Consider the following 72,089-nt stretch of genomic DNA (forward strand, 5'->3'; position numbering starts at 1 on the left):
CTGGCTTCCCTGGTAGCTCAGTAGTAAAGAATCTGCCTGCAACGCAGGATACGCAGGTTTGATTCCTGGGTTGGAAAGATCCTCTGGAAAGATCCTCCAGTAAAGATCTTTCCAGTAATCCACTCCAGTATTCTTGCTTGGGAAATCCCATGCACAGAGGAGCCTGGCGGGCTACAGTCCATGGGGTCACAAAGAGTTGAACACAACTGAGTGCCTGACACACATGTATTTTCCAGTTGTTATAACTTTTCTAACATTTTTAATGTAAGGAGTTATAAATTGAACTGTGTGAATTTATTTTTCAAAATAACAGGTATTCCATTCACAGCAAAGGCCAAATTTATAACCTTACAGGTTTAGAGTTTTGAACCAAAAATTTGAAATTCTTGTGGTATCAAAACTATTTGCAAAAGTAGTTGAGATTCTAAAGAGATGGCTCTTGATATTGATTAACTCTTTCTGAACCAGGGTCTTAGTAAATTAATTTTTAACTAATCAGCCACAGATGTACTGTGGTTCCCTTGGATTACACATATGTTCAGAGTAAAGGGTCAAAAACACCTAGTTAACTCACGCATTTGAAGTTATATTGACTCTGTACTTTTTTTATTAGAAATAATTAATACACAAAATGTGTCTCACGTTCATTGGGCCAAGGACAACAAAGTAAGAATCTATTGTACAGTGTGTAAAATACTGTCCACATCATCTTTTATCCCACTGTGCATATGCTTTGTGCAAATTTATTCAAGGAAGATACTCTGTTCTGAAGGCTGAAACATTTTGTTAAATTTGCCCCAAATGGTCTGACACTGTTGTACAAACAGAAAGTGTTCATTTCACGGGGCTTCACTTAGAGCTGCCTAGCCTTCGGGCGCCCTGGCTGAGGATGAAGAACTATCCTTGCCTACCTTCTCTGTTTCCCTGTCACTCTCTTCCTTGCTTAGCAGCAACTCCTCCCTTAGCAACAGAGGACCTCAGGAATCCCTGGGCAGGTGGGTCTTATTGATCCCACAAGCAGAGTCAATCAATCATGGTCACACCCACGTGGGGTGATCACAGGCTCTCAGGAGAGGCGGGTCCTGGGAGTTCATCGGTTCATTCAGTCCATTTAACCTAGCTCAAAAAGATTATCCAGAAGCTCTGAGAAAGCCTTGGGTGACATTCTCCAAGAAGGGCTTGGTTTTCCTCCCTCTTCCATTCTACAACAGTAGCTCTGTACTAAAACATCTTAACCCACATTATCTCAATTAATCCCTCTGTTTACATATATCAGTTGGTTAATGGAGCCCAGACTTAGAAGGAGGCCTTTGATTCTAAGTTTAACTTCCCATTCTGCTCTGCTGTCTCTTAATAATAAGTTCTAAATCCGTAGCAACTAGTATCTGGAGAGTGCCTCCCAGTTCAGGGACGCTTTCTCACAGAGAACCTGATGGGTGTGACTAACCCTGACCAGAGCCCCAGGAGGCAGGGCTATTGAATCCATTTCACAGATTCAGAATTTGAGGCTTGAGAGGTTATGATCACCCAGCCATGAGGTGAAGTTAGGATGTGAACTCAGCTTATTCTTATGACTGTGGCAAAACCCATTTTCTTTTCATGTTTGTATAGATTTCTCGATGCCTAACCCAAAGCTTATCCACCATCATTGTTTATTCTTGTCCTTTCTTCTCCAGGTTCAAAACATGTTCAGGAGAGAGGAGGTTTGGGGGCTAAGCATACACCATTGTTCATTTACTACTTTCATTTGCTATATATTTAACTATGTGTATCGATTTGTATATGTCAATTAAATACATTGCATATGTAAAATGAGTTAATACATTTATTTAGTCTATACTTAGAATCATGCCTGTTGCATAATACACACAACACATGTTAGTTATTTTCATTCATTTATACATTCATCACGTATTGATTCTTGCTCTGGGTCCATCACTGAGAAGTCTCTGCTAGGGAAAGTAAAGTAAATATTATTCATCACCTTCTGCTACTCTAAGATTCCACCTCTCTCTCTCATCTCCTTGATCATTATCTTTATGGGGTCAGGGACATACCTGTATCATTCACCTTTGTATCTCCAGTGCCTTGCACAAGGCCTGATCCATTTTAAGTACAGAAAAAAATACTCATTTGAACAAATAAATGAATACTTGGATACCGGAGAGTGGACAACTTACTTTTTCAATCATCTCAACCTAGAAATCAAATCATTCCGTTCAGATTGGGTTCTCATGATTATTTTTCTTTGTTTTCCTGGCTGTCTGAATGGTACCTGTTCACACTCTATTTAGTGGACCTCTCTTTCCTTCTGTGCCATGGACATGTATTCCTCCTAGGCAGTTTCCAGGGAGTTGGTCTCCAGGCCCAGGTCCCTAGAGATCCTGACAGTCATAGGAAACCCTGGTGGGACCATGTATAATTGAGGCTTAGCGGAGTTTACTCAGGGTTGGGGAGGCCTGGCCGGAGTGGTCTGTTTGCAGGTTTCAGCCACTTCCTGAATAGAAGGCCCTCCCAGAGGCTCCCAGTCCTGAAATGTGAACTCTATTCCAGAACTCTCCCCACAGCTCACTCTGCAGTTCCAGGCCAACTCCCACCACCTCTGGGACTTCTCAGTGTGCTCTCTCAGGAATGGTCACTGTGCTCTGGCTGTCTTGTGAGGGGGAGATAGGGTAGGATGTGAAACTCAGAGGTATCTCTAAAAGCTTTGGCATATTTAGCAACTATTCCCTCCAAAGAAACTCAGCACCCAATAGTGAAGGGACAAAGGCCACAGCTGCCTAATGGTTGGAAAGCCTGGGGTCCACCTCCAGCGTGTGTCCTCCTCTGTGGGCCGCAGTCCTCACCGGTGGGGCTCCCACTCACTTTATCATGCACTGCTGGAGAAATGCACAGCATAGAGATGACAAAGGCAGCGCCCAGGGGTTCCTCGGAGGGTAGCCTGCAGCTGTGAGCATGGTTTAAGCCAGTTGTCAGGTCACAGGGCGCAGAGAGGAAAGTGGCCACATTGACTCAGTCCTGAGTGGAGCTCAGGGAACACACTCTAGCCTCATTGTCATCGGACCTGCAACTTTTGAGCACCGACTGCATGCCATGCCTTTTACATATTAAGATACCACTTCAGTTAAATGTTTTTGCCTGTTCTGTGGAAGTTGAAATTGAGAAGCTTTCCCTCCTATGTACTTTATTTTTTTTTAGATAAGTCAATTAAACCTTGGTAAGGTTAAATATTTCCCCTGCATAAAATAAAGAAGACACGGGAGCTGAACCCAGTTTTGGTGCCAAAGCCTATGTTCTGAACCACTTTAGCCTTCCACCTGATTTAAATGCAGCTCCACACTGGAGCACCACTATGCAGAGCAGGTGTCTTTGTAGCTTTCTTATTCTCCCATGTCTTTCTTCTGAAAAAAACTGATATTGGACCATGTGGCCAGAGTTGTACAAACTTTGATACGTGGTAGATAGGAGTTGTCCTGTCTTATGTTCTCTCTGGGTCTGCTTCCAAACAGTTCCCTGTAGAAACTCTCATTATGCAGATAGGAAACAAAGTCAATCTATTCCTCCCATCCAGTACCCCCAACTTCCAAAGATTAACATATAAGCGTGAGAGCAGGAACATAGCACACCTGTTTCTTTGGATTACAAGTACAAAATGAACTTGAAATTCCAAGTGGAAACTGAGTGAATTCCAACACCAGGTTTAACATAAATGATGTCCAGATTGGGTTGTGCTATTCTTGCCAATCAGAAACTGGATTTCAGCTGTCTTCTCATGGGCTAGCCGTTTTGCCATCACAGTGACAGCTTACTGTCTATGTCTCAAAACTCTGGAAAAAATTAGAAAGGATTCAATTTTGGTTTCTTTGAGAAAGAAAACTGATTAGAGTTGATCTGACTAGAAAATGGTCATTCAGCCAGGAAATAATGTCAGATTGAAGCCACGATCTCTTTTGCAGTTGGTTTAGCTTTCAGCTACTGTAAATGGAAGGAACAGTTTGTTCAGGAAATTTTGTTTCTGTCAGGAAAATACAAGAGCACAAGAATTCTGAAAATGTCTAGAGATGACCTGAGATTCCTTCTCAAGGGTCAGATGGCAAAGTTAGAAATTAGGGACAGTGGGAGTCTTCAGAGTCAGCCATGGCTCCAGAGCTTAGTTTTGTTACATGCTACCTGTAGAATAGTAGGTAAGTTACTGAAATTCTCTGAATTTCAGTTTCTTAATCTGCAAAATGGGAGGTGATAACTACTCTGTAGGGTTATGATGAGGATTAAATGACATAACAATGTGAGACTCTTGAACTAAAGTTATACAGTCAAGTAATGTTAGTTCTTTCTTCCCATTCCTTTTCCGTCTCTCTCTGTTAGAGGACAGCCCTTCCAGAATGTATTAGTTTGCTAGGGCAATTGTAAAATGTTCTGGAGGCTAGAAGTCTGAAATTGAGTTGCTAATAGGGTTGGTTTCTTCTAGGCTATGAGGAAGGTTCACACATCTCCCCTAGTTTTCTGACAATCCTTGGCATTCCTTGACTTGAGGAAGCAGAAGCATCACCCCAATTCTGCCTTCAGCTTCACATGGCATTCTCCCTGTGTATCTATCTCCAAACTGTCCCTTTTAATTAGGGCCCACCCAGATGACCTCAATGTAACTAGATAACCTCTGTAAAGACTCTATCCTTAAATAAGGTAACGTTCTGAGGTACTGGGAGTTAGAACTCAGCATGTTGGGGAAAATCCTGCAATAACAGTGGGAAGTAAGTTTCTAGTGAGCTTAAAGGGCCAAGTCTCATTCCTACAGTATTAAGGCTGACTTTGCACACACTTTGAGATGGGGCAGCCAGAATGAGTATCGCTTGTACAGCTTAAAAAAAAAAGCTTGAATAGGAAGTTTTAACTCCAGATAGCAAAGAAGATAAAAAAATTGGTTTTGATGTCAATTTGTGATTGACATCATATAGCCTCTTCTGATTCAGTCATAAAATCACGGCATATTTTAAAAAATATTAACTTGAAAAATTTTTTAATTTATTATTACTTCTTTCCTTGTGGCTGTGCTGGATCTGTGTCACTGTGTGGACTTTCCTCTAGGTGTGGCAGCGAGGACTACGCCCTGGTTGCGATGTATGGACTTCTTATTGCTGTGGTTTCTCTTGTTGTGGAGCATGGGCTCTACAGCACGTGGGCTGCAGCAGTCGTGGCTCCTGGGCTTTAGAGCACAGGCTTAGCAGTGGTGGCACATGGACTTAGTTGCTCCATGGCTTGCGGGACCTTCCCAAATGAGGGATTGAACCCATGTCTCCTGCATTGGCAGGTAGGTTCTTTACTACTGAGCTTACCAGAGAAGCCCATTGGCATTTTTATAGTTGATATTTTTAAATTTCTCACCATGCAACAGGAACATTTTTGTTACCATTTTTGATTGGCGAAATAACTTGTAAGGGAACTTTTATGAGTAAGGAAACAGACACAAACAGGTTAATGTGGGTTGTGGGTCCTCTGACTTCAAATGATATTTCTCGTATTACAGTTACCCACACTGAGAGGCTTTCCTTGGGTGAGAGTCCAGAGGAAACATGGTCATACACAGTAGCACTGGAGTTTAGCAGGCACCTCTTTTGACAAAAAGCATGAGGCCTTTTGCATGTGGCAATATGTGCTCAGTCGCTCAGTCGTGTCCATTTCTTTGAGACCCTCTGGACTGTAGCCCTCCAGGCTACTCTGTCCATGGGATTTTTCAGGCAAGAATACTGAAGTGGGTTGCAATTTCCTCCTTTAGGGGTTCTTTCCCATTCAGGTATCAAACCTGAATTTTGGGGGTCTCCTGCATTGCCGGCAGATTATTAACCACTGAGCCATGGAGGAAGCCCCTCTGTGGCAATATAGACTATTCCAATTGCAACCAAGCCAATCTTATTCATGGTTTGTCTACACAGTAGCTCAATTGGCAGAAACACAGGAGTGTTGGTTACTCTGATTACAGTGACTTTCAAGACCGTGACTGATCCGCTTAGACCAAAACTCCAGCCAACAATAGTTCTGGAAACTTGTACTGCCGTGGCAAATGTAGAAGTAGTCACAGTCCAAAACTGCATTCATTGCACATACGTTTTATTATTGGAACCTGCACGGACTGGTGGTTTTGACTTTCCATAGCTACTATTTTACCTAAGTCAAGCGTTCTAGGCTGCTGTGGAGAGAAACCATTCCTTGAGGGCCTTCAAATCATGGCTTACTCTCTGAATAAGATTATCAGTGGCAGGCTTGGTAGGAACCCTTTAGAATTCTAACTGATGTGGTGGAAAAAGAGACCTCTCATGTTCTAACTAATTGGTGGGCAGTGTTGCTGGGGAGCACTCTTCTGTAGTTACATTCTAGAGCTTTCTGGATTTCTCCATTGTTTTTAGGCTTAAACAGGAAATTTTCTTGAGAAGGCTTTATCCTTGAAGGAGAATGCTAAAGTAATTGTCAACTAAAGTTTGAGAAACTGTATCATGTAGGACCACCATGTTCAATCTAGTTCACCTTGTCAGTATCCTTTGATGAAAAGAGAAGAGGTATCAGACATAATCCAATAGACCCAAAGTCATGTTTTCCTTTCTTAGATTTCAAGTTTCAGTGGGAACAAATGGCCTTAAAATTGGCTAAAGCCACAAAACTTTTTGTTGTTTACTTCCCAAACATGGCAGTTTGGTGTTTTGTGTCATAGTTATGGCTCTAGAGCAAATCCTCAGAGATTTGACAAAGGTACCAGGTGTAGAGGGCATCATGGAAAGTGTCGTCGGTGCCACACAGACTCGCCGTTTCTCCTCTCCTTAACTCAGTCTCAGACTTAAGCTGACATTCCTGGCCACACGGGGTCTATGTGGCAGCTGCAAAGTCTAGATGTCCAGCTGTATCCTGTACGTCAGACAGACGTGTGAGTCTGGACAGGGTATTTGGTTGCTCCTCATCTTCCTTTGAGTTGGTTGTGAGTGGGTATGTTAGGTCTTTCCAATCTGTTTCTTTCACATCCAGAAAGATACAATAGAGAAAAGTAAAATAAATTGTTGTTCAAACCATGAACATTGTCTATTGAAATCATGGTCACGGGTGAAAAGCAGTAACTTTCCCCAGATTATCGAGTGTGTGAATGAGAAAAAAAGCAATTAAATGATTGGGAGAACTGAAATGTAACTAATAAACATGATGTGAACCATAAAGGAAAATATGGGTAGTAAATATGAATGTTTTGGGTAGATTAGTGATTTTAAAACTTTCTTTATGAACTAAGTTGAAGGCTTGAATTTCAGTTCATGTAAAGGACAGCCATGGCTTTAGAAATCAGAGTCTTCAAAAGGATGAAAATGTTTTCAGTATTGAGGGTCTAAGGGCACTTATTCACCAGATTTCACTGCCATTGCAATTTGGATTTTATATGCAGCTAATAAGAGGGTATTTTCCATGTGTTGATTATTTATACAACACTTAACCTAGATGCCTTTTTATAAAATATTTTTGAAATATTTATTGTCTGTCCATATCCCCATCATCTACATTAAAATCTTTTATCTTTAAACAAGGCATCATTAGTAACAACAAAAAAGCCAGAACATAGGTTATGACTTACAGCTGCACTATATAATATGGTAACTACTATAAGTAATGTGACTATTTAGACTAAAATTCAATGAAATTAAAATTTTAGTTCAATTGTATTAGCATAGATGTAGAACCTTTCTATCATTGCAGAAAATTCTGTTGGATATACAAAATTTCTTTTGGATCTGCCTTTCTTTGGTAGCTAGCATTTTTAAAACCTTGCTGCTCAGTCCAAGCGATAGTAGAAAAAAAAAATCTTTATTGTCAACAGGAAAACACCAGATAGCTTTTGTGTGTGGGGAAATGATTCTGCATTGTGACTCAACGTTTAAATGGTATGGGAGTAACTGACTTGTAGCAATCTGTGCTGATATTGAGAACTAGCGTCTATGAATCTAATATATGGTCCTCGTTACCTTAAAGTAAGCTTCCCAGGTGGTGCTGGTGATAAAGAACCCTGCTGCTAATGCAGGGGACCTAAGAGATGTGAGTTCCATCCCTGGGTCAGGAAGATACCCTGGAGGAGAGCAAGGCAATTCACTCCAGTGTTCTTGCCTAGAGAATCCCATAGACAGAGGAGCCTGATGGACTACTGTCTATAGGCTAGCAAAGAGTCTGAAGCGACTTAGCATGCATACATGCACCTTAAGGCAGAAGTTAGGGAGCTTTTCCCTAAAGGAAATAGTAAGGTTTTATGGGGCTATAATATCCCTGTTGCAACTACTTAGTTCTGCCATTGGTGTGGAAAGCAACTATTAAATAATAAACAGAGCTGCTTTTGACAAATACAAGCATGGGGATAGTTTGTCCACACCTATCTTAGAATACACTTAATATTTTCTCATGTCTCAAAAGATGATAAAAATGCAATTAATTTATTGTCTTGAGAATAACCATTTTTTTGTGTGTGCTAATTCTGACTATAGTGCTGTAATTAAAATGTAGATCTGTTTTAAACTTTGAAATGTAGAGCTTCCTTTGGGATCTGCCAAGATAAATACATACTGTTAGCCTCCCTACACTGTCTGTCTTTGACATTAGATAAATTGTGTGATTTTAGTTGTGTGTGTGTCTTAGAATGCTAACCTCTGGGAAGCAAGACTTAAAAAAATTGGCCTTGGAGAATGTGCATGGGTATTTTGCTGAAATTTTTTTGTTTGTTTGGTTTTTGTTTTTATTTCTATAGTTATATCAAGGCCTATGTGACATGAAGATGATACTTAGGGTGGTAAGACAAATCATACTCTGAGATGCTTTTGAGATGGATTACTAACCTAAAACAGACATGTCTAACCATCATTAGATGGTTCTGCAAGTCATTCCAGCAGGCCCAGCCTAGAACCTGCTCCTTCAGCCCATCCATTGATTTTGAAAGCACCTGATTCTCTGTGTGAAATAAGTCTTTTCCTACTTAAATTATCTTAAGTTTCTGTTTTCTACACTGAATCCTGACTGATACAGTAGTGTATATAATTTTTATAAATTCTGAAATGTGTCTAAATTAGCAATCTTTTTTGAAGATTGTATCACTACATGAGCTCCAACTCCATTTATCTGAATCCTAGGTTTACCTTTTCCTCATCCTCTTGGAAGTGTCTTAATGGTAATCGTCCACTTCCTAGATGGGGATGTCTTCACTGAAGGATGGGAGCCTGAATGCCAGTCCACCCCTGATGGAGTCGGGAACCATTACATGCTTTGCATTCCAGCCTTGGACTAGATACAAATGATGAAACTAAATACTGAAGTCATGTGCTACAAGGCTGCCATTAAAACTGGAGGAAACCACAATTTGTTTGAAGCAAGCACTTATCAATCTTCAGTAACGTGTATGCAGTACAGTCCCATGGCATAATTATGCAGTAAGCTTCAAAGCCTTTGCTATGTTTGCAAAATGCATTAAAGAGACAACTCATCACCTGACTTTCATGTTTTCAAATTAGATTGTTTCTGTACACTGGGATCCAGCCAGCTCATATGGGTCTTTCCTTTGATCTGCTTAACATTTCTTGAAATGCCATCTTGACCCTCTTATTCAGATCCCTGAAAGAGGGGAGGTTTGCAATGTACTCCTTGTGGTTTGTCCAGAAAGGATTCCCAGCCTGAGCATTTATGTGATATTCACAGTGCATCCCTGATAGCTTTTCTTTTTTTAATTGTGATTCAGTGGAATGCCAACCAGAAGTTTAAAAAAAATTACAAAGCATAGAGCTTTATGATTAATTACCTTGAGTTCAGATATAATTTAAACATATTGACTTGTCTGAAATAAGTGCCAGACAGTGTAGCTGGGGAGACAGGAAGTGCCTGGGTGAGACTGCTGAAACAGGCTGGAAGAGAAGTCAAAGGGGGGTAAGGACATCATCATTTAACTGTTCTCTGTAGCCGGACAGAAAGTAGCCACAACTGCTGATGGTCAGTGGAATCAAAGGAATAAATTATGGCTGAGCCTTGCCTTTGAAATTAACAGAAAGTTAGTCGATACTTCAACTTTGCACAATCCTAAAGAAACGGTTCTGAGACAATCCATTAAAAATGATTTTTTTTTTTCCCCTTCGTACACATGATCTGTGCAGAGATTTCTCTGAGGGGCTGGAGCTGCTTTGCTAACTCCCAGCCTCCTCATTCTGAACTGGTGGGGTTTCAGAGTCCCTGCTTGGCTGAGGCCCCAGGCTGGAGGCAGACAGGCATTGGCAGTGGGGATGGGCAGCACATTTCTCAGCATGAATGAAGCCTTAAGACCAGCACGACTTTCCTTTATCTGGGGGAGCCAGGCTGCCCCAGTGCTTTCTGTAGCCAAGCTGTGAGAAAGAATGAAACTGATTTCTTTGCAGCAAACTGGGACCAGATGCGTTTCTCTGTGTAGAAAGTTTAGAAATCCAACCAGCTGCTTTCAGTTTTTGATAATGGATTATGGTGTCAAGGAGCCTGCACTAACTTTGATACCCGTGCATTCGAAAGCAGAATGTGAGCATTTGGCCTAACCTCACTGGTGGATTCTTAGCACACCCAAGACACACGTGATCCTGCGTTCCTTCGAAACTGAGCATAACTGTTCAATGCCATCTGGGTCACAGGGATGTCATCCAAGGAGGCCTGCTCACAGGCTCTCATTCATCCTCTTGCCTGGCTCTGTGGTCCTCATGGAGGGTCTTCGATTCAGTACTGAGAACTGAATTCTGATTCCTAACCCCGGAGTTTCTGGAGAGCTTGGGATCCAGCCTGCCACTCCTCTCCCTCACACAGGGTCTCCCTGGAAGCCGGCCGCTGCTATGTGAAAATTCACACAGATGGTGAAAGTAGGAGCATTGGCCTCCTGGATGTCTTTTCAGATAAACTCACCATCCTATCTCTGATGCAAAAACCTAAGATCCAGGCTGTTGGGGAGAATGCATGTTTATAGGTGAATTCACCTGTCACGAGTGAAGTGGAAAAGAGAAGGAAGAAGGTGTCCAGTCAGCTCCTTGAAATCTCTGGCCAAAGCTGAGTGTAAAGGTGGCTTCTTCATGCATCCCTTAAGTCAAGATAGCTCAGAAAGCCATACAGAACTCAGAGAAGACTCCAGAAGGATTTCAGGAACTGATTACATAATATAAAATAGAATTTGACCATCTTATTGGATAAAATCTGGGGTAAAAGGCCTGTATTTGTGTGTATGTGTATTTAACTGGAGATTTATTAAGAGTTTTATTTTAAGAACTTGGTTCACATGATATGGAGGCTGGCACATCAACGTTTTCAGGGTAAACCAGTAGGCTAGAGACCCAGGGAAGAGAAGATGTAGCCCTAGTTTGAAGGCAGTCTGCTGGCAAAATGCCCTCATCCTCAGCAGACTTGTTTCTTTTAAGATCTTCAGCTGACTGGACAAGGCCCACCCACATTATATAGAGCAAAGGTCCTGAAACCTTTTGGCACCAGTGACTGGTTTCATGGAAGACAATTTTTCCATGGACCAGAGTGATTAAAGGGGAGGAAAAGTTCAGGCATTAACGTGAGTGATGGGGAGCAATGGGGAGTGGCAGGTGAAACTTTGCTCCCTCGCCTGCCACTCACCTCCTGTTGTGTGACTGGGTTCCTGACAGGCTGCGGACCCATAGCAGTCTGCCTCCTGGGAGTTGTGTGCATGCTCAGTTGCTCAGTAATGTCCAGCTCTTTGCAACCACATGTACTATAGCCCACCAGCCTCCTCTGTTCATGGAATTCTCTAGACAAGAATACTGGAGTCGGTTGCCATTTCCTCCTCCAAGGCATCTTCCTGACCCAGGGATCAAACCAGTGTTTCCTGTGTCTCCTGCATTGGCAGGCAGGATTCTGTTACCACTGAGCCACCTGGGAAGCCCCACATTGGGGTTGGGGACCCGTGATATAGAGTAATACTCTTTACTGAATATCTGCTAACTTAAATGTTTACTTCATCTAAAAAATACCTTCACAGTGACCTACGACTGATTTTTGGCCAAATATTTAGGTACTGTGTACTAGCCAAGTTGACACATAAAATTATCGATCAGAAGACCCAAGTGTGAGAAAATTTACATTTGTTTTTGTTTCCCTAAATACCAAAAGAACTGGGGTGCAAAGGAATAAGTTTCAATATCACACAAAATGATAGAACCACATGTATTCCTCACATACCCATCTGTGCACACACACACACACGTACACACATAAGCATGCATACAAAGTCCTGTGATCCGCAAGCACATCCGCATTAAAGCACTAATGAGCTTCAGGGAAAAAGTGATCAGAAAAGAAAGGAAATTAAAGATACACAGCTCCTTGTGTCCTGTAAGTTTCCTCTTTCTGAATAAGAAATGGAAAAAGTTGGCCCTGAAAATTCTCTACAACCTTCACTCTTTCCTGTTGGAATTTCCTAAGGAGAAAGTCTGATTTTTTTTAAAAAAACTGTTGCAGCTCAAATATCACTTTGTTCAGAAAAGAAACCTTTGCACAGTGATACTCCCTTTCATTTATGAAAGTCCTTGAGGGTGATGGATCACCATAATGAGAACTCTTTTCAAAGAACCCCAGCTTAATTTTAAAGTGCAACAGTGACCCTCATTCCAGTGGGGAGAAAACCATGGTCTAAGAATCGAAAAGACTGTGTTTTTGAAGACACAGACATTTCTGTGGAATTAGATATACTTTTATAATAAAACTTAATCATGAACAAAGTGCTTTTTTTTTTTTTCTTCAAAGCCTTTAGAACGAAGCATAGAAAACATTAGGTGATGTTGAAAATGAAAAATTATAGTTTCCTTCCTCTGACCATTAACCAGAATTTGGCTTGGTATTCTGCAGCCTCTGGATAGTTCTTCCTTGTCCAGAGCAAGATGCAAGTCTGGGTGCCTATGTCCAATACCCCTGCAGTGGTATTTTTCAGTCTGGTTATAATGAAGCCACTGCTTAAGCTGTTTCTGTAGCATTGCTACAGAGGGTGGGTCTAGATGGCTTGTACAGTCCCCTCCCAGGCCCAAAGCCATTGATTCTGTTCTCAAACAGCTGAACTTCAGCCTTTCTGCATTTCTAATGGTTGCATGTCCTCCAGTCTTTATAATCCAAAACAGGCCACTGAGAGGAGCGTCTAAACATGGGAGGTGCCCACTAGTTCTTTTCTTCACATTAGGAAAAAAAAAAATCTGCAAGTTGCCACCAAGCCACTGGTTAGTTGTCCCTTGAGTAGGGTTGCAGATTTAGCAAATAAAATCCCATAATTTCCAGTTATAGTTGAATTCCAGATAAATACCAAATAATTTTTTTTATTATAAGTGTGCCCTGTGCAATAGTTGGGGCATATTTATGCTAAAAAAGTATCTGCTGTTTATCTGACATTCAAATTTATCAGGAAATTCTGTATTTTATCTCACAGTCTTATCCTTGAGGAGTTCTGTTTCGAGTGCACTCCAGGGTGGCATGGATCTCATTTTATTGCCTGTGGGTCTGTCTCCCAAGTCATTTTCCCATGACAACATTTTGCTTCCTGCTATTCCACAGAGATGCCTGTAGTCTCTGCTGTTTTCCCGTTTGGGCATGTGCATTTTTGCTTTACAGCCATCACCCAGACTTTATCTCCACCTGGCATATTTAAATCACCAAATTTCATTCCTTCTTAGTTTTTTCTGAGACGCCAATAGGCATTCAGAGCAGCAGTGATTCTGTGTCGTGAGAGGGGGACAATAAATGCAAGTGTGTTTAGGAGCCATTAGGCAATATGAATGTTTGAAGCAGGACAGGTAACATCCAAAGGATGATGGTGGAGTCTGCGCCCAATAGCAGAGAGCAGCCCCTTCATAAAGACATTTCCCAAAGCTTTATCAATTACTATGCTGGCCAAACCTGGCATGTCGACAGCTCAGCTAATGTGCCGTCATCTTGCATCTCCCAGTTTAAGGCAAAGTATTTCCCAGTCTTTTCCTTGGAACATGTGTTGTTGCTGAACACTTAGGTCTTGAAAAATATTTAAATAAGTTTGAGAAACATTGTGCATCCCCTCTTGAGTGTTGATTCAAAGCTTGCTAACTCGACCTAAGTTCCAAGAAGGCAGGAATGACATCTATTTTGTTATTTGCTTTAATTCCAGAGCTTAGCATATAGAAGCCTCTCAAAAATATTTGTTGAATGAATAAGTGAAGAATGAAGTAGAGAAAAGTTTTAGTTGTTTTCTATCTTCCCCTGTCTTATCCATCACGAGTAGCCAATATTTTAAATATAAACTTTGGATGAAAACCAAGCTATACAAGATTGTTAAAGATTCTTGTGGTTGAGAAATTAATTAAATTTAGCATCTGATACCTAAACTTTGAAACTGGGTCTTTCTAGCTGAATCTGGCCCTGGGAAGTATTTTATTTGGCCCGTGAAGCATGTTAGAAAAATGTGAACTTTGCTGCCTCAAGACAGACGTAAGCCGATGGCTCACCAGTGTCTTCACTGCTCTCTCCTCTTACATCACTTACCTGGTCTCAGGAGGCATTTGAGTTTCAGCATCTGCTAGGGAATGATTCATCAACTTTAAGAACACATTTGATGTAAGAGCTTTAGATTGAGTCCCAGATCATCTATTCACTAACTATATGACTTTGGACAAGTTATTTACCTAATCTCCAGATTTGTCATTTGAAAATAAAATGCTGATGATAATAGTACTTACTTCATAGAGCTGTTAAGAGTTTCAAATGTATCAAATGATATAATACACGTAAATTGCTTAGCACACATCTGGCACATAGTAAATGTCCTACAAATGTTATTTATATAATAATAATAATTGTTATTTTTGCTGCTTTGGTTTCACATGTATGAAGGCCACGTTCTAGAATTAGCAGAATGACTTTCAAACCCAGAAATCAGATGTCACTATCTCCTTTTCAAAATCTAGAGACAAGACAGATGGTGAACGAATACATTTGCTTATTGTTTAGTTTTGTTCACTGATACATTCCAGGCACCTAGAAATGTGCTTTGCATATAATAAATGCTCAATAAGTATTTAGAAATGAACAAATGAACTGTAGATTTCTAGGATCTCATTAGGATCACAAAACCTCATGAATTTAAGTGGCTTGGCCTCTTCTAGCTAATCCCTAGGCTTTATCTTGGTTTCTGGGGTGGCTTACTCTGGGGGAAGGCAGCTACCCTGTGTGAGGATATCCGTGCAGCAATGTGGAGAAGCCCGTGGGCAGAGGAATGGAGGAGGCCTTCTTAATCAGCATCACTCGCCAGCCATGTAAGTGCATTACTTGGAACAAAATCTTCCAGCCCCAGTTAAGCTTTCAGATGACAGCAGCCAAGGCTGATGCAACCTCTAGAGGGATCGTGAGCCAGAACTGCTCAGCCCAGCTACACCTACCTTCTTGATACACAGGAGCTGAGGGAAGCCCAGAAAAATAATTATTGCTGTTTTAAGCCACTAAATTTTAGGATAACTTGTTATGCAACAATAGATAACTAATACAAGAGGGATTTGACTCTGATCAGTGTTTCACGTGTTCCAGATAGATTATCACTGAAGTACAAAGAACGCTGACATAAAATGGTTTTATGTCCGTTATTGACAAATATGTCATAGACCTTGACACATTTATCACTGCCCCAAAGAGGTCCCAAGATGCAGATGGCTTATTAGGAACAGCTCTACTGTGCAGATATCAACTCTTGAAACCAGTTTTTCTAGAAAACGGAGAGCATATAAAGGGCCCCAAGGAGAGTTAAGAAAAGAATATCACTGAACAAATGAGTTGGGGGGTCAAGAAACACCACTGAACACCTTCTATTTGCAAGGCGTTGGGGATAAAAAGGGCAATGAGTCATGCTCACTGTGCTTTCAGAATCTTGTGAGCGGCCAGGATGCATCCATGTGGACTCCATTAGCAGTTCATGGTATTCCATGTGCGGCTCATTTACACCTGCAGTACTGTGGTCCATTCTTCCAGTGACATATTCAGAGGGTCACTGACATGTAAATAGACATCTAGAGGATGCGCTATCTGAGAAAAATGGGGTTGTTGAACAGGCAGGAGGAAAGCCCATGTGAACTGAAGGTGGTGCTTCCTGGAAGTTCCTGAGGATATCACAAGGAATATAGATGACTGATACTGAATTGTTCTTAAGCACAGAACAAAGACCAGCTAAGTGAATGTATAGGAGGTTAGATCTCTGCTCAACAGTGAACTTCTGGGACTTCCCTGGAGGTCCGGTGGTTGAGAATCCACTTTGCAATGCAGGGGACATGAGTTCCGGAGCTAGGATCCCACATGCTTCGGAGCAACTAAACCCACATGCCACAACTAGAGAGTCCCCGCACCACAGTGAAAGACCCCACAGGACACAGTGAAGACCCTGTGTGCCAAAACTGAGACCTAACAACTAACCTAACTTTAACCCTAACACAGCCAAGTGAATAAATAAATATTAAAAAAAAACAAAACCAAGGAACTTTTTGTCAAGGCTACCCAGATTAATGGAGTGAACCACCACCAATGATGAGTAATGAGCAGTGGGAGTGCCTGTCCTTCAGGCCTGTGGTAAATGGGTTTGCTGCAAGGTGTACACGGTCAGCTGACCTCTGAGTTTCCTCATATCTCCTTGATGTGAACAGGCTATGGTTGAAGATGGTAAGTGGAAAGATAAAAATCTCTTGTGTCACATAGCATAGTAGGAAAAGCGTGGGGCTTTGGAGTCAGACAGAAGGAGTTTTAACTCCTGAATCCATCATGGAAAGCTGCAAACCCAGGTAAGTTATGTAACTCCCCAGTTCTCAGTTACTTTGGTCACCTGATGCAAAGTGCCAACTCATTGGAAAAGACCCTGATGCTGGGAAAGATTGAAGGCAAAAGGAGAAGGAGGTGGCAGAGGATGAGATGGTAAGGTAGCATCACTGACTCAATGGACATAAATTTGAGCAATCTCCAGGAGATAGTTGGAGAAGGCAATGGCACCCCACTCCAGTACTCTTGCCTAGAAAATCCCATGGATGGAGGAGCCTGGTAGGCTGCAGTCCATAGGTCGCTAAGAGTCAGGCACAACTGAGCAACTTCACTTTCACTTTTCACTTCCATGCATTGGAGAAGGAAATGGCAACACACTCCAGTATTCTTGCCTGGAGAATCCCAGGGACAGAGGAGCCTGGTGGGCTGCCGTCTATGGGGTCGCACAGAGTCGGACACGACTGAAGCGACTTAGCAGCAGCAGCAGCAGCCAGGAGATAGTGAAGGACCAAGGAGCCTCGTGTGCTTCAGTCCATGGAATCACAAGGAGTAGGACATGACTTAGTGATTGAACAACAACAAAGATGAGGTGTGATAATGCCTGATTAATGAGTTCCTTGTGAAAAGCAGACATAGTGAGATAGCCCATGTCAAGCATGTAGTATTAGGGAGTCCACTCAGTGATTGCTCTTAGTGTTATACCATGAGATTTATTGGGTTTAGTTCTTGCCTTGAGAATCCCAGGGACAGAGGAGCCTGGTGCGCTGCCGTCTATGGGGTCACACAGAGTCGGACACGACTGAAGCGACTTAGCAGCAGCAGTAGCAGCAGCAGCACAGCAAGGGTCATAGCCAAGTGGGTCCTTTGGGCAGTTGGGGAAAGCCATGATCTCTAAAGCTACAAAAAGTGATCCCTTGCTTCCTTCCCAGTTCTGCCTGCTCTGACACATTTGCAAAAACCTACTGATGCCTTCCATAAGCATTGCCACCAGCATCCTGTTCCACTGGTCCTGGGCCAGAACATGTAGGTAGAGAGATCCTTCCACATAACAAGCAGGGCTATTTAATAATAAAATGGAAGGTGAGGAGAGGCAAGGAAAAAGACTGACTCATTGGCATGTTGATTTGGTTTAGCCAGCTCCTAGTCTGACCCAGCTCAGTCAGGACAGAAGCTGCAAAGAGCCACATGAGGTCAGTAGACAGTGTTCTCCAGCCTATACACTTCTACAGGTAACCATTAGTAAAACGCAGGTTGAGTTATATCTGTTTCCTGTTCAAAAGCAAACAATGGCCTTGCAGACTGCCAGCAGACTTTGTTTCTCCTATTAAAAGTCAAACACTTGCACACTGTTAACTTTGCCTTAGCTTTCCAGCTTTCTGTACACTTGTTCCTCCACCCATTTCCTGTGCTCAAGGTAAAGAGAATTACTCATTCCTTACCCTTCAAACTCTATGATCTTCTCTCTTTTAATTTTAAATATATAAAAGGTATTAGTGAATGTGAAGGTCGCTGAGTCATGTCCGACTTTTTGTGACCCCATGGACTGTAGCCTGCCAGGCTTCTCTTTCCATGGGATTCTCCAGGAAAAATTATTAGAATGGGTTGCCATGCCTTCCTCCTGGGGATCTTCCTGACCCAGGGATCGAACCATGTCTCTTACATCTCCTGCTTTGGCAGCAAGTTCTTTACCACTGGCACCACCTGGGAAGCCCATAAAAGGCATGTGTACAGTTTAAAGGTTGATAAAATTAGCAGGAGTTGTTATGGGCTGAATTGTAACCGCCCCCCCATAAGTTTATATGTTGAAACCCTGAACCCCAATACCTTGGAATGTGACTGTATTTGGGGATAGGGCCTTTAAAAATGATTAAGTTAAAATGAAGCCTTTAGGGAAGGCCCTAATCCAGTCTGTGTCCTTATAAGAAGAAATTTGGATACATCAATAAAACCAGAAACACAGAGGAAAGATCACATAAGGACATAGCAAGACTGCTATCTACAAGTCAAGGAGAGTGGCCCCAAGAGAAACAGACCTGCCAACACCTTGATCGTGTGCATCCAGCCTCTACAACTGTGAGAAAATACATATTAGTTGCTGAAGGCTCACAGTCTATGGAATTTTGTTATGGTGGTTGGAATAAGCTGATAGGGGAGTGGATGCTCACTCTGTTCTGTTTCACCTCCAGCTAACAGGAGCAGGCTTTCTATAGGCGTTCCAGGCAGCAGGGCATGAAGAACAGAAACTTGACTGGAACAAAATAAAAACAAGCCAAGTACTAATAAGAAGCTGGGCAAGATGTGCCTAGGCAGTCTATCCCTGGGTGACAAAGACAGTACAGGGGTATTGGAAATCTTGATGATGAATGCTCTTAATAGATATTTTTTTCTTGAGTTGTACTGCTCCTATATGGACTGGTTGCCTCTAGGTCTAGTGTTTAGCTATTTTCCTGGGATTCTCTCTTTAAAATCCTTGTGAACTTTCTTGTCGGAAGCTTGTAGGATCTACTTTCTATCTCAGGTATTCTGAAATTTTCTAATGATGTATTTTTACCCTATGTACTAGGTACCTAGGGAACCTTTTAGCCTAACAACTTACATCCTATAATAATAGACTTTACTTTTTATTTTTTACAATGTCTTTCTTCATCATATAGACTTAAAGTTTTATTATACCCATTAATTATTTTTTATCAAGATATTGTTGATTTATGTTATATAAGTTTCAGGTATGTCAGTGATTCACAATTTTTAAAGGTTATACTCCACTTACTGGCTTCCCTGATGGCTCAGATGGTTAAGAATCTACCAGCAATGCAAGAGACCTGGGTTCAGTCCCTGGGTTGGGAAGATCCCCTGGAGAAGTAAATGGCAACCCATTCCAGTATTCTTGCCTGGAGAATCCCAAGGACGGAGGAGCCTGACTGGCTACAGTCCCTGGGATCGCAAAGAGTCAGACATGACTGAGCGACTAAGCACACACACACACACACTTCACTTGTAATTATTATAAATTACTGGCTTGTTGTCTTATTTTGTTCCTACTTTATTTCTTCTCTCTTTCTGAAACTCTTATTATTGACATGAGCAATTCCTTGATTTGGCTGGTGAATGTCTTTTCCTTTGTTTCCCAACTCTTTTTTTTTTCTTTCTTTATTTTCTGAAAGATTTCTTCAAGTTTATAACCCAGCCTTTATTTTGAGTTTCAAAATTTTCTGCTTATATATTTTTAATTTTTGAAAGCTTTTTTTTCATTTCTAAATGCTCCCTTTTTATAGCTTTCTCATTTTGGATCATGGATATGCTGTTTTATATCTGAGGATATAATTGTTGTTGTTGTTTAAGTTTCTCCAGTGTGTGTGTATGTGTATTGGCGTCCTTCTTTCATATTGGAAGCTTTCCTTAGATATCTGGTCATTCTTGCCTGTATACTCATGCCTAAGACTGGAGAACTAAACAGATGATAAAAATTCTGGGTGTGCAGGTGTGACTTGCCCACTTTGAGCTTCACAGTGGAATAATTTTGCCTGTTTCTTGGGAAAGACCTAACGTCAGTATCTGTACACCTTTCTTTTTAAGCTGATATGATTCCCTGGAGAAGACTTTTTTCATCTCCTCCATGGAAGATGAGAGTTTGGCTGCTGATGTTCTGGGATCCAGTGGGAGATTAAGGCTGGGGGTCAGAGCATCAGTGTGCATATGGCTCTTTTGGCCCAGTTCCCATAGCCTCAGCTATAATGGCATCCCCTAATACAGAGACCTCCTGTTACACCTTCTTCAGAGAACATTCCTTCAGTCTTCTCACTCGATGAGGGAGGGGAAGGCTTATGGCATCTTGGAATGTGGGGGAGATTAGGAATTATAATACAAGTCAAAATACAAAAACAAAAGTACCCATCACACAGCTTTTCCTGTTCTTTGTTTCCCTTCAATCCCCACTTCATCCCAGGTGATGCCCTTTGCTGAGTCTTTTGAGGATTCTGCAGTATAAATAAGGTTAGGTCTCAGCTTCTCCACTGCCAGGTCTAGGTCTGTTCAACTGCTTACCTGCTTTACAGCTGTCCAAGGTTAGTTGTCATTGTCTCCTCTCTCTTGATGTCATTTGCAAAAGAAGCCCCTTTACTATGGTTTTAGGGTTTTCTGCAGTGTTTAAAATCAGAGGTGTTTTCAATCTACCGTGTTAACCCAATAGTTTCCCTGTTGACTGGCTATGTTCTCTCCTCATCTGGATTACTTTCCTCTATTTTGGCTTCTCTGAAGGTCAAGCTCAATGCTACTTTCATAAAAGTGTCCCAGTATGGAAAACCTTTCTGTTTTTCTTTCCACATAGCACATACCTTACTCTGATACCTGCCCCTCATATGCCAGCACACACACGCTACAGGGTGACAGGTAAATAATAAGTAGTTTCTTGGTAAGATTTATAATAAGTTCATATTATCTATGTTTTCCAACTTTATGGTCACTTCTGGATCATAACTTCTGGGCATCATGGGCAGAGCCTGAGATTTGAGTCTGGGTGTCACCTCTGGCTGTTTCTCTTTGTGCGTTCTTGGACATGTTATTTAATCTCTCTGTGTGTGTTCCCTCATTCCAAAACAGAACCTACAAAATCAGGAGATGAAAATCAGGCAAAATCAAATTCAGAATACATGAAAGGCGTACCCTCAATATAGATATAGATCTATTACGTGCTATTGTTGTTATTATCCCCTCTCTCCTTCACAGTGGAATTTGAAGTTCAAAGGATTTTATTGAATGTGGCAGGTACCCTGGTAATGTAATGGGCTGTGAGATATCAGTTGAGTATTTCCTATGACTCCTCTGGGTGCTCCCTGAAGAGCCCAGCAGAGTGCCTTTCAGGAGTAGGTATCCAAGAAATATTTGTTGAATTGAATAAAACATCTCAATATTTAGGGAGCTATTATATATGAAGGGCACAAGTATGCAGTCATGTGTGTGAGTATTGGTCCTTGGAGAGGTTGGTATGCTTCATCTGTTTCAGAGTATTGAAAAAAATCCAATTCTTCTGGCAGTGTGGCCTGTTTTTCCTTCTGAAGACCCTACAGTGGTATGCATTTGGCTTAAATGCAACAGTCCCCTCAAGCTAAAGAAAGTCAAAAGTAGGGTTTGGTATAATCATGACCAAAAGTAGAATATGTCCTCTCATTGTTTTAGAAGCTGTACAGGCCTTGAAGCATTAAAGACAGCTTTCAGGTTTGGAAAACTGCCCTGTTGAGTAATGATGATCTCAGACTCTGTCTCACTCTGCTCTGTCTCTGTATGTGCTTATATATAATGCTTGGTGCGTATATTTGTCTGTTGACTAGGGTTATTTACAGGAACATGGGAACTTTGCTACTTATGAATACATCGGCTCTTATTCACTTGCGGTCCTCTTTCTGAGTTTATGGAATCAGTTGCCTTGGAGACAATCATGATGTCACAAGCTGAGCACCATAACTTCAGATGGGAATCAATTGAAGGAACAGATAGACTTCTAAGAGAAAAAGACAGTGTCATCATGTAAATGTTCTTAGTAACTGATACCACAGAAGGAGAGAGAATGTAAAGATGTACATCAGCCTCCCCTGGGTTACTTGACATGACTCCTCTCAAAGCTTTCTATGAAGGATTCATGTGTTGTTAACACATGGGATAAAAGGTGGAAGAGGAAACCACAACACAATGATCTTGCTTTGTTGCGTAGTGAATTTATGGAATACTAAGCCTCTCGAATTGTTAAATTTTAACATTTGGTTTTGTTTGCCCATCTTTTCTTCTTAAATTGCAGTCTCTCAAATTTAAACGTATGGAGCTGGCGTTATTAAACTATGGATCCTGAGGCAGCAATTGTGGGAAGGAAGGATTCTGCATTTCTAACAAGATCCTAGGTGATGCTGGTGCTCCTGGTCTCCAGACTACAGGGAGGGATGAGGGCTTTAAACTCAGAGTCAAAAATAAGGACCTTATGGTTGAAAAGCTTCCAGGTACACTTTCCTCTGGTTACCAAAAATATTACTGTTTCCCGAATTCCGAGCCACATGTTTCTTCACATTTTAACTTTTCTGAAACTGATGTGTAGCAGTCGAAAAAATTTACAGTTACTGAGCAGATGAGTACATTGTGATGTGTGGCTTGTTGTCTGAATATATGTGAGATCTGTGGTTGGTAGGACTTGCTTACCCATTTGTCACCTCCATTATCTGTATTGGTAGCACCACATGGGGATCAAAGTTTAACTTACATTTGTTCACTAATACTTTCATAAAAGACTTGGTAGCACATTGAATTCATCTGGAAAACTAAAATATATCGATGCCTGAGTCCCAGATTCAGAGATTCTAAGACAGTTTTTCTCCCCTGATGATTCTAACATGCAGCAAACTTTGAGCTTACTGTGTTAAAATATCTTCACAATGCACCTGCAGTTACAGAACACAAAAGCAGTATGTTATAAGGTACATGTCAAGCCATGTAGAGCAGGAGAAATCACCCCCACCTCTTAGAAGAGATCATAGACTTCTAAGCTCGGAGAGGCTGGTTGTAAGTTGAGTGGGACTCTCAGCCAGTGCTGATCATCTCTCAAAGAAAGCTTCCTGATCATGTTCCAGAGATGTTGTCTCATATCTAGTGGCATGTCAAACCTATCCCCTTACCCAGTTGAAAATGCAGTTGAATTCTTGACTTCATTCTGTATGCCTGAAAATCATGCTGACCCTGAAAAGGCAGGGGTCAAAGTCATGAGCACAGGCTATGACAGCCACATGTCTATGTGATACTAAGCATGGCTGCAAATGGCCAAGCATGCATCCAAACATTTCTTTCATCCCTAATGTGAAGACAGCTTGGACTTCAATTTAGATCGTGATACGAAATGAGAACTGGCCTTTGGTGCAAGATGGATGCTTTGCGGGTGAGATGAAGACAAGTTTCAGCTGCTGATTGGTGGGCTAGCTGAATCCCCCAAAGCCTCTGCCTTTCTGTCTGACAGTCTGGCCTCCATCCTCCAGAGAACAGTCAAGGCCAGGGCATCATAGGCTAGTAGTCCTGTGGTGTAGCATTCAGAACTGGAGGCCCTGAACTTACAGTCGTGACTGGTTTCTTTAGGTGGGTCAAGTTCTTACAGAATAGGGAAGTCAGATACTTAAATGCCTCCTGGCCACTGATTTCTGTGGTCAGCCCAAGCCTATGCTACAGGTGCCCTACCAGTCATGAGAACTGTCGTGTACACTAGGAGGGAGCAAACTGACTGGATTTAGCATCTCATTCTTCACACACACACACCCATGAAAGGGGACATAGCTCTGAAGAGGAGGGGCTGGAATGAATTTGTTTGCAAGGTAGGCTCTGGAGGGAATGTAAGCAGCTTGAGGAAAAGGGGGGTACTAGGGAGATTCCCCAAAGAAGGGCAGGGTACTTCCTTTGGCAGGTTCGTTCTAACTGAGATCCACAGTCAGCTGCTCCATCCTGAATATGACCCAGGGCTGAGCTGGACCTCAGAGAGGAACCAGTTCCTGGAGAGACACAAGCAAGACTGAGCCTAGGCAGTGGGTTCCTGGCCTCGGCAAACACCTGTGTGATGCCGTGGAAGCGCTGTCTCAGGGTCCCCCAGCCCTGTCGGGTTCACCTATAGCTACAGTGGACAGCTCGCAGAAACAGCTTCCCTCTCATGTGTCTGACCTCACCCAAGGCCAGCTTCTCCTATGCTCCAGTTATCATTCACCTTCTCAGAGACTCAGTTCTGTGGTCAGAACCACTCTCCCAAAACATCAGTTTTTGTGTGTTCGATTTTTCCTGGTGGTGGTGGTTTAGTTGATAAGTCGTGTCTGATTTCTGTGACTCCATGGACTGTAGCCCACCAGGCTCATCTGTCCATGGGATTTTCCAGGCAAGAACCCTGAAGTTGGTTGCCATTTCCTTTTCTAAGAATTTTCCTGTTAATGTATTAAAAACCTTGATATTATTTATTTAAAAAACAACAGTAAGACTCCTTTTCACTTCAAAGCTTCCTAAGCATGCTTTCTAAAATTATTTTTTTCACCTCTCATTCTAAGTTTAAGCATTCATCCACAGCCCTGAAGTGGCTGTTATTTGGGGTCAGTGATGACTTACTTTTTTGTTAGTCATCAACGGTCTAGCCTCATTCTATGATTAACAATTTTTTGGCATGGCAGGCCACACCCTCTTTCTTGAAATCTCTTCTGTAGAATATTCTGGTTCCCTGATCCTACATTCACCTGATATTCCTTCTGCCTCACTGGCCTATTCTCATCATTCCTCCCAAATTCCAAACTGCTAAGTTCAAGGGCCTGAGAGCTTTGTCCTTAGCCCTTTCTCTTTTCACCATCTCTTTGGTGAGCTCGTCAAATCCTTGGAGTATAAATCCAAACCATTTCAAACTGAAACCCTGTATCTAATACCTCCATTTATCTCAAAATTAATAGGGCCAAGAAAGAGCTCTTGTTTCCTCTCAGTTCTAAAGCTACTGTGTCTCCCACACCCCTAGCCTTTTCCATCTTTGCTTATTAGACAACCAGAGTCCCAGTTGCCTACGTCTAAAATCCCTTGTGGCTCAGACGGTAAAGACTGGGTTCGATCCCTGGGTCAGGAAGTTCCCCTGGAGAAGGAAATGGCAACCCGTTCCAGTACTCTTGCCTGGAAAATCCCATGGACGGAGCAGCCCAGTAGGCTACAGTTCATGGGGTCGCAAAGACACGACTGAGTGACTTCACTTCATTTCAATTCACTTCACTTCACTTCAAAATCTCCATTAATTCCTTTTCTCTCTCATACCTTCCATGACTGAGTCTCATCAGCTCCACCACAAGACAACTTCCACGTCGTCTGTGATTCATGTGTGTTGGTACATGTACTGATAGGTTTTTCTGTTTTTTGCTGAAAAGAATAGTAGTTGATTGTAGATGCTACTGTTGTTTGCCCATTTACCAGCTGATGAACATTTACATTGTTCCAGTTCAGGATGATAATGAGAAAAACTGATAGAAATATTTGCATACAGACTTATATATATACCTTTTTATTGAAGTATAGTCAATGTGTTACGTAAGTTATATGTGTAAAATATCGTGGTTCACAAGTTTTAAAGGTTATACCCCATTTATGTGTATGTTGTTCAGTTGCTAAGTCATGTTCAACTCTTTGCAACCCCGTAGACCGTAGCATGCTAGGCTCCTCTGTCCTCCACATTTTCCTGGACTTTGCTTAAATTCATGTCCATTGAGTTGGTGATGCTATCTAAACATCTCATCCTCTGCAGCTTCTTCTCCTTTTGCCTTCAGTCTTTCCCAGCATCAGGTTCTTTTCCAGTGAGTCAACTCTTCACATCAGGTGGCCAAAGTATTGGAGCTTCAGCTTCAGCATCTGTCCTTCCAGTGAATATTGAGGGTCGATTTCCTTTAACACTGACTGGTTTGATCTCCTTACAGTACAATGGACTCTCAGGAGTCTTCTCCAACAGCACAATTCGAAAGCATCAGTTCTTTGACTTCTTTGTGATCCACCTCTCACATCCATACATGATTACTGGAAAAAACATAGCTTTGACTAGATGGACCTTTGTTGGCAAAATGATGTCTCTGCTTTTTAAATGCTGTCTAGGTTCATTATTTCTTTCCTTCCAAGAAGCAAGCATCTTTTAATCTCATGGCTGTAGTCACTGTCCACAGTGATTTTGGAGCCCAAGAAAATAATATGTCACTGCTTCTATATTTCCCCCTTCTATTTGCCATGAAGGGATGGGACCAGATGCCATGATCTTAGTTTTTTGAATGTTGAATTTCAAGCCAACTTTTTCACTCTCCTCTTTCATCCTCATCGGGAGGCTAGCCCCATTTATATGTATACATATGTTTTTGTTTCTCTTGGTTAAGTACCTAGGACTAAGATTTCTGGGTTGTGTAGTAAATAGATGTTTAAGATTGCAATGAGCTTCTAAACTGTTTTCCAATATGGCTGTATTGTTTTGTATTTCTACTCTCAGTGACTGAGAAATTCCAAAGCTCTGCATCCTTGTCAGAACTTAGTATTTTCAAAGATTAATTTTTTTTAGTCATCCTAATAGATGAGTAGTATATTTCATTACAGTTTCAATTTGCATACCCCTGATGGTTAGTCAAGACTCTTGAGAGTCCCTTGGCCTGCAAAGAGATCAAACCAGTCAATACTAAAGGAAATGAGTCCTGAATATTCATTGGAAGGACCGATGCTGAAGCTGAAACTCCAATACTTTGGCCACCTAATGCGTAGAACTGACTCATTGGAAAAGACCCTGATGCTGGGAAAGATTGAAGGCAGGAGAAGGAGATGACAGAGGATGAGATGTTGGATGGCATCACCAACTCGATGGACATGAGTTTGAGCAAGCTTCAGAAGATGGTGAAGGACAGGGAAGCCTGGCATGCTGCAGTCCATGGAGTCACAAGGAGTCGGACACAACTGAGCAGTGGAATAACAGCAACATATAGTGAGAATGTTAAATGGTGTAGCCATTTGGAAGATAGGCAATTCCACAAATGATTAAACAGAGTTACCATGTGACTCAGCAATTCCACTCCTATTTTATAACCAAGAGAAATGAAAATCTTGTACCTGAATATTTATCGGAGCATAAACTGTGGTATATCCAAACAAGGGAATATAATTTGGCTGGAAAAAGGAATGAAATATTGATACATAATATACTGTGTATGAACTTTAAAACATGCTAATTTTTAGAGACAAAGTACATTAATGGTTGCTTAGGGCCGGTAAGGAGTCAGGGGTGGAATGGAGTGGGAGTATACGAAGGGGATAGGTAATGAGTGTATAGTTTCTTTTTCAAGTGATGAAAATGTTCTAAAGTTGATGTGGTGGTTGCATATATCAGTGAACATACCAAAAGATGTTAATTATATACTCTATATGGGTGAATTTATGCTATGTCAGTTATATTTTAGTAAAACTGTTCTAGAAAGTAATTCTCTCCCTTTCTCACTAGCCTCTCCTTCTGAGACTACAAATAGATACATAAGGAATTGATTTCAACATTCTACTGGTTACATCATTCTATTAAGAACACTAGGATTAATTTACTATTCTAATTCATAGTCTATATTCATAGTTTCTCAATTGTCAGTAAAATATCTTTAGTAGTATTTTTAAAACCTAGGTGCAATCAAGGTTCACAAATTGCACTTGGTTATTATCTTTCTTGGAGAAGGAAATGGCAACCCACTCCAGTATTCTTGCCTGGAGAATCCCAGGGACAGAGGAGCCTAGTGGGCTGCCGTCTATGGGGTCGCACAGAGTCGGACATGACTGAAGCGACTTAGCAGCAGCAGCAGCAGCAGCAGCAGCAGCAGCAGCATTATCTTTCTAGACTCTGAGTCTAAAACAATTACCTCTCCTTTTATTGTTTTTTGAAATATTTACGTTTTCGGAATAATACAGGCCATTTTTAATGAGAAATCATCCGTTGATTTTTAATGTTAACTGTTATGTTTTTATTTCCATTTTTAGACTCTTCAGTTCAGTTCAGTCACTCAGTCGTGTCTAACTCTTTGCAATCCCATGAACCGCAGCACGCCAGGCCTCCCTGTCCATCACCAACTCCTGGAGTCCACCCAAACCCATGTCCATTGAGTCAGTGATGCCATCCAACCATCTCATCCTCTTTCGTCCCCTTTTCCTCCTGCCCTCAATCTTTCCCAGCTTCAGGGTCTTTTCAAATGAGTCAGCTCTTTGCATCAGGTAACAAAAGTATTGAAGTATCAACTTCAACATCAGTCCTTCCAATGAATACCCAGGAATGATCTCCTTTAGGATGGACTGGTTGGATCTCCATGCAGTCCAAGGGACTCTCAAGAGTCTTCTCCAACACCACAGTTTAAAAGCATCAATTCTTCGGCACTCAGCTTTCTTTACAGTCCAACTCTCACATCCATAGCCTTGACTAGATGGACCTTTGTTGACACAGTAATGTCTCTGCTTTTCAATATGCTGTCTAGGTTGGTCATAGCTTTCCTTCCATGGAGTAAGCATCTTTTAACTTCATGGCTGCAATCACCATCTGCAGTGATTTTGGAGCCCCCCAAAATAAAGTCTGACATTGTTTCCACTGTTTCCATCTATTTGCCAGGAAGTGATGGGACCAGATGCCATGATCTGAGTTTTCTGAATGTTGAGCTTTAAGCCAGCATTTTCACTCTCCTCTTTCACTTTCATCAAGAGGCTCTTTAGTTCTTCTTCACTTTCTGCCATAAGGATGGTGTCATCTATATATCTGAGGTTATTGATATTTCTCCCGGCAATCTTGATTCCAGCTTGTGCTTCTTCCAGCTCAGCATTTCTCATGATGTACTCTGCATACAAGTTAAATAAGCAGGGTGATAATAATACAGCCTTGATGTACTCCTTTTCCTATTAGAAACCAGTCTGTTGTTCCATGTCCAGTTCTAACTGTTGCTTCCTGACCTGCATATAGGTTTCTTCAGAGGCAGGTCAGGTGGTCTGGTATTTCCATCTCTTTCAGAATTTTCCATAGTCTATTGTGATCCGCACAGTCAAAGGCTTTGGCATAGTCAATAAAGCAGAAATAAATTTTTTTCTGGAACTCTCTAGCTTTTTCAATGATCCAATGGATGTTGGCAATTTGATCTCTTGTTCCTTTGCCTTTTCTAAAACCAGCTTGAACATCTGGAAGTTCATGGTTTACGTATTGCTGAAGCCTGGCTTGGAGAATTTTGAGCATTACTTTACTAGCGTGTAACATGAGGGCAATTGTCTGATAGTTTGAGCATTCTTTGGCATTGCCTTTCTTTGGGATTGGAATAAAAACTGACCTTTTCCAGTCCTGTGGCCACTGCTGAGTTTTCCAAATTTGCTGGTATATTGAGTGCAGCATTTTCACAGCATCATCTTTCAGGATTTGAAATAGCTCAACTGGAATTCTATCACCTCCACTAGCTTTGTTCGTAGTGATGCTTCCTAAGGCCCACTTGACTTCACATTCCAGGATGTCTGGCTCTAGGTAAGTATGAGTGATCACACCATCATGATTATCTGGGTCTTGAAGATCTTTTTTGTACAGTTCTTCTGTGTATTCTTGCCACCTCTTCTTAATATCTTCTGCTTCTGTTAGGTCCATTCCATTTCTGTCCTTTATTGAGCCCATCTTTGCATGAAATGTTCCCTTAGTATCTCTAATTTTCTTGAAGAGATCTCTAGTCTTTCCTATTCTATTGTTTTCCTCTATTTTTTGCACTGATCCCCGAAGAAGGCTTTCTTATCTCTCCTTGCTAATCTTTGGAACTCTGCATTCAAATGGGTATATCTTTCCTTTTCTCCCTTGCTTTTCACTTCTCTTCTTTTCACAGCTATGGCCTCCGCATACAGCCATTTTGCCTTTTGGCATTTCTTTTTCTTGGGGATGGTCTTGATTCATATCTCCTGTACAATGTCATGAACCTCCGTCCATATCAGGCACTAAGTTTATCCAAATTGGTTAGTTGAAATGTTGGTTTTCTGTTCATGTTTTTGAGTTTCCTTTTAAAACTTATTTAAACATTTTATGTAAATTATTTTATGTTCTATATCTAGGAATTTCATCATCTGAAGTTCCTGGAAGTCTGATTGTTTGTTGTTCCTGCCAGGCTCCTCTGTCCATGGGATTTCCCAGACAAGAATACTGGAGTGGGTAGCCATCCCTTCTCCAGGGGATCTTCCTGAGCCAGGGATCAAAACCTGGGTCTCCTGCATTGCAGCCGGATTCTTTACTGACTGAGTCACCTTGGAAGCCCCTTGTTTCTGGTGGCTCTTACAGTAGCTTGACTCCTTACAAATGTAGTAATTTTTCAATAAAAATTTTGCTATTTCATTGAAGAGGATCATGAGGTACTTGAAGAGCAGGTACATTCCTCTAAGACAATTTCTATTTCCTTTTCCTGAGATCCAAGGGCCATTTTAATTTCTCACTGAGGTTTCCTTACCATCCATGATAGTACAAATTTGAACCCCAGACTATTCTTTTCTGCAAGTGAAATTGCAGCTGAGAGATACAGGTTTCTACTATGGCTGCTTTTTCTAGTCTATTTCCCCCTAGCCTTTCACTGAGAAGTAGGGCCCTCATCACCATCTCTCCATCCTGTGTTTGCCCAGTGATCATTAATCCTCAAAGCTCTGGGCTCCAAATAACATTGCCCTAGGGCAGACACTGCTTCCCGATTAACTCACTGCTCTGGTTTCAGTTCACAAAGCAGCTCTTTGACCATGTGGGTCTACCTTACTTTCTCATAGTTTCAGCTATGCATTAAAAAGTATATTGTAATTGATTCTGCACTATAGGTTCTGCAACAGGAGGATTTTCAGAGGAGTTGATCTGCCACACTGCTGGAAGCAAAATTCCCTACTCAACTCTGTGACCTCATCTCCCGAGTCTCACCTTCTCTGCTCTGCTCCAGGCACATTGGGCTTCTTTCTGTAACTCATCGTATAAAACTCTCAGCTGTCTCAGAGTCTTTTTACCCTATATTTGCTTTCCTTAACAGGCTCTTTCCTCTGATTCTTCATGTGGTTGCACTTTATCACCATTCAGGTCTCAGCTCAAATATCACAGCCTCAGATTCTTCCCTGATCACTTTTAGTTACTTTCTCTCAATTTAGCCTAATCTGTCTCTACAGAGAACTTTCCAGAAATTAAAATTAGTTTAATGATTGATTGATTTGTGTTTTATTCTCTAGAATATAAACTGCTGAAGGGCAGGGAAGCCTGATCTGGAAAAGTGGAAACACATGGACATGCTAAAAATAAATCTTTGTTGACGGGTTTGGTGATATCCCTGTTCTTTATCTTCTGCTGAGATACCCCTCCACAATCTTTTAGGCGGGAAACTAGGGCCATTCTCAGACTTAAAATATCCAGCTTACTATATGGAAGTGCCATGCTGTGTATTCTAACAGACTCATAACCTGTGTGTGTATGTGTGTTTTTGTGTTTGTATAAATGTGTTGTAAATGTAGAAAACATGTGTTTTCAGGTATATGGTGGAATGATCTCTTCTTTAATTCATAGCTCGGTCCCATCAGTTTTTAAGAGTTCTGTAGCTGGGTCTATGAGAGAATCTCCAATTTTCTCCCAATGCTTAAAACGCTGGAAAGAATCTTTTTGGTGGCAGGCAAGTGATTAACTCACTTATGAAGGTTTCTTTGAAATTCAAAAGTTTTATTTTTGACTCTGAGTGAATAAATGATAATCCTTTCACTGAAAGTACTAAATATTGTTGTAGATAGAATATGTCACCAGGGATGTTGACTAGAAATGCAGCCAAATAACTACGACCCAAGAATTTTGAGCCAGGTTGGATGTGTGAGTTATGTGTTATACAGAGGTAATATTAAAAATATTTACCAACCACCACTGCATGGATGCTGGGCATAGCACTGGAGCAGGAAGTCCCCTACTGTGCCAGGTTGAGTTGTGAGGAGGCATCAGTAGGTTTTCATATTTATTCTCAAACTATTAATAATAGGGAAACTATTAATAATAAACTATAATTTATTTGCCAGCTCTTCTTCAACTTTTTCAAATAATCCCTCCTAGTCTCTTTTCCATGTATTAGTATTGGTTTCATCAGTGCATGATACTAGTTTTAGAGAGTTATTTACAACTCTTTCTCAGAAGAGTTGCTTTCAAAAATCTTTTTGAAATGACTGACTTTGCAGAGAAGCACCCATCTGTTAAGTGAGCAACTATTATCTCTTTCCTATTTCTTCATTATGGGTGAGCAAGATAAGCATAGTTAATCTGGAAACTTTTGGTTTAGTCATAACACTTAGTTTAGGCTCTGCTTCCTCAAGTCTTTTACCAGAACCGCACATAAATTCATGTGAGGGTACTTGTCTTCCTTTCTTCTGATCACCTGGGATGGGGGTTGTTGTGATACAATGGAAAGAGCCTGGCATTTAGAGCCTAAAGACTTTTGGAGAAGACCAATGAGCCAGTTCCTAACAAGTGCCTATAACATACAGTGGTTCCTCAAAAATGTTTGTTGAACCTGAGGTATATGTGTGAAGAGAATCCAGATGCTCTTGATAATTCACAACCTGGAAAATTAGACTCAGTATTCAGTGTCCACAAATTCACTCAGTCTTCTGATGGAACCCAAGGATGTAGTAGGCTTTCTGTTGACTGTTTCACATCCAATCTATTGATAGATACAAGGTCCCAACACCTTTCTTGTGGTCTTCCCAAAACACTTTTGGGATTCCAATTATAGTTTTTTGTTTTCCCAAAATTTGACCAACATAGGGGAATAGCTTAACAATTGTATCAAGGGGAAATAGAAATATCTTTCTTATAATTTAACTGGACCTCAGTTTAAAAAAAGTAACTTTTAAATTTCATTAAATGTAGACTGTGCCGTATAAAAAGGAGATGGGGATAAGTTTGACATTTTACAGCAGAAAAGAAACAATTAACAGGAATATTGCATTTGTGGCAAGAAGAAGAGCAGTTGAAGTTTGGGAGGGGGTGTGCTAAGAGAAGGGCAGGAAAAAAAAAAAAAAGACTGTTTTACAAATGAGATTTCTTTAGCTTCCAGAAATAGAGAAAGTAGTTTACATACTCCTGCACATCTGTGTAGACTTGCAAAATGTGCTTTGCCTAATTCTTAGGTTGTTCTGTTTGTGCTATTGGTATGCAGAAGACCAGTGTCATTTTAATATTTATGATGTTAACAACCCTCCCCATCCCAGCCTCTGCTTATAATGGTGCATCAGGACAAGCAGCAGAATTTCAAAGATCATGGAATTTAGAGTCAGAAGGGACACTGGATAGCAACTCCTTATTCTTCGGGAGAAAAAAAGATCTCTTTTCTAGCTTCAGTCAAAAATGCTTTTATTTTCTAGGCAAAGTCAGTAGGATGATTACAAATCATATTAAGGGGAAAAAATGCCCTGTTGGAAGCTACAGAACTCTGTATTGACTGCTGAGCTTAGATGTGTGTGTGCCTGTGTGCTCAGTCGCTTCAGTCATGTCTGACTCTTTTCGACCCCATGGACTTCAGCCTGCCAGGCTCCTGTGTCCATGGGATTCTCCAGGCAAGAATACTGAGTGGGTTGCCATTCCCTTCTCCAGAGGATCTTCCAGACCCAGGGATTGCATCCTGCATTGCAGGCAGATTCTTTACCTCTGAGCCATCAGGAAAACCCTGCTGGGCTTAGATATTCAGATCAAAGTATGCAGTCCAGTTAGCATAAGTATTTTCCGCAGAAGAAAAGAAGCTCCTCCCAGATGGATTGTCCCTTCTAGATTTTTTTCCCTGTTATGGTTCTGTTTGTTATTGTTAGGTTTTTCCAAAGGTGCCAGATAACTGCAACAATTTCAAGTTCTAATCAATTCTCCACGCCCCCTCCCCCCGGTGCAAGATGTGTTGATTGCATTCCCATTTCAATTAGTTGTACACATTCATCTGTTCTTAGCTCCTGCCTAGTAGTGCATGGCTCTTCACTCTACACCTTTCCTGGCAGATCCTAACAATCCTTTCCCTTGTCCCACAGTTCCTGTGATAGCACAGCCTGATCACTCGGCCCCTGCTGCTCCACATCCCATAGCCCTTTCTGGGGATAAGGACACTTACCTGTGATCCCTCCTGGCTCTCCATCTCCGTGACCGTCCCACCATCTCAACAGCCAGCCACCTCTCTAAATGTGGGATGAAGCATCAGAAAGGCTGTCCCTCTCTTCAGAAAGAGGGCTTTGCTCATTCTTTGAGTTTTTCTGTGGTTTCTTAGGTATAGCTAGAGCTCTCATTTCTTTTGAAAATAACTTTTCTTTAAAAAATACATACTGAAGCACTTAATGCATTTACCAGTTCATTTCACTTTTGATCCAACAATTATCTATAACAATATAATGAATCCATATTGCCTATTCATAAAAAAGCAGATTTGCAGTGTAAAGCTGTCTTTGGGAGTAAATAAAAAGCTAAAGATCCTGAGCTCTGTGACCCGACAGACTCCACTCACCACTCCCCAGCTCCAGTCTGCAGAAGAGGCCAGGGCGACCACCTGTGCTGACTCCCACTTGGCTAGAATTCTAGTTTTCACATGTCTGAGGGGTACACATCTTTGCAGATTGCCTCTCCAATTCTGATTCCCTTTTCCTCTCTGGTTCTGCTGTTAGTACTTGATCTGGGAATAATTTTAAAATGAATGAGAAAAGCAGCAAAGCAAGCAGGTGTTTCTTTTTCCTTTTATTCTTTGCACTTCTCTTTCTTGTTTTCTATTCCCTTTGTCTTCACCTTCTTTGATGTCTCCAACTTCCCTTTCTGTTCAAAACTGAACACTGTGGTCCAGTTAAAGCCCCTCCCAGGGGGGCTGAGAGGGAGGCAGGGCATCAAGTTCTTGTGGTGACCTCACATCCCTGTAGGGCTCAAACTCAAATGTTATCTCCAAACAAGCAGAGAGACACTCATAACTTGAAAGAAGTCACGACTGAACCATCCTGCCCAGGGTTTGCTATAGCTTATTTTTTTCTAAATCCTTAATTATCTTACAAAGACCACAATTTAATTTGTTAAATATAAACATATAAAATACATGAAATTTTTGTAAATTTATTGTTTTATTTAAAATATTTAAAGTCTCTCCTTCCCCTGAAAAAAGAAAGGAAGGGAGAAGGAAGGAAGGAGAGGAGTGGGCATGGCATGGATGAGCCCTTTCTCACTCTAAGAGTCTGTGGCTGTGGAAAGAAAGGGTGGGATGACCCAGTGGTCCTCCTGGCTCCATCACTGACCGGGAAAACCTCCTTCTCTGAGCCTTGCCATCTTCAGATATGAATTGAGGTGATAGATCACAAGTCTTTTATGGTTTCCTCCAGAGGTGGTAACTATCCGTGATTCTGATGGCCCTTTTGTAGAAGTGATGGGTTTAAAGTTAGTGCTTCATGTTCCAGATTTTCATGGAGAAGGAAAAAACCTGATTATTTTTCCTTGTCTTGTTCTGGAGATGCTTAGAAAGCAAGCATTTGTCAAACATCATCCAAATGATGCAGCCAGGTTTAGCAGCATGGCTGAGTCAGGCTACTAGGAGCAAAGCCAAACACAGGATGCAGGACTTAGCTAAATTCTCCGCCAGAGGCCTAGGAGACAAGGTCTTTTGAGAAGCATTGACTGTATCAGGAATTGAAATGAGCTGGAGAGGCTGGTGAAAGCAGGATTTCTCATGACAAATGCAGATGTGACCAGCAGGGGTTTTGCCTACAGGAAGAATACAGAGGAGGTCCTTGGAGAGGCATCCATCATACCCACAAATACTTCCTTAAAAGCTACCTTTAAATAATGGAAAATGCATGTTAATGCACATGGACAATGGAAGCCTGAGATAGCCTCCTATTGTAGGATATGTAGAATAATAGCTGAGCCTCGGTGTCTGTTGAGAGCTCAGATGTCTGCAGGGACAGAACCTGACTGTGAAATCCCAGCTTGCTTCTCACGTTGTCCATCACAGCTATTCTGACAGTGAATAATTTCTCATTCCTCCTTCAAGGTTTTCCAATTCTACAGCCTTTATACAGTCAACCAGTAGTTTTCAACACCCTAATGTGCCCTCGCCATCAGTGTGAATAGTGCACCCCAGGATCCAGGCTGTGGGAGGTGAGCAGATTCAGGGATGAGATGTGGCAGCAGCTTGGTTAGCATCACTTGAAATGCAAACATACTCCAGTAGAGTTTATACTGATGTTCTCCCAAGTTAGAGGTCCATGCAGAAAACTCAAAGTTGGGAAAAATGTTGATACAATGAGAAAACTTAACACTTACACAGGAATGATTGATGTAGCCTTTGTATCATTGTGATCACACCAAGAAGAGGGTTCTGCCTGCTGGAAAGCAGGGGCTGAACCAGAAGATGTCCTGTGTTCCCTTTAAGGATGATGAGTTCAACATTAAGCTCTGTTCATTAGACCAGCAATTGCAGACAGAAGGAAAGATGATACTTACATGTTTCGTTTATTGAGAGCTTTACCAGGCACGTTACCCCCATTTATCCTCTATATCCCCCAGAATAACTCTGTAAGGTATGTATACAGTTACTCTCTCCACCTGGCAGGTCAGAATACTGAAGATTTCTCCTGCAGCATTGGGAAAGACCATGATGCTGGGAAAGAGTGAAGGCAGAAGAAGTAGGGACAAGGATGAGATGGTTGGATGGCATCACTATATCAATAGATATAAGTTTGAGTAAACTCTGCAAGTTAGTGAAGGACAGGGAAGCCTGGCCTGTTGGAGTCCACAGTATCACAAAGAGTCAGACACAACTGATCAACCGAGCAATAAGTAAGGAGCAGGACTCAGGTTCTGGCCTAACTATAGAATACTTGCCCCAACCATCATATCCAACTATCACAATCATATCATATCCAATACAATATCCAACCTTGAGTTCTGGCATTCGTTTAGAGAAAGAAGGATGGAAAAGAGAGCAGGGGATGAGATCACCAGAGCTCAGGATTACCGTTGAGAACCCACCTGAAATTCCAGTTGTAGGATATCTGAGAAGGAAAGAAAATGGCTCATTGATCATTCATAGTTGTGATTCATTTCTCCAGGGAGTTTTTTTGCAGAAGGATGGCAGACCAGGCCATCAGCCACCCTGAGTGGCTCAATTGGTCTCTAAAGTCCCCCAGTGGATCAGCTGTCTCCTGCGCCTTTAACAGTGTAGCAGCATCAAGCATCAGAAAAGTACATGGCTACCATCCATCTAGATTCAGTCCTTGTGGAGGGAGAGGCTTTGGGTGGACGATGAGAAGGAATTCTTGAGTACAGGACTGGTCTGCATTGCCAAAGAATGTGGAATCTCTACCTTCAGGTCTTTAAGAAGGGGTGGAACACCCTCTCTTTGGTATGATGCTGGAGGCAAGGGGTCATGCATTGCACATTCCCTTCCAGTTCTAGAATTTGTCTTATAAAAAGCCTCCCACTCCTGGAATCCCTTAGTAAATTTTTACTCTTCTAAACGCCTCTTCAACAAGTCACTTTTTCAGGAGCCACTGGTGTCTATACATAACTACCTCTATCACTGTGACATTTTGCCAACTCTTGCCTGAGTGTATTTTTTGCTTCACATTGGTCCTAAGGTACTGGAGAGAAGTGAAAGTATTAGTGGCTTAGTAGCATCTGACTCTGGAGAAGGCAATGGCACCCCACTCCAGTATTCTTGCCTGGAAAATCCCATGGACGGAGGAGCCTGGTAGGCTGCAGTCCATGGGTCGCTAAGAGTTGGACACGACTGAGCGACTTCAGTTTGGAGAAGGAAATGGCAACCCACTCCAGTGTCCTTGCCTGGAGAATCCCAGGGATGGGGGAGCCTGGTGGGCTGCCATCTATGGGGTCGCACAGAGTCAGACACGACTGAAGCGACGTAGCAGCAGCAGCAGCAGCAGTATCTGACTCTTTGCAACCCTACAGATTATAGCTCACCAGGCACCTCTGTCCATGGGATTCTCCAGGCAAGAATACTGGAATGGGTTGCCATTTCCTCCTCCAGGGTATCTTCTGGACCCAGGAATCAAACCCACATCTCTTATGTCTCCCACATTGTCAGGTGGGTTCTTTACCACTGGTTTATAGATTCCTATAATTTTAAGGTTATAAAAGGCCTTTATGTCATTTAATTCAGGGCTCCCTAACCTCTGGAATCCAATACCTGATGATCTGAAGTGGAGCTGATGTAGCAACAATAGAAATAAAGTGTACAATGAATGTAATGTGCTTGAATCATCTCAAACCCCCACCCCCCGACCAATTCAGATCCGTAGAAAAATTGTCTTCCACAAAACTGGTCCCTGGTGCCCAAGTGATTGGGGACCATTGATTGAATTGGAACCCCAGAGTTTTACTGAGGAGAAAAGCAAACCCTAGAGAGGCTGCCTTGCCTCAGTTTACCACCTCATCGAGGGGGAAGCTACATTTTTCCATCTTCAGCAGCTCTTTCCTCCGACAACAGGAATGAAAGCAGAGGCCCACAGGCTAACGTAGCATCCTTAACAACCCTAGTTATTGCCTTGATTGAGCTTCTCTAATCAAAGCACAGCCCTCATAGAAGGGAATTTCCAAAAAGCTGCCTGAGGCTGCTGATCAACAATTCATTTTTAGCATTTCTTTTTAAATCGTTCTAAGTCGTTGCACCTGGGTCACAGTGACAGATGAATAAGGGGGTTGAACGGCGACGTTCTGGGCACCAGGTTGGTGAGCCCCCTCTGCCATGTATATGCATGAGCTCGCCATTTGCATAAAGTGAAAAAGCATCGCTCCCATTAATCAGTGCATTCATCTTAATAATTAGTGGCAATAATGTTGAAGAGCGGTGGTCTCCACATTGATCTCTGAGGCACCATGGGCCATTTCTGTTGCAGATGAATGATCATCAAGAGTGACAAGTTGATGTCTTTGGATCGACCACCCTAGTTCCTTGTGCTTTACAGCCTGGCAGCTGGTCAGGAAACTGGGGTGATCGGTGGGGCTAATGCTGTCCTTCCAACAAGACCAGTAAAAAGGAGTGATGTGACACCTGGGATGGGGGCTTAAGAAAGAGCCCCTGACCACTTTACGGGGCCCTTTCTCAGCCATGTGCATAGTAAACTAGCCGTAACTGCAAAGCAAGAGGCTATTTGTCATAAAGATTATGACTCTCTGGTTAAGTGCTTGAAAGACCACCACTTGCACTCAGACCTTCTCCATAAAAGATTGGCTTGGGGTCTGTAATTTGCCAATACTTCTGGGTCAAGAGAAAGCGGTTTCATATCAGAAATGTAATAGGATGTTTTAAGGCCCATGGTACAGTGCCAGAAAGGATAGAAGTGTTCATAATTTTCACTGTTTTATTTTTTTTAAAGGCCCTATCAGGTTAAAATAAAAAAAAACGAAGTCACAAAGGAATCCACTTGAAGATTTGAAGAGAAACTACAAAGGACTTCATTAATACAAAAGGGGAAGATTAGTCAGAGAACAAAAGAATAAGGAAGGAGGCAGCGATGGAGAGAGGAAAGAAATTGTAATAATGTGAGGTGAGAGACTGGCAAGGCAAAACGAGGCAGGAATTAAAAGATAGACTCCTCAACTTTCTAGATCCATGAGATCATCCTGGATATTTCCCCTCTGTAATGAGACGGAGACAGAGTGTTAGTGACAGGGAAATTTGGGTTTTAGATGGGAAAGTTTTCAAAGTGGAACAACAATCAAATTTCCCCTGGGGTCCTGGTTAGCAGAGGGCCATCAGCACAGCATTAGGGTTGATTTGTGAAATTTGATGATACATATTCTTTTGCTTTCTGAGTTTATATTCACCATTAAAGGTTTGAACCTATCTGTGAACATGCATTTTGCCTTCATTAGAAGGTGAGGTTTGTATTATCCATGGAAAATTGATAAAAAGCTCCTAAAGAGAGTGCAGGTGTTTCCAGTGGCTGTTTGTTTTCTTAGAGATTTTTCAAATACCACTGTCATCCTCCTTCTCCCCAGTGACATGAAGCGAGTTGTCCAGATCCCCTCCACTGCTTGTTGGGTGTCTGCAGTGGCACGTTCTCTGTGAAAGGGAGTGAGCACTGAATCTGGTCAGTGTCTGCAAGCAAATCACCGTGGAGAAAGAAACAGTTTAATTTATTCAAGCAACTGGCTGTTTTGTACACAACTCGGTGACCTCAGTACTTTTTTTCCCAAGGTATGTGGAGAGTGTGTGTGTGTGTGTGGTGTTACAGAGTTGAATGAAACACAACTGATTCAGTTTTCAGGACCAGATAACACAACTCTGAAAACTGAGCACTTTGAACATTTTTGTTCATTGCTGTACATTCTTTTCTCCTTTTTGCAGCGTTGTCTGGCTTTTGTATCTAGAGAGAGGCATTGTTATAGCTCTGTGCTGGGTTTTGAAGTGAAAGAAAAGGTCCAATTGTAAACCATCTGACACATATGTGAGTAAATATCAGGGCTGACACTTGTCCTTCTAAATGAAGTTCATAAAGATCAGGTCTTGCACAATCCTTTGAACCCATTCCTGTTCCTCCCTGGAGAAGTGTGTTAGTTGCTCAGTCGTGTCCGACTCTTTGCTATCCCATGGACTGTAACCCACCAGGCTCCTCTGTCCATGGAATTCTCCTGGCAAGAACGCTGTAGTGGGTAGCCATTCCCTTCTCCAGGGGATCTTCCTAACCCAGGAATTGAACCCAGGTCTCCCGCAATGCAGGCAGATTCTTTACCATCTGAGCCACCAAGGAAGTCCGACCCCTACCCCCACCCCACCACCACCAGAGAAGGACAATGCTATAAAGAAAAGGTTTCTTTTATACAGGTTTGAAACTGAAGAAGGATGCTGGTCTGTGAAAATAGCATTCCTCAAGAACCCTTACTATGTGGTAGCAGAAGGTGAAAGAAGGAATGCCAGTAAGTGAAGGTAGGATTTAGGATCTTTGGTCCCAAGAATTATAGCATTTGGGCCAAGAAAGGAGGAACACAGTGAGGGTCATTGTCCATTCTGACCTTAGAAGTAGGCTGGCCCTCCTCAACACAATGGCCACCTCCTTAGGATGTGCTTGTCTTGATCTTAAGCTCTGGACGTTTGGCAAGGCCAGCTTGTCCCTGAGTACCCTCCTGCCCAGTGTGTCTTGCTGTTACTGGTCCCTTTGGCCTACTGCTCCGTGTCTGGAGTGTGCATGGGTGTTTTTAATTGGATTCTCTGAAATGCACTTCTGACACTGATTTGGTTACATTATATTCTATCCTGTTATCAAACAAATTTGCTGTCAAACAAAAGATCAATGTTATTGTAATGTCCTATTTGATGGATTAAATAGAGTATTATTCAACTCTTATTAAACAATCAAGAAAAACACACTGGGACATGCTCGCATTCGCAGCTGCTAACAAATACAGTGTATGTGATCTGTGATTAAGAAACAAAGAAGGAGCAGTTATTTTCAGATTAATTAAACAAACAAGTAGGATTTAGGGACCAGGATTTTTAAAACCCAGTACAGTTCTTTGAAACATGTTTGGAAAAGGACATAATTTACTTTAACTACATGAGTGAACACTTAAGAATATAAAATCTTTTCAGTGACGCAATTCTGGATTAATTGCCCGGAACTATCGCAGCGCCATAAACAAAATCATTCCAAGGATGGACCTTTCAGAATGTTTTTTTTTTTCCTTGTGAGTAAATGTCCATTTAGAGAGCTCTTCTAAATTTAGAAGCAGTGTTCATCAATCATTTATAATAAGCGCCGAGCAACTCCACTCTGCTGCCTGCCGGAGATCCCCCCTCTTGTGGCAAGCGCTCCCCTCAGAGTGCTTGCATCGTGAACTGCCATGCACTCCATTACCAGGGCCTGACCTTTGTGTTTCTCAGACTCTGCTCTCAAGATGCTCAGAGAAAGCAAATATTAAATCAGTAGAAATCTCTGCTTATCTCAGCCTGCCTGGCTCTATATTATCTTTAAATTCCAACCCCCTGCCCCCACCACCCCTATCTCCAGCTTTACATCCAGTTGGCTACATTCTGGCTCCTTCTGTCTGATGCTGTTTCCGCTAATGGCTGAAGAAATGGAACATTACACCATTTAACGTGTGTGGGTCACATTAATCACAGAAAATTCTTTTAATGTCTCAGAAGTAACTGTCAAACTGGACATACTGAATCTATTTAAACTAAAGCATGCCATTTTTTATCTACAGTGATCTTTAATTCCCATAAAAGGGTCAAGAAAATGTGATTAAGTGACAGTTTTAAAATGTACTATAATATTAAATAGCTTGATTAAGTGACAACTATAAAATGTAATACAATATTAAGTATCTGGCTATGTCCCAAAAGAACTTTAAAGTATTTTTGAACGGTTTGGGAATTCACTAACCCATAATGGGTTACTAAGGAATTTTTTTTTTTTTTGGTAGAGACATAAAAATAGTCGAACTTAAATCACACTAAAACAAAACAAAAACAACAAAAGTCACAGCATTTACAGATAACATAGAGTTGCAGGGTTTCTCTTTGGGGCACCAATACTGAGTTTTTGGCAATATGGAGTGACCATTTTAGTATCTTCACTTTACCAGTATTTGACTGGAATTGTATTGCCCATAACACAAAGAATAGGATCAAAAGCAGTTGTGGCAGAAAGACCTCATGGCTGGAAGGAAAGGCCACAGGCTGATCAGTGACCTCTCAGGTTACCTCTAAGGAGCTGATCATCAACTCCCCTGTTTCCCAGCTCCTATGGTGGACTCAGGAGGAAACACTCACTGGGCTGAGCTCAAGGTTTCCAACTCACCAGCTCTCTCCAGGAAAGTAAGCCAGAAATACAAGATGGGTCCCATACATGGGTCCTTGCTGGGTCTGGACTCTGATGGAGGGGTGTCAGGGGGCTGAGGTTGGAAGGACACTGTTTTGTGCAGTGTGCTAGGGGATAAATGAACCAGGTGCCCAGGCATGATTAAAGAAGTTTATGCTATTATTCAGATATAGTAACTTTAGCAACTCCTGTGCCCTGATGTTGTGGTCACAGCTTAGCCTGGTTTCCCCACACCCCCTACTCCTGCCAGAAAGCAGAACTTGAGGCAAAGGTTTCTGTGCTGTTATCCTATTGGGGGCATAACCTCAGTGAGCAGGAGTGAGGGGACAGGAGAGTAACATAGGGAGAAGCATGAAGAGGACTAAGATGATTTATTCTACCAGCTGCTGCTGCATCCTACTAATTGCTTGATCTTGCAGGACTGGCCCTCTGAAAACGATCTAAAGTGCATAATTGTGTAGTCCATCAAGGAGGAGAAAGGAGAGAGTCTTTACCTGCCAGTGCCCATCTGTCACAGGACAAATGTTTTCCCCACTGTACATCCACTCATCATTCCCAGTTGTATTTGGGTGGGTGCACGGCAGGCTCTTGAGGCATCTCTGTGGCAACAGGGACTCCTCAGGGCATGAATGGACAATCAGGTGGAACCTGTGTGCTGTCCACCAGAGCTCATGCACAGCTGGTCCCCACAGTGGCATGAGGAACAAGGAGAGTGTGGGGGGATCTTTAGAGGCACATAGGAGGGTCCCGATCTGGGTCAGATAGGGGTACTCTGCAGGTAGATTCCCTAGAACATTTCCATGTGTCCCTGCTGAGAGGACCTCAATTGAATTTTCAAGTGTTTTCCTGAGTTGTGTCTCAAGCATAAGCTTTCCTCTCCCTGGAGAGATATGGGCCTGGGCACCATGGATAAATACATTGTGCTCCTCTAATAATGATAAAGTAGACGGTAAGTCTTGGTGATGCTTAGCAAGTGGCTATGCCTAGACTTGTGAACATAGATCACATGCCCTTTATGAACCTCCCAGTGTCCCAGAGAGGAAAAGGTGGATTCTGACTTTTAAGGACACTCTTCAAGAGGAGGATAAAGCACCCTGCTGGATATCACTCTGGGTCCTTCAGTGACAGAGACAAATGGCCATGACACATTTATGTAGGCTCACTCACTCTTTCTCGGGGTGATGATGAAGTTTCACTTGGAAGCTCTGCTTGTCTGTCTAATAAATCAGCGAGGAAAGTTTCCCTGATATTTACTCGGGACTTTCTTTCCCGTCTTCATTCCATTCCGTTCCTCCAGTTGCTCCCCCTCGTACCAGGCTCCATAAATCTCTTCTCTTCCTCCTGCCCCTTTGTCACCCATTAGCCTGCTCCCCCTCTGTCATTGTTTCCCCAGACCATAGATGTAACTCTTCTAATCTTCCCAGATAAATCAGGCTCTCGAATCACTCCTTGTTGCTCCCTCCAGCTCCCTGGAGCTGGGACAGAGGGCTCGGAGCGCCTGGTGCGGACGTTTCTTTTATAATGGGCCCTGAAAGGTTGTCAGCTGCAGATAATTAGGATCTCACTTCCCGCCATCGAGCTGCATATATCTTCTGTGCGAAGAACCCCCATCACCTTCAAAAGAATTAACACATGCAGAGGAGATATATGAGGGGGCTGGGTGATGGAGGATGGGCCAGCTCTTCTGTAGGCCAAAACTGCTTCATGTTTCCTGTGAGAGAGAAGCACTTTCTCTCAGGAGCAGAACCTGACACTCCTCGCATGGTTTTATGATTTTAGGGTCAAAATCTCATACCACAAGTCTGGCTTGTGCCACACAGAGTGGTGTGAAAAATATCTTTTAAAGTAAATTATATTATAATAGTGTGCTGCCTTTAGGCTCCACCCTATTCTTTCTTTCCCCCCACTGTGCTAAAATTTAGTCTTGTGGTAGAAATTCGAGTATATTTTGCCTGTGGTTTTTATGTTCTGACTCTGATCACTGGGCCATATCCCTATTAGACAGACCCTTCAGTTTTCTGTAACAATTGTTGAGAAATATCAGTGATGTGACTTCAAGAAAACTGGATGGGCTGTCAAATGGATGTGACATCCCAATAGTGTTGGCCCCCAGTGTAGCCTGGCACAGAGTAAATTCTTGGGTGAATGATCCATATGATGTCAGTTCAGTTCAGTTCGTAGTTGTGTCCAACTCTTTGCGACCGCATAGGCTACAGCACACCAGGCTTCCCTGTCTGTCACCAGCTCCTATGTCCATCAAGTCGGTGATGCCATCCAACCATCTCATCCCCTGTCATCCCCTTCTCCTACTGCCTTCAATCTTTCCCAGCATCAGGGACTTTTCTAAGGAGTCAGTTCTTTGCATCAGATGGCCAATGTATTAGAGCTTCAGCATCAGTCCTTCCAATGAATATTCAGGACTGATCTCCTTTAGGATTGACTGGCTGTATCTCCTTGCTGTCCAAGGGACTGTCAAGAGGTTTCTCCAACACCACAGTTCAAAAGCATCAATTCTTTGGTGCTCAACTTTCTTTGTAGTCCAACTCTCACATCCATACATGACTACTGGAAAAACCAAAGCTTTGACTAGATGGACTTTTGTTGGCAAAGTAATGTCTCTGTTTTTTAATATGCTGTCTAGGTTGGTCATAGCTTTTCTTCCAAGGAGCAAGCATCTTTTAATTTTATGGCTGCAGTCACCATCTGCAGTGATTTTGGAGCCCAAAAAATAAAGTCTGCCACTGTTTCCCCATCTATTTGCCAGGAAGTGATGGGACCACATGCCATGATCTTGGTTTTCTGAATGTTGAGCTTTAAATCAACTTTTTCACTCTCCTCTTTCACTTTCATCAAGAGGCTCTTTAGTTCTTCTTCTCTTTCTGCCATAAGGGTGGTGTCATCTACATATCTGAGGTTATTGATATTTCTCTTGGTAACCTTGATTCCAGCTTGTGCTTCCTCCAGCCCAGCATTTCTCATGATGTACTCTGCATATAAGTTGAATAAGCAGGGTGACAATATACAGCCTTGACGTACTCCTTTCTCAATTTGGAATCAATCCGCTGTTCCATGTCCAGTTCTGTTGCTTCCTAACCTGCATACAGATTCTCAGGAGGCAGGTCAGGTGCTCTGGTATTCCCATCTCTTTAATCACTTTCCACAGTTTGTTGTGATCCACACAGTCAAAGGCTTTGGTGTAGTCAATAAAGCAGAAGTAGATGTTTTTCTGGAACTCTCTTACTTTTTCTGTGATCCAGAAGATGTTGGCAATTTGATCTCTGGTTCCTCTGCCTTTTCTAAATCCAGCTTGAACATCCGGAAGTTCTTGGCTCACATAATGTCAAAGCCTGACTTGGAGAATTTTGAGCATTACTTTGCTAGCATGTGAGATGAGTGCATTTGAGCAGTAGTTTGAACATTCTTTGGCATTGCCTTCTTTGGGATCGGAACAAAAACTGACCTTTTCCAGTCCTGTGGCACTGCTGAGTTTTCCAAATTTGCTGGCATATTGAGTGCAGCACTTTAACAGCATCATCTTTTAGGATTTGGAATAGCTCAGCTGGAATTCCATCACTTCCACTAGCTTTGTTCATATATGACCTCAAGGTCTATCAAATTTGGTGGCTGGGATAATAGTCAGAGTAGGGGAAGCCTAGTGAGACAGTTCTGAGATCCTCCCCACACTTCTATCAGAGCAGATTTATTTTTAGTCATGCTTTGTATTCATATTCCATGTATGGTTTTGTATTTTAAAAGAGGGGGAATAAATTAGAAAACTTCTGATTCCATCACCTTGTACATGACGGAAGGAGCCTAGAGGTATGAAAGTCACATGGCTTGTTGGTACTGAACCAAAGTTAGTATTATTGTTGTTCAGTCATTAAGTCATGTCCGACTCTTTGCAACCCCATGGAGTGCAACATGCCAGACTTCCCTGTCCTTCACTATCTCCTAGAGTTTACTCAAATCCATGTCCATTGAGTCAGGAATGCTATCTAACCAGCTTATCCTCTGCCACCCTCTTCTTCTTTTTTTGCCTTCTATTTTCCCCAGCATCAGGGTCTTTCCCAATGAGTCAGCTCTTCGAATCAGGTGACCAAAGTATTAGAACTTCATCATCAGTCCTTCCTTCCAGCGAATATTCAGGGTTGATTTCCTTTAAGATTGACCTCTTCATCTTGGGTGGCCCTGCACGCCATGACTCATAGCTTCACTGAGTTATGCAAACTCCTTCACTATGACAAGCCTGTGATCCATGAAGGAGGAAAAATTTAGAATTCAGGACCCCAAATTCCTGTTTTATTCATCTTTTTTCTACCACTGTGTTGCATCATTATCTTCATAATGTTCTTGACTATTGTACTGGAATCATTAAGAAATAGGCCTGTATATTCCATATAGTCCCAGGGACTAATGCTGATAATGAAGTGCTGTCAGTGGTCCGAGGTGCTCCCGCTGACATGTGCACTTAAAGTGACTTTTCTGGTGGTGGGGACAACTGTACACTGAGTTGTCGTCATGATCACCATCATCTGAGAGATGATTGGTGAGTCTCAGGGCTGTGACCTTTGACTATGAACCTCAGCAAAGGGAACTGATGTCTTGAGAAAGAAAGCAGTTTGGCCTCGGCCCCATCAGAGTCACTATTGGAGCTAAGCATGGATTTCAGAGCTAGATTGGAACTTGGCCATGTTCCCCTCAACCTGCCCCCCACCCCCAGCCCAACCTGCTCCTTTTAAAGCTGAGGATGTTGAGGCCCAAAAGGTCAAGTGGCTTTCCCACACAGAGGAGGAGGAATTTTAGGACTGATGGGTAACAGGCATTGATTTTTGTTTCTTGGCTGGGTGTGACTCAGTTTGTCCATTTTCCTTCTTCTCTTTCTGTCAGGACCAGTCCAAGACAGTAATGTGGGTAGAGGCACCTGCTTTGCAGACTAGAACTCCCCATGGGCCAGCTGTTCCAAGGCCTGGATGGGGGAGAAAAGGAGGCTTGCAGGAAGTTATCATGTCTGCTTGATTCTCACCCCAGTCAGTGTCTTGCCCCTGGGTCTTATCTGAAATAGAGATGGTGGTTTGGCCTCATTATGCTAACTCACTTTTATTATTTCCTTTAATTCAAGTACTTGGGTGAGGAGGAAGTGTTAGTCACTCAGTCATGTCCGACTCTTTGCAACCTCATGAAGTGTAGCCTGGCAGGCTCCTCTGTCCATGGGATTCTCCTGGCAAGAATGCTGGAGTTGGTAGCCTTTCCCTTCTCCAGGAGATCTTCCTGACCCAGGGATCAAACCCAGTCTCCTACATTGCAGGCAGATTCTTTACTGTCTGAGCCACTGGAAAAAGGAGTGTTACTTATTGGGTGCCCTTGTACCCCAAGGCCCAACATTCGACTTAAACTTGTATCACCAGCAGTCTATTGACTGGCACCTCTGTGAATCTAAAGGAGCTTCCCTGTGGGGTATGGAGGCAGCTGGAATCATTCTTAATAAGAAGCCCAGTGGTTGGCATCCTTCACTGAAATGGGTGAAGACCGAAGTCATAGTAGGTTTTGACAGAGATTCCTTCTCTAAGCAGCATTTTTAAAAACATCTCTAAGAGTAAAACTTGAAACAAATGGGAGACCTTGTTCCCACCAGGATTTAAAATACCAACATATGTATCAAAGACTCTATTCAATTTGATAAGCCGGTTCAAAGTGACCAGGAAATAGCAAGAAGAAGCCAAGCCTGGAAACCAGCACTTGGTGTTTGGAGAATGTTAAATACCATCTGTACATGGGTTGTTCTCCAAAATCCTGAAGTTCTGAAATATCCCCTCCCCCCCACCCCCCCACCTTCTGGTTTTTCTTTCTTGTCTGACATTTATTTCTTTTTAGAGATTCAGAGGGCTTTCTCTGATTAGGACAAGGTGTCACATGAAAAAAAGCAAAAATGGAGTTCACCTACCAACATTGCATTCTGGTCACAGGGATGATGGACACGGCAGGGCCGCTCTGAGGGCAGGAGCAGAGGGAGCAGCTCATTAGGGCAGAGAGGCCTCTGCCAAAAACCATGCTGCTGCAGAAAGAAAGCCACTTCTTATTCTTGGGAAAGGCAATGATTTTAAAGGCGTTTCCTCTTCTGGAAGGATACTAATAACACCTACCTCACTGGGTTGATGTCAGGGTAACGTGAGGGAATTATAGTCAACACTTCATGAACAGGAAAATGCTGTGAAAATAGAACATAGGAGGAAAAGAGGTGGTTCAAAACCCCGAAAACACCACAGCAGCCTGAAAAAGTGGGTCATGCGTGTCGGCGCGTTGTATGGTATTCTGTGAACTGATGTGTCCGAGCCCTCTGGGTTTGCCTTCCTCTTTGTACCTCCATAGAAAGTACAAAGGGGGGATACCGCTCCTTCTGAGGGTAGACACCAGCTCTGAATGGCTCTGGCATCTAAAAAAGTAAGCTTACTAAGATCCAACAACGTGCCTGTCACTCACTGCATAGCACCCAGCCTTCTACCATTCTCAGAGGAGCACCTCCTGAAGCCCCCTGAACATGGGAAGGGTGCCCCCCAAGTGTGGGTGGCTGTAAGGGGCCAGCTCCCCTGCCCCAGCTCTGAGGTTTCTGCCCAGCTGTGGAAAAACTAGAGAAGCATCTGACAGAAGCATCTGACTTATGGCGGGATGAGCGAGGATCTCACTCAACTTGGTACCCACATCAGATCACAGCAGGGGGCACTTTAGTCTTTTGCCTAGAGACTAGCTTGGGTGTTGATTAAAATTGAATGAAAATATTAGTAACATTGAATAAAGATAGGGCATCTCCCAGAATTCAGATGTTTGTTCATTCAACGGATATTTATTGAGCATCTAGTTTGTATTGATTTCTAGATGGGAGTTGGGAAGACACAGCAGTGCAGGGGTACAGGGGCCCCCACGGGCAGCATTTCCTAGTGGGATGACAAGATTGCAGGTGCCCTGTCACACCAGGGCATGACTTGTCTCTCCCACAATCCCTTCAGGGTGCTGGTCTGTGCTTCTCCTTACGTAGCAGAATCTGGATGGCTTGATTCTAACATCTAAGGCAGGTAAGGTGTTTTATGTTCTTGCCTGTCATCCCATGTGTTCCTTATGCCTTTTTTTTTTTTTTTAATCAAAGAAAATTATTTACTTTCCAGTGCCATTTTAACTTGTTACTAGCGAGCATCTGGCCTGGGTGTTTTGCATTAGCAAGAAAATTCAGGAGGCTACAGAAGGAAATACCTACAACTGAGCAGCAGTGAGAGAGCCACTCCATTCCCTCGCCAGACAATGTGTCTTGCATTTCTCTAGTGTAAATAAAATGATGATTCAAAGAATGTTCCCCATTAATGAGTATCTGATTTAGAATAAAATAAAATCCATGCTGGGAAGTTGATGAGCTTGATTTTGCTGAATTGCTTCTAGCAGGCAACTTATATTTATGGGTCCTTCCCCTTTGACAATTGTCACCAATCGTCTGCAGTTCTTTCTGCTGAGTGGAAAGGGAGAGGCTTGCAGGTTGATTGTAGTTCCCTGTAACTAGAGGCGACATTTGAAAGCTCCAAGCTATTGAAAAGGTAGGTGATTATTAAAATGTAATGTGTTTCTGTTTTCCTGATTCTGACCTCCTGGTCTTGCAATTTGCTGCCAAGCACCTGCCAAAAGCTGGAACACAGGTGGTGATGCATCTTCCCAGCTCGGGGAGGGTTTTAGACCATATTAACCACCTACTTGTTCACCTTTCCTTACTGTTTTCTGCAATAGACACACTGAAACATTAGGATACAGGGAGAGAGAGCTGGAAGGTTATCTGGTTCCTTTAATGAAGGAGGAAGGAATATGGTGAGAGAAAGACAGAGAGAGGAAGGATTAAAGGGAGAGAGAAAATAGCACATAATTAATCAGAGATAACACTGAAAACAATTGCTGTGGAAGGGTATTTCCCAGAAAAGCAATAGAGTCCATTCTGAGCACATCTCTACTTACACGAAGCACGCATTAAAATTAGTGGCAATTTGCTTCTGCACACTCTCTGGTTAGTTCCTAGTCTGGCTCAAGCTTGCACTCCAGTGAGCTTGTTCAGATGGAAATGACTGTGTATATTATGGAGAGTAGGAATCATGGTCAAGTGAGAACACAGTTTTCCTGGAGATAAATGATGGGTGCCTTGCACAAATGACTGGGACCCACCGTCAGCAGGACACCCACGCAGTGCTTTCTAAAAGAGCTGATGGAAACAATCAGCTAATTTTCCTGTCTAGGCTGTTGGAATCAGGCAAACAGGGGCAGTTTAAAGAGCAAGGAGCTCTGTAGCTTGATCACTATGTGAAGTTTCTTTTCTTGTGGACGCTCTATTTCTCCATCTATACAGTGGAACTAATACCTGTGTCAAAGGAATAAATAAAATAATGTTCCTAAGCATGCCCAATAATTCCTGGCAACCTGCACGTGCCAGGTATAGAGAAGGGATATGTTAGTTATGAGGTTCACTCCAAGGGATAGTTTTAAAACTCTGCCCTTTGGTATTTCATTAACAGACAATTCAGAAATTTAAACTAGGGCAGACTCTGAGAGAGAACATATTCTACTCCATGTAGGCTGTGTCTAGAGAGACAAAAGAATTAGTGGCCTAAGCCCACTGCTTCGATGGCTGTTTCCTATTCGTATGCGTACAGGCCATTTATTTGATGATTGATGTATGTTCATAAATCCCAGCCCCAGCACTCCTTCTAGCCCTCCTGCAAAGTAGTATCAAATTAAAAGTTACCACATCGTTCTCCCTTTTCTGAATTGGGCAAGGTATACACAGAGTTAGATCTTTCATTTAAATGCAGGTAGAGACTAAGACTGAATGACTACAGACATAAAGAATCCACATTGCTCCCTCTGGTTTCAGGTCAGATGTCCTTATATACCAAGGACAGGGTCTGGTCCCACAGGAGATCCCATACAGATCTTCTGTAGATCTGGGTGGGAGTCATGAGGTCCTCTCAAGTTTCACATGCGACAGCTCAGCCCTGCCTGACTATGCATTGTGACTGCCAAGGGGAGGTCGGAAATCCCGCCAAAGAGCATCAACACAGGCTCTGAGAGAGAAGGCACATACAACAAAAGCCACTGCCGCCGTGAAATTGGATCCGTCTCTGCCTCTGTGGGGCTAAGTGGCAGTTGAGTGTGCTTATAAATGGCATAAATCACTTGCAGAACCTCAAGGAACAATTAACTCGGATTGAAAATAGCTGCTGAGATTTCACCTCCTTGTGCATTTATGTCCCTTCACTTCAGTTTTTAGTTTTGAAAAAGGTAGGGTTAACATTGTTTTGAGGGCCAACTTGCCAGGAAAGTCTTTAACTGTGGCATCTGTTTCACATTCCATGTGATTTGAATATTCACAGGTTTGCCTTTTTAAAATAATTATATAGTTATTAAAAGGACAAAATGAAATAGAAGCTAACTGATTCTTTTGAGACATCAACCTGGTAGTGTAGAGTTGTTCAGATGGTTTCAGTGCAAAGGAGGGAATAGATAATGGACAATAGATAGATGATAGATAGATGGGTAGGTAGGTACGTAGGCAGATAGACGGATGGATGAAAGCCTCTAGAAAGAAACCAGGCTGGCAACAAAGAAGACTTTCCATGTCTCTTTAGATCCACCCGCAGTCCTGTGGATCCTTCACTTTACATTGGATGAGGCATTAATCGCTCAGCCATTGGGAAGCACAGGATGAGCCTATGAAAAATGATGAGAAGTAGAGTGTTCATCAGAGAAGGCAATGGCACCCCACTCCAGTACTCTTGCCTGGAAAATCCCATGGACAGAGGAGCCTGGTGGGCTGCAGTCCATGGGGTCGCTAAGAGTTGGACACGACTGAGCGGCTTCACTTTCACTTTTCACTTTCATGCATTGGAGAAGGAAATGGCAACCCACTCCAGTGTTCTTGCCTGGAGAATCCCAGGGACAGGGGAGCCTGGTGGGCTGCCGTCTATGGGGTCGCACAGAGTCGGACACAACTGAAGCAACTTAGCAGCAGCAGCAGCAGCACTTTCATAAAGAACTATGCCAAGAGCTGTTACCTTTCTTTTTTTTTTTCTGAAAGAATAATTTAAGCTTTTTTTTAAAAAAAAATTAAAAACAATTTAAGTTCATGAAAGGAAATGTGGAAAATACAAGAAATATCTTAAAACATTAAGATGATCTCTAGTTTTTCTTCCCTGTGTTTTGATGCCTTTCTTTCCAGCTGGAAAGACTTCGCAGGGAGTGAGCAGGAAGTAGGTCAGAACATTCAGAGGAGTGGATGAGGTTCAGGATCTGTAGGCTTCTCAAGGCTGGAGCCCTAGGGGCTGTCTGCTCTGTCCAGTCTCCTCCAAAGGACGATACTTAGAGACCATGTTCCTCCCATAGTCCCACTCCTTAAGTCCTGAAAGTCTCTATAAGCAGATGTAGTTGCTCCAGAGGTAGGGGAAGGCAAATCTAATATCTACTCTGTTTTGTTTCTCTATTTTCCTCTTTCAGAGCCCTGTGAGTTCCTCTCTTTGTACACTCTTTACTCTCTATGTGGCATCCCCCAAAAGCCCCTCCCTTACAATGGGAGGAATGCTCTGTTAGAAAAAGCACAGAACTGGGGAGTGCTCAGCTTGCCTCATACTTAGGCAATCGTGGGCAATTTTTCTCATCTCTCCAGGGGGTGAGGGTCAATGGCTCTTATATGTGGACAGGAGGACAGAAGCATGTCGTAATCACCTAGGGAGCTTTTTCAAATGAATAAGAAAACAAGATCTGTAAGCATTCACCCAAGTCAAGCCCTTGGTGATTCACTGGGAGTGTGGTGGGAGTGGGCGGCAGGGCAGCCACAGGTAGGGACATGGCCCCAGCGGCTGGGAGTCCACAAACTTGAGGGGAGGATGCTCATACTCACTTCCGCTTCTCTTGAGCAACATGTCACTAGACAACCCCCAGCACCGGCCATCCGAGAGATTCCTGGGAGGAGAAACGTGCTACTGTGAATTGAGGGAGTAAAAAGCCAGCTCAGATCCCACTTTCTGTTGCTGTGCAACGTCTTGCCTAGAGACACTGACCACAAGGGAAGGAACTGGCCTTTTCTCTGTCCTCTGACTTTGTATTCATCAGGAAAACTAATTTTTGACTCCAGTTTTGAACTTCCTAGCCAGAAAAGGTTAATATTGTGCTTTTCACCCTGTGGTAAGTTTTTTAAGCTATCCATCTCCTTTCCCTATTCAGTGGGGTTGATGAGAGCTAAATTGTAGAAATCCTTCATACCAAGCCAGATAAATGCCTGTGTGATGCTACTAAATGGATAGCATTAGTGATGAACAAAAGTCAGGAACCACATGCACCTTTTCCCACATTATTCTACGTCCCTTATAAAATTCTCATGCCAGCATGTGTGTAACAGTTTTTCATTTAAATGTAAATGCCCTCTGTACTCACATGACTTAACTTTGCTAGTTTCACTAAAATAAGACTACGTTGAATAACTTTATCATTTAGAAGGTTAGTGACAAGGAGAAAAACTTTCAGAACCAATCAGAATTCATTGGGTCAGATGTAGGAAAGAGTGGAGAAATAGTGCTTAGGGTAACTCTTCGTTCACTGTTGTTCAGGGGCTCAGTTGTGTCTGACTGTGACTTCATGGAGCTGCAGCACGCCAGTCTTCCCTGTCCTTCATCATCTCTCAGTGCTTGCTCAAACTCATGTCCATTGAGTTGGTTTTGCCATCCAGTCATTTCCTCCTCTCTTATCCCCTTCTTCTCTTGCCTTCAATCTTTCCCAGCATCAGGGTCTTTTCCAATGATCGGCCCTTTGCATTAGGTGGCCAAACTATTGGAGCTTACACTTCAGCATCAGTCTTTCCAATGAATATTCAGTATTGATTCCCTTTAAGATTGACCAGTTTGATCTCCTTGCAGTCCAAGGGACTCTCAAGACTCGTCTCCAACACCACAGTTCAAAAGCATCAATTCTTTGGTGCTCAGCTTTCTTTATGGCCCAGCTCTCACATCCATCTGTACATGACTACTAGGAAAACCATAGCTTCATTCACAGGCATTTATCTTTTTTCTTCTAAACAAGAAGAGTTCTTTTTCTTTGCTTGGCCTCAGTAATAAGCAGTAGAGTACTGAGTGGCTGCTTGTTGGTATTTATGTCCTAAAGCTTTATATTTAAATAAGAGATCTTTGATGTATTTACTCACTGACACAGCATGAGATTGGAAACCCCCAATCAGCAATCGGCAGCAACAGTGTTAGACGTGTGCACGTCAATTGTTACGGGAGCCTCTGCTTACTTCACGCTCTCCCTGAGCCAGGGTTCTAAGACAACATGAAAGGTCCAGTGAGTAAATGAATGAATGAATGTCCTGATTTTGGATTCAGTGGAGAGTAAACTTGAAAAACAGTATTGGCAAATCCTTCATCATGTTATAGCACCAATAGTTCAAAGGGGAAAGGGAGGTATGTCTTAGTCTGCTCAAGCTGCTGTAACAAAGAACCATTGACTTCATAATGAATTTTGAGTAGACATAAGGATTCAGTCCATAAAGGGTATATGAATCAAAGGAATGTTAATAGAGCATTGAGGCTCAACTCCCCTGTCTGTGAGTGGGTTACCTAACTTCCTTAAGATTTTTCTGTTCATCTATAATACCTACCTTAAGTATTGTTCTGAAGGTGAAGTGGCATGACCAGTGTTCCACAGTTGGCATAAGGATTAGTCAATAAATGCTCCATCAGGATGACTAACATTACCTCTACTGCTATTCCTAATCCCATGCTCCTGTCATTTCTCATTCTTAGAGGAAGGTAAGTACTGATGATGATAGATCTACTTCAGATAACCTCGAGAGCTTCAAGGCTTTCTTAGAGTGATAGTTTCTATCTTGTGTTTTCATGTACAAAATGCAAGCACTCTACAGACGGCTACAAACCAAATGCTAGGAAGTTCCAGATGCTGTTATTGCTATAAGGAGAGCACTCTTGGAATGCCAAGCGAATATTGACTTCTGAGTCTGTGCTAGTGCGTTATGGTAAGCTTGAATGCCTCTTTCTTATCACTTTACAGGGTGAGAGTTGAACGTAGGCTGCAAGTTGGAAGATAGCATTGGAGCCTGGTTGCTTACTACTCAGAATGCCATTTAGGGGAGCTGTGTAAAATCAATAAAGAAGCCCTTTCTGCCCTTGCAGGAATCCGTGTCTTACAAATGTCTCTAATGATATTTTTATGAGCTAACCTCTGTGGTAGGTTTTTGGTTTTATTTGTTTTATTTCATTTTGTTTTGATGTTTTTGCCCAAAAAGGCAAAGAGAGAGAGAAAGCTTGCCTTTTTAATTATTATCACCATGTACTGGATGTTTGAGGGTCTCTTGATCATAAATAAACCTTACCTTAGTTATATCTTTCCTTAACTGGAATTGACACAGTGACTAACCTTAGTGATTTGAGAGAAATGACTAGGAAATATACTTCAAGTATCCATATAGAATTTTCAAGCGATACTAGGGAAAACCTTCTTTACTGTGGTAGAGCTCCTTACAAAATGGCTTAAGGAACTCCTAGTTCTACCATACTGAAATGCAAAAAAGACTTTTGTTCATAAGGCATTTGCATTTATGTCTTTGTGCTGAGGGATTTGGGGGCAGATAGGAACCTTACCTAAGTTGTCATCACTGTAAGTCATCACCCTCAAGAAGATGGCCAGTTTGAAGGGGAAAAAGAAAAGGTGTTTCAACAGTTAATTCTTCAAGTAGAGAAAAACTGACCAAAACGTTTGCCTAGTTTCTTGTCACCCAGCATGCAGTTTGGTGTCCATGAAAAGAAAGAGTTGTATCGGAGAAGGCAATGGCACCCCACTCCAGTACTCTTGCCTGGAAAATCCTATGGACGGAGGAGCCTGGTGGGCTTCAGTCCATGGGGTCGCTAAGAGTCGGGCACAACAGAGTGACTTCACTTTCACTTTTCACTTTCATGTATTGGAGAAGGAAATGGCAACCCACTCCAGTGTTCTTGCCTGAGAATCCCAGGGACGGGGGAGCCTGGTGGGCTGCCGTCTTTGGGGTCACACACAGTCGGATGCGACTGAAGTGACTTAGCAGCAGCAGCAGCAGAATTAACACAGAGGGCATGTATTATATCTTCCCTTAACTGTTTCTCTTCAGGTAAGATGAGGACTTACATAACCAGGAAAAACATTTTCAGGATACTCTTTTGACTTTGGGTGGATGTGTGTGCATTTTTTAAAAACCAATAATCTGTCAGAGCAAGTTGCGCTCTGCCACTGGGAACAAGAGACTGGGTGTGAGCCATCTCATCTCCCAGGCTAGGAGAGCAGATTGGGTGGTGAGGTGTAGTGTATTCCTATCGATCACTGATAAATATATTCCTGTTGAGGTGATGGGGTACCACACAGCCGTTAGACCACTGCTCTAGAGCCAACTGGCATTGGTTTTGTGGCTGTACCTTCTGCTGAGTCTCCAGGGTCACAGAGAAGGGGAGAAAGGAGTTCTGATCTGACTCCACAAATGCTGAAATGCCATCACTTGCTATTTTGACACCAATTCGTCAAGTTGTTCTTGATTTTCAAGTGCATCAGAATCACCTGGGTGACATGTTAAAAAAGGAGACTTTGCTTCCCTGCAAGAGGTTTTGATTTAGCAAGTCTGAGGAAGAGCCTAGAAATTTGCAATTAAAAAAAGAAACTCTTGGCTAAAAAGATAGGTTTACCCTTTAAGAAAAGAAAAAAAGCAACAGACTCTTACTGAGTATCTATAGGAGAATGTGCCTGGCACAGTGAGATGATACATATTTTATCTTGGTAAGTTTTAATTTTATTTATGTTTTCTTACATATGAGAAATCCAAAGGTTGGGTTAGTTATTACCTTGTTAAAGGTCACATAGCTAAAATATTAATAAAATTTTTTTCCTTAGACTTCTGGATTTATACATGCAACCATTTGGATTAGGCTTTGCCTAGTGAGGAGGCTGGGTTTTGCTACTATCTGACTCAACCTGGACTTTCCAGCCTGATCCTGTGGAAGGAAGTGGGACTCATGCTTCATAGGTCCTGTGATCACAGAATATCACTCCTGGAAGGCTGGCTGGATTTCATTGCTTATATTTACCAGTTCAGGGGCCATGAGGCTCCCCTATGATACAGTCACCATACAATTAGCAAATGAACCATAAAGCATTGATTTCATTAGTTTATTCATTTATGAATTCATTAGTTCACTTAAATATTTACCAAGAATGACTCTGTTTGCTCAGCATTATGCAAAACACTAATACAGTAGAAAGTTGTAGAGTGAAGCTAGTAAATCAAAGTTTGTGTGCTTCCCTCAATGCTTGATAAGCATCGTGTTCCTAGATAAGTCCCCTCTGGTCTCAGGTTCTCCCTGTTGGCAAATTTAGGGAGTGAAACTAGATGCTCCTGAATGTAAAATTTGATCCTTGAACTGTGGGATGTATGTGTTCGGTGGGTGTGGAGGGAAGTAGACGAAGAAGGAAGAGACCCAATCAAAATGTGTGCACATGACATCATTGGAGAGAAATTACAATTTTGTGTCTGACCCTAGGGGAAGTCAAGTAGTACAGCTTCCTATGGGAGAGGCAGTCAAGTATGGTGGCATACGAACTCGGGAGTGAGGAGTGGAGAAGTTTGCATTAGTGGAAAGGAAACAGGAGCAGATTCAGCAAGTGTGTAAACTCCGAGGCATGAACTTTGCTGATTTCACACCTCCTACCATAGCCCAGGGTCCTCTTTGCCATGCTGGTCACAGCACAAAACACCTCTGGGGCTAGGTGAGCCATCTGTAGGCAGTTGCCAGGTTTAGCAAATAAACGTACAGAATGCCCAGTGAAATTTGAATTTTAGATCAACAATGCAATTTTTATAAAGAATAAGTATGTCCCAAATATTTCATGGAACATATACATACTTAAAAATTATGCAGTGTTCATCTGAAATTCACATTTTAACTGGATATTCTGTATTTCATCTGGCAGCTCTTTGCTGTGGGCAGTCTCTCAGAATCTGGGCATGCCCATGAACAGGGAGGGGATAGCAGCCTCTGAGCACTTTAGCTGTTTCTAGCTCCTTGATCAGTGGCTCACTCAGAACACCTCCCTGAAGTTCTCTTTGGCCAGAGAGCAGAGAGAACCAAGCTATCCTTTTTTCTGCCACCCACACTCTGCAGGTGAGAACAGAGCAGCCCTTGGAATCCTTGTCTCACGAGCCTGCTTATCACCAGAATTAGCATTTATTGTCCTGGAAGCATTAGATTCCTTTATGTCTCTCTTCCCCATGGCCTTGGAGGCTCACGAACACATTGGAAAATTGTTCTGCTTGCATTCTCTTGTCTCACTCTCATTCCAACCATTCTGCCCCTTGTCAGTAAGACCAAGAGCAGCTGAAGGAGTAGATTTCTGTTACCAGTGGTAAGAGTTATTATTTTTCTTGTTAATCGCTTTCCTTTAAGAAAGAGTCCCTGTCTTCTCTGTCTCTCTAACCCTGCTCATCAGGTCATCAGGTTGGGGTGAATTTTGTCTTTATTTCTTCATCTCCCTGTGTACTTCTTTTATCCTCACCTTTGGATCCTTGAGTCCACTGCCTGTTAGGTGGGCCGTCCTCAAGGACGCTTGCAGTCTGAGATTGATTGAGCAGCCTGAGCAGCACAATTCCTGTCCATATCCCAGCACGCTCTTCCATGTAAGGCAAGTTAAAGGATTTCTTTGGGACACGGGTAATATCCGAGTTTTCTTCCTTGAACAATCATGAGTCTCTCGTGAGCAGACAAGCTCTATTCATTAATCTGTTTCTCCAACATCTCTTTGGTGCCATAGCAAATGTCTTCAAAATGAAGCTCTGCCTGTGGTTGCTCAGGAGGTGCGCGCTTCAAACCTCCAATCTACTGTCCTATCTTATAGTATGATGGGGTGGTTTTTGATCTACTGCAATCGGGGCAACCTGGAAGAGGTCAGGACTTAACTTTGACCTGCCTACTGAAATGGACCAAGTGCTAGGAGCTCCAGGCTGGGGGTAATGCATGGTATCAGAGGCATCAGCAGGTCATGATCCATATGACAAGGTGTCAAGTGGAGAAGGCCCCATAATCCAGGGAAGTCTTTTAGCAACTAGGACCCCAGCTGTAGATGCAGATTCAAGAGTAAGATCTCCACTAAAAGGGAGAAGAGAAGCCGGCACAGGGTGGGCAGGGATTTAAAGGCCCTGGAACAACTTAAGGCAGGGGCCCAATCACCGGATGTAGGACACAGAGTGGCCTGTGACTCAGAAACAAAAATACCCTGCCTTGTCAGAACAGGGACACATATTGGGATCCACAGAGGTAGCAAGTGATTTGTGGTCATCAGAGGCTGAGTTAGAACAGCTTAAATTCAAATTTTCCAGGATCAGGGTTGTTCCTTTGGGTGCCATGGAAATGAGGCTGGGTGGCCTGAGGAGAGGCCAGGTAGGATAGGTGGGAATTGGGCAGGGCCTGTCATTGCTATCAGCCCCTCATGGGTTTTCATGAGCACAAAAATTTAAAGAGTGTTTCAGGCACTGAAAATGATTTCCAGGGACTTGCCTGGTGGTCCATCGATAAAGAAGCATTTGCCAATTAAGAAGCTGCCTGTCAATTCAGGAAACGCAGGTTTGACCCCTGGGAAGATTCCACACGCTGTGGGGCAGCTAAACCCATGGGCCACAACTCCTGACCCCACGCGCTGCAGCTACTGAAGCAGTGCACTCTAGAGCTGATGCTATGCAACAGGAGAAGCCACCGCAATGAGAAGCCCACACACCACAACCAGAAAAGCCCGTGCACAGCAACGAAGACACAGTGCAACCCCCTAAAAATAAGTAAATAAAAGGCATGTTTTAAAAAAGAAAACTAATTCCATTGGGTGAATCATTCTAATCAGACTGGATTCCTGGATAATCTACAAGGCAGCAAGTTTAAAACTTCATTCAGATCGAAGAAGCAGACAGATGGTTGCTGTTTACAGAGGCTCTAGCTTCCTCTGTAAACAAGGGTTTTAGCATGGCTCCCGGGGGTCAAGGAAGGAAACTAGGAAATGGCCCTAGGGGAGGGCCACTGAAGCCTGGTGCCAGCTGAGTTACGATACAGAAAGGTGTTTGCCAAGCTGTAGTGAGACCTGCTCTTCCCAGAATGCGATGGTCTTTGCACAGTCAAGAGCTGGCTGGAGAAACCACCGTGGCTGCCGGCCCCACAGGGAAGGACAGGGGAGATGTTCCAGTCACAAGTCTGTGGACCACGCAGGCGAGACCCTCAAGCTGCGTCAGAGCAAACCGCCAGCAGGTGCTTCTCCTGCCTGAGCTCCTGGAGTCAGCATGCGGAGCAGCCAGCTGTGTCTCTGGTGACAAGTGACTATTCTCAAGCTCTTTGGAGCGTGGAGTCATCCACGCAGAAAGCTCAGACCACGGTTGAGTGCAGGTAAAGTGAAATGCCGGGTGCCCAGCAATGGCTCGAAGGGCCAGATGAAGGACGCAAAGGAAGGACCACAGGATCTGCAGTTTCCCTGGAGAGAGGAGGAGGCCAGCGTGCCAGAGGACGCTTCACAGCTCCAGAGGCCGTCGATGGCAACACAACTTGTTGTCATCCTTCCAGAGAGAGCAGACACTTGTGGCAGCAACTTATCTCCTGGGCCTTGCTCTTCCTACTCTGTCCCAGAAAAGTAAGTCACACAGCCAGCCCTACCTCGGAAGAGGATCTCAGCTAAAATACTCTCTCAGGACTGGGATCCATAGTTGTTGTTGTTTTTTTAAGTCCCTAAATAGGTATTTTCAAGTGAGGCTTCCCTTTGGGGCTGTTATTGCAATTTAACTGGTTTATAAAGATTTTAAGAAATGCATCTTTAGAGTTTTATACATTTATCTATTTTTGTTGTTCAGTCGCTAAGTTGTGTCTGACTCTTTGTGACCCCATGGACCGCAGCACGCCAGGCTTCCTTGTCCCTCACCATCTCCCAGAGCTTGCTCAAACTCAAGTCCATTGAATCGATGATGCCATCCAACCATCTCATCCTCTGATACTCTCTTTTTCTCTTGCCTTTAGTCTTTCCCAGCAACAGGGTCTTTTCCACTGAATCAGTTCTTTGCTTCAGGTGGCCAAAGTATTAGAGCTTCAGCTTCAGCATCAGCCCTTCCAGTGAATATTCAGGATTATTCTAGGCCAAACAGCTGTACCAGGTAAACACTTTGGCCTGGTCCAGTCCAGGCTGATGGCTGGGTTCTGCAGTTCTGGGATTGGGTGGTAACAGACTTCCTAGTGTGAAATTCTGCAATTCCTGGTCTACCATTATTATTCTTCTCATGCTGGACTGTCTCAGTGGAAGGAGACCTAAAAGAGTCAGCGCATGTCCATAGGGCTTAGACTGGAAGAAGACATGATAAGAACCCTGAACACTTGTCTAAGACCTTTGCCTCTTCAAATATATAACATCATCTAATAGTTCTACTAGATTCTTAACAGTTCCATGGAAAAAGTCAAATCATTGTTAGTACCTCAGTTGTTTGAGGAAACTGCAGCCCAGAGGGGCTGAGTGGCTTGCCTGAGGTCACACAGCTGAGACTCAGGTGGGCCAACACAGATCCATGCTCTCAGCACACCGTGAAGGCTGCTACAAGTGAGGGTCTGTTCCAGGCTCCAGGTGGGCTGCTTGTTCAAATTGTTCTTCACATTCTCCCTCCCAGTCATTTAGAATATGTGAGCAGGGTCACTGGCCTCATGTTCTAGACAGAAACTTCCAGTGCTGTTTCTACCCGAGGATTTTGTTTCTTGAATCTCTTCTCCAGTCTTCATTCTACTTATAGCTGCTGGGCAAGAACCTTAATTTTTATTTAAGCTCCTACTCTGTGTAGGACACTATTGTTAGTTTTAAAGCAATTCTAACTTACTTATTCCTCATAATAACCCTATGAAGGAAAATACAGTTTCATCTCCATTTTTCAGATTTAAACCAAGGCAAGGGACAGTAGGCGGATTCCATAGCCAAGAAGTGGCAAAGATGCCATTCAGTTTAAGCTGGCGGGTCTCAGTCCATTGTCTTCATCACTATGTCATCTGTTTTAATATAGACCAATGATTCTCAAACAGTATACATTAGGGTCTCTGACTCTCTCTCAGATTTGGATTCAGTAGATTTGGGGTAGAAGACATGAGAATTTCCATTTCTGGCAAATAATGATGCAGATGCTGCTGGTGGGGCCCACACTTTGAGAACCCTTGATTGAAGGGTGCCCATATAGCTACCTGAGAATTCACTGGGTGAGTTTTGGAAAAATGATGACTCCCAGGCTCCATTCCTAGATATTTTGACTTAATTGGTTTTGAAAAGGGGACTAGGAATATGTAGCTTTACAAAACTCCACTGGGAATTTTTAATTTTTATTGTTTTATTCTTTTTTATTGAATGAAAATTCTTCAAATTCTATAGTGCTTTACAGTTTTCAGGTTTTACACATTTGATTTCATATAATCTCATAATAACTCTCCCCTCCTGCACTTCTATATTGCTTCTTCCCTCTTTCCTCTCCCCTCTGATAGCCACTAGTTTTATTCTCTATGTCTGTGAGTCAGCTTCTTTTTTAATTTTATTCACTAGTTTGTTGTATTTTTCAGATCCCACAATAAGTGACATCATACAGTATTTGTCTTTTTTTTGGTCTCACTACTTCTCTTAGCATAAGGTCTTCAAAGTCCATCTGTGTTGCTGCAAATGGCAAAAATTTCATTCCTTTTTATGGCCTAGTAGTATTCCATTGTATGTATTTACCACATCTTCTTTATCCATCTATCTATGGGTAGATTCTTGGGCTGCTTCCATACTTCGACAATTGTGAAGTAATGCTTCTATAAACATTGGGGTACATTTTTATTTTCAAATCAGTGATTTTGGGTTTGGTGGGGGGATATGTTCCCAAGAGTGGAATCACTGGGTCATATGGCAGTTCTATCTTTAGGTTTTTGAGAAACCTCCATGTTTCCCACAGTGGCTGTACCCTTCTGTGTTCCACCAACAGTCTACAAGGGTTCCCTTTTCTCTGCATCCTCACCAGCATTGGTTATTTGTATTCTTTTTGATGATAGTCATTCTAACAGTGTGAGATGATCGTCTCACTTTGGTTTTGATTTGCATTTCTCTGATGATTAGCCACATTGAGCGTCTTTTCATATGCCTGTTGGCCATCTGCATTTCCTCCTTGGAAAAAATGTCTGTTTAATTCTTTTGCCCATTTTTTAATTGGGTTGTTTTTTCTTTTGATGTTAAGTAGTATGAGCTGTTTGTATTTAATAGTTTGGATAATAACCCCTTATCAGTCATATAATTTGCAAATATCTTTGAAGAAAGGAAAAATCCCTTTAAAAACAAATCCAAAACAGTTAGAAGAATGGCAATAAAGACATATAGATAATTACCTTAAATGTAAGTGGACTAAATGCTCCAATCAACAGACATAGTAGGTTGAATAGATGTAAAAACAAGACCCATATATATGCTGCCTACAAAAGATTCGATTTAGATATAAAGACACACACAGACTGAAAGTGGGGGTATTCCCACTTTCAGGAAAAAGGAATTCCATGCAAATGGAATCAAAAGAAAGCTGGAATAGCAATAATTATAACAGACAAAATAGACTTTAAAATAAAGACTGTTAGCAAGAGACAAAGAAGGACACTACATAATCATCAAGGATCAATCCAAGAAAAAGATACAACAATTATAAACATACATGTACCCAAAATAGGAGCACCTAAATATATTGGGCAGCTATTAATGGACATAAAAGGAGAAATCAACAAGTATGGGAGTTTAATACCCCACTTAGAGAAATGAACAGATCATCCATACAGAAAATCAGTAACAAAACACTGACCTTAAGTGACACATTATTATCTGATGAACTTAATTTATAATACATAGAACATTCTATCCAAAAGCAATAGAATACACATTCTTTCCAAGTACACATGGAACATTCTCCAGGATAGATCACATGCTGGGCCACTGGAGATTCTGATATCCAAATATATGTCTTTGATATTGACATATATATACTACTATGTATAAGATACATAACTAATGAGAATCTACTGTATAGCACAGGGAATGCTATTGAATGCTCTGTGGTGATCTAAATGGGAAGGAAATTTTAAATAAGGGCGTGGCGGGTTATGTATATGTATAGCTGATTCACCTTGTTATACAGCAGAAACTAACACAACATTGAAAAGCAACTATACTCCAAAAAATATTCTTAAAAAATAGATTTATCTCCTGGTGACTCAGTTTTCCAACTAGAAAATTAGCATAAGAATTAGTCCATTTACGCAGTATTGTTGACTAGCTCAAATAAGGAAACCAATATGAAAGTGTTTTGCAAGATAAAAGTTATGATCAGAAGCAGTTTGTTGTGGTTTTTTTTTAAGCAGTTTGTTGAGGATTTTGTGGTTGGACAGCCTACTTTTCACTCATTTCATTCTAGAAATTAGAACTTAAAAATTTTTAAGATTAGAGTTTAAATAAGGAAACTGAGGCCCAGAGAGCTTGTGGAAGTTCACATATGCAGCAGTGGTAGAAGAGAACTAGGAGCCAGGTTTTCTGACTCTGTATTCACCTATACTCAGACTATTTCTAAAGTGTGACTTTTAGGTAATTACCATGTTGTTGATTCAATATACGATTAATTTTGTTAATGGTTAATAATGGTCCTTGCTTGCTGAATCCTCATTATCTCAATCAGCCAGTACTTCATAGATCCTTCTACTTTGTAAATACATTTAAAATTTCTAGAGTCACTTCTCTAGCAGAAACCCCACTCCAGGCCCTTCCAGATCATGCCAGTCTGCATCTATTCCCCTAGAGAGTGAGGAAGTGGGAAGGACCATCTCATTGTTCTACACAGGGTGCAGAATGATGGCAGAGGATGAACTTCCTCTCCTCCCCACGTCACAGGTAGGGGGCCAACCGTTAGGTTAGTTCCACTTGCCTATGCTTAGTAGAAATACAAGTATTAGTTATCTTTGGGCTTCCCTCGTGGCTCAGCAGTAAACAATCCACCTGCAATGCAGAAACCTCAGGAGACAAGAGTTCTATTCCTGGATTAGGGAAATCCCCTGGAGGAGGGCATGGCAACCTACTCCAGTATTCTTGCCTGAGAATCCCATGGACTGAGGAGCCTGGAGGGCTACAGTCCATGGGGTCACAAGAGTCAGGCATAACTTAGTAACTAAACTACCACCAATGCATCTAGCCTGTTGTATACAAGATACCTTGCTATGCACTTTACGTGTATTAATTTACCTACGTGTATTAATTTATCTAGTGCTCACCCCCATCCCTAATATGAATACATTATCCCCATTCTGCCGATGAAGAAGCAAATGTAGAAAGGATAAGATGCCTAAGGACAGAGCAAGCATGGAGAGAAATTCAGGTTTAATCATGGCCGTATGGCTCTGCAGCCCATGACCTGACTTCTTGGGGCTCCATTGTCTGTCAGTCTTATGAAATAGGTATTATTATTAACATTTAAAGGCGCAAAAGCTGAGGTACACTCTGATAAGTTTCCTGACAGTAGTCACACAGGGAGAAAGTGACTGGGCATACTTGGACCCAAAATCACCATACTCTGCATTCAGTAGTCTTTTGCCTGTACCCCACTGCTGGCCAGAGTTTCCCTCTATTGCTTATTTCTCCACCCATTCATCTAGACTATCCATTATTCAATGCATTCTCCATTCCAGCTGCATCATTCCTGTGAAAATACTTTGGTCTTTTCTATTTATGGAAGAATATGGAGACTGTGGTTCCAGGGCCTATTCCTATAATGTGCTTGAGGCCCACACCTCATTTCCTTTGGGGTCCTGAGAGGTGTAGCATGGCCCATAAAAAACACCTTCTCTGCTCATATCTCATGATTTTTGCAAATTAATGATCTAAGTAAAATGGACCATTGCCTTTAAAAGTGTGCAATAAAAAATGATAATAAATGCTAGGCTGAAGATCATAATGGAAAAACAACTATTTGGAGTATTTTGCTATGGTACAGTTCCCCAGCCTGAGTGCTTTAAGTGGAACTGGCTGGGGTTTTTTGGGTTCCATGTTCAGTGCCTCGAGTCTTCACACATGACTGGGTGCAGAATAAGAACTGCCTGTGAAGTCAGAAGAGGCTTAAATCTGAGGCTTGCCAATAGGCGTATCAATTAGACAGTGACCCAGAAATTCTTGGAAGAGTGATTTTGAGCTTTCTTTTATCTCCTCGCGGCTCCTTTCCTGCCTTCCTGCCTTCCATAACTTCTTGGTAGAAAACTGGAAGAGCTGGGATTTTTGCCCAAGAAGGCTTAGGAAAACAAAAGTTAACTGCTATAGCTTTGAGAAATAAATTGCTCTGTGAGGCAAAGGAAAAATCAAAGATCTGGGGAGGAAAATGAAGGCACAGTTTCAATTATAACTGTTACCAGGTTTAGATCCAACTATGGGCCAAAGTGTCATCCAGACAGATGTTCTTGCAATTCGGTTTCCAGAATAAACGTTGTACTTGTGAAAATATTTTAATGACATCTCAGCACTTTACTAGGCCTCAAATTCTCGAAGATTTTCCAGGTCAGGCAAGGACCATTTGCACCATCTCACCCAGCGACCTCTTTCCTTTTGCTGGGGCTTGTGAAGAACATTAAACTTGCAGATGTAATTATTGCATAATAAAGTATTGATTTCCTAAGAAACCCTATAGCATTTTCATCTTAATAATTAGCATTTATAAGGAATATATCCAAGAACTTTTATAGGGGATTAACCACCTATTACCACTTGAATAAGAGACGTAATATTTCAGTTAAAAGACAAACATTAGAAAATAGCTTCAGGCCACAGAACTGCAGATCAGCTGCACATCATTTATATGGGTATCCACAGTGTCCTAGTTCAGATTTTAAAATAATTTGGATATGTCATATAAGCCATTATGAAAATGATATTTTCAGGTAAATTGAATTATCTTCTCCCATCTGATACAGACTTAGTTTTGCTTGGCAATAATATAACTAACTTGCTGAATTACCTCCTCTGGACAGTTTTTATCTGTTAAAGCATCAACAAGAACAATGCACAATTATAAAGTGAAATTCCTGCTAGAGTCAAAGAAATTTTCAAGTACAATTTAAAGATAATTTCTGACAACTGAGATTATGTAATACTCCAAGTGGTCAAAGGCCATGATGACTGGATGTATTGGTGGGAGGAAAGAGAAGATTTATAAATAAGTCATCTGAACATAATGCTTTTCTGCATATTTTTGGTTTGCTCCTGTTGGAATTAGGGAAGTGCTTTCATGTCCTTCATATGTTCTATTGGAGTTGCCTCCTGAATGCGTTGACGTTCGCTTTGGGGGGACTTCAGACACGAGGGCTGCTGGATCTTGAGAAATTGTGTGTTAACATCAGTACAGCAGCAGCCAACCTGTACTCCATTTCCAGTTGCACCACTAATGAGCTCTGCCACTTAAAAATATTGCCTGTCTTTGGCTGTGTGCTTCCGTCCTGCTGTCTGAAAGCAACTTGGCACTGGCCTTGTAATCAGGGAGATTGTGGTACCATTTATTCCTTCTGTATCTCCCAGAAGAGGGAGTAAGGCATTCAGCTGATCAAATAAAAGATTTTGTTGAGCTCCTCCTATGTCCTCAGCCTTGAGTTGAATAGGGTGTTGGGATGAGGTTGGAAAGGAGGCATAGCTCTTGTCCTCAGGTCACAGACAATCTCAACATGCCAAATGCGTGTGCACAGATGACTGAGCATGCTTAACTGTCTAAGTAGGGCTTTTGCTCCTGCTGTTCCCTTTACCTGAAAGTATTGTCCTTGTTTCTTCAACCAGCTAACTTGAATTGTCTTTTAATATATAGTTCAAATCCTCTTTCTTCCAGGAAGCTTTCTCCAAACCTAATCATAGTTTCTTTCTCCAAACCTCATCATATTTTCTAGATTATGTTAAAGTTATCTTTCCACATGTCTGGCTCATGTTATTAGAATCCCATTCCCTCCAAACAAGGATTGCTTGTGTTTCTTTCCACATCCTAGGGCTTAACACCTATTTTTTTAATGGTATTGGATAAATACCTGGCAGGGAGTTAATGCCCCTCTTCTCTGTCTGTCTCTAGCACACAATGTTCCTAATGATAAAGTACGTATAACTATCTTGAATTATAGTTACTTGGTTATATGTTGCCTGTTCTGAAAGACTGAAGAGTTAGTAGTGCTTTGCTTCAAAAAGGCACATATTCGAACCCTTCACTACTACTCACTGGCCTAGGGACGTGGACATTTTGTTGGAATAACAATATTTACTTCATAGAATTGTTGTGAAATTTAAAGGACATGGGAAGTGCCTAATAGTGTTTGATACACAATACACATTCCATAAATGTTTTTCTCTATGCCCATGTTCTCATTGATGGAAGGTAAACTATCTGAATTATGTACTGTGCCCATAGTAGATATTAAAAAATGGGTGAAAATATATGAAACCAAATTAATTATATAGACAATTAATAGGGTAGAAATTCAGAGAAAGGCAACCATTGTGGGAACTATGGTGCTCAGCAGATGCTTCACACATGAAGGGAGAACTGAGGGAACACTAAAGGCTGCATGGGATTTCCAGTGATCACAGGCTAAGAGCTTTTACCACTTGTTGAGCACTTGCTTTGTGTCAGGCACTATGCAGACCATTTTATGTGTCTCTTCAGTCTTCATAGGAACCCTTCAAATAAATATTATGATAATGACTAGGATTTTACAGAGGTGACATAGCAAATTTTGGTTCTGACTTTCAAAGTGTCATTTGCACCCATGGTCTCTGCTAGCCTTATATGATCCATCTATGCAGATTAGGAAAAGGTCCTCTATATCAGTCAGAGTCCAGCCAGAAAGAGAAGACAGAGGCAAAGGATTTAATTGGACAGAATTGAATAAAAGGAACATTTACAGAGGTGTGGCCAGGGAAATGGGGATCTACGAGGGTTGATGAGGCATCCGGGAACTAGCAACATGGAAGCCTTTATTACCCCCAGGCCTGAAAGAATGAGGGAGGGAATAGCATTATTAGAGGCCAGTGAGAGCTAGAGCCATGGGAGAAGGGCCACCCAGCACGACCACAGATGCTGTCAGAACTGTGGGCATCAGGGAGGGGGCATGGTGCAAGGGAGGGTGGTGACGGAGAAAATATTAATAAGTAACCTGGCCTCTCTTTTTTCTCACCTAACTCATTTCCTACTGGCGATTGCAGTTGGCCAAACCACACTGGAAGCCAGAAAATAAGAAATTCTCAGATGTATTGTATAGAGGCCATTATATGGGGCAAAGGGTAGGACAGAGAAAAATCAATAAATGGGTCTGGGGAGAGAGGAGGAAATGGGAATTAATCAGCACATAACTTCCTCTGGGCAGGAAACATTTCCTCTGGGCAGATGCAGCTCCAAGGATGAGTAGCTTAGTGAAGGTATCCCCATAAGGAACAGCATACCCAGTCCAGGGACCCATAAAGCAGTGAGTGTAGACCAGCCTGGATTTCAGTCCCCAGTTACCTCCTAGGCTAGGTGCCTTGGTGTCAGGGTAATCTGTATGCAGCAGCCCTGTCTAAAGCAATCTTGACTTGGCTTACCTGACTATTAACACAGGAAGCACATAACCCCAAATATAGTTATGGCAGGAAGCTGATAAAATGCATCCCCAAGGAACCCTCAAAATAACTGAGCTGTCACTAATAGGTTGAAATACACCTTGATGTCTTGCCTCCATCTGGTGAAACTCATTTCCCCAGACCAGACCCTACTGCCTTAGACATCTCTAGATCCAGTGTAGCTCCTCAGGTGATGGTCAAGCCTCCTGAGTGCTGTCTGGAACCAGAACCCCTACTCCTTCCACAAATTGGACCATAGCCAGCAGCAGTGCATCTGAAGTCAGGGAGGAGTCTCAATCTATCTTCCTGGTCTTGTACCCATGGAATTCCCCATGGTCTGGGAATGAATTAGTGCATCTTTATTCTGATATTATAAGACCATTGGTTTAAGGGCTTTGAAGAGGAAGGAGCCAAGTTCATACCTACGAAATGATCATTTCAGGTAGCCTTAAGTCTTCAGTGATCTGTACAAACAGGACAGCCTGGATTTTCTGGGAGTGATTGCATATTTACTATGTTCCCAGGCTCTCAAGTTCTGAAAGGTAGGAGTGTCCCCATCTATTCTCTTTCCTCATTGCTTCTGAAAACTTTGCCCTTGATGGGGCCCCTTGGTATGCAGACCTGTCTGGCCAAATCTCATTCTTTGCCGAAAACTATGTTAATTGGGTAGTTGCATTGTGGGTTATTTATAAGAATATAGTTTTCTTGAACATTATAATTATTTACTTATTCAGTCCATCATGAATAAATTTCTGCCATGTCCCAAGTTTTGAGTATACTGATATAAAATCAAGATCTCTGCCCTCAAAAACACCAAAAATACACCTGGATCCCAGGGTTTTGCACTGAGAAGAACTTAGAGTTTTACTAAGTTGAGAGAAGAAAGAAAGTGTTAGTCACTCACTCTGTCCAACTCTTTGAGATTCCATGGGCTGTTGCCCACCAGGCTCCTCTGTCCATGGAGTTCTCCAGCCAGGAATACTAGAGTGGGTTGCCATGCCCTTCTCCAGGGAATCTTCCCAACCCAGGGGTTGAACCTGGTCTCCTGAATTGTGGGCAGATTCTTTACTGTCTGAGCCACCAGAGAAGCCCCTTTACTAAGTCAGACCCTTAGATTTTGGCAGCCAAGCTGTCTTCACTTTAAAAGCACCTGTAGAAGGGTCAGAGCATTAACAGTTTACTTGGTCTGAGGCCCCATAGCAGGTTAATGGTAGCAAGGGGGCTAAAGGACCACTCCTTCTCTCTCATCAAGACATCTT

Source organism: Bos javanicus, chromosome 11 (assembly GCF_032452875.1).
Source record: "Bos javanicus breed banteng chromosome 11, ARS-OSU_banteng_1.0, whole genome shotgun sequence".
Taxonomy (NCBI): Eukaryota; Metazoa; Chordata; class Mammalia; order Artiodactyla; family Bovidae; genus Bos; species Bos javanicus.